The sequence below is a fragment of the Podarcis pityusensis genome, assembly GCF_964106645.2.
Source record: "Podarcis pityusensis genome assembly, chromosome: 14".
Lineage (NCBI taxonomy): Eukaryota > Metazoa > Chordata > Lepidosauria > Squamata > Lacertidae > Podarcis > Podarcis pityusensis.
The window spans coordinates 18,030,285-18,101,498 of NC_138039.1; the positions used below are offsets into that span (position 1 = coordinate 18,030,285).

At 45.2% G+C, this 71,214-nt stretch overlaps 3 protein-coding genes across 5 annotated transcripts; all 3 read right to left on the reverse strand.

Moving 5' to 3' along the window:
* Positions 1–957: 957 nt before the first annotated feature.
* PIGQ (phosphatidylinositol glycan anchor biosynthesis class Q) lies at positions 958–34,068 on the reverse strand. Of its 3 annotated transcripts, none has more exons than XM_080981979.1 (11): positions 33,990–34,068; positions 27,693–28,393; positions 22,766–22,897; positions 20,565–20,685; positions 14,946–15,072; positions 13,810–13,963; positions 10,798–10,909; positions 8,182–8,262; positions 6,815–6,929; positions 5,316–5,377; positions 958–4,620 (listed from the first exon to the last, which is right to left on the reverse strand). In XM_080981979.1, the coding sequence occupies exons 2-11, from the start codon at positions 28,364–28,366 to the stop codon at positions 4,468–4,470; spliced, it is 1,731 nt and encodes a 576-aa protein (XP_080838105.1). In that variant the 5' UTR covers positions 28,367–28,393; positions 33,990–34,068; the 3' UTR covers positions 958–4,467. The 3 variants fall into 3 exon arrangements, with proteins under 3 accessions (XP_080838105.1, XP_080838104.1, XP_080838106.1); XM_080981978.1 differs by lacking the exon at positions 33,990–34,068 and adding an exon at positions 33,345–33,458; XM_080981980.1 differs by lacking the exon at positions 33,990–34,068 and adding an exon at positions 32,180–32,198.
* An 880-nt stretch (positions 34,069–34,948) lies between these two features.
* Positions 34,949–39,431, reverse strand: NHLRC4 (NHL repeat containing 4). Its single transcript, XM_080982038.1, has 2 exons — positions 38,197–39,431; positions 34,949–37,022 (listed from the first exon to the last, which is right to left on the reverse strand). Exon 2 carries the CDS (start codon positions 37,011–37,013, stop codon positions 35,913–35,915), a length of 1,101 nt encoding a protein of 366 aa, XP_080838164.1. The 5' UTR covers positions 37,014–37,022; positions 38,197–39,431; the 3' UTR covers positions 34,949–35,912.
* Positions 39,432–47,407: 7,976 nt separating this feature from the next.
* PRR35 (proline rich 35) lies at positions 47,408–53,346 on the reverse strand. Its single transcript, XM_080981953.1, has 2 exons — positions 51,387–53,346; positions 47,408–49,478 (listed from the first exon to the last, which is right to left on the reverse strand). Exons 1-2 carry the CDS (start codon positions 53,021–53,023, stop codon positions 48,545–48,547), a joined length of 2,571 nt encoding a protein of 856 aa, XP_080838079.1. The 5' UTR covers positions 53,024–53,346; the 3' UTR covers positions 47,408–48,544.
* Positions 53,347–71,214: the final 17,868 nt, after the last annotated feature.

The window sequence follows — 71,214 nt, forward strand, 5'->3', positions numbered from 1 at the left end:
AGGTTTTCAACCTTTTTGAGTCCACGGCTCTCTTGACCAACAACATTCTTTCTGCAGCACCCCTGTGGGGCTCAGGAGCCCAGTTATGTCACCTCTTGCCTGCAGAGCTGCCAGCCTCTCACCCTTTTTCAAACATCCTCCCTTGTGGAGTGTTCCCTCAGTCTCCTCTCCCCTCTCCTTGGAAGTCCTCTGGGCAGCTGCAGCTGCTGCTCCTGGTCTCTGAGCTTCCCCCCTGCCCCCAAAAGAGGTGCCTCCTCACACTGCCCCACAGGGGCCTGGGAAGCTCCCCCTGGCCAGCCCCAGAGCTTCTGCAACAAACAGTTGCACAAGCCTTTGGGAGGCAGAGATGCAAGAGGGCATCAGAGGAGGGAGGGAAGGAAAGAAGGACAGAGGCCAGCGTTGCCCGTGGTACCCCTGACAATCATTCATGGCACACTGGTTGAAAACCACTGATTTACACTAACTGGCAGCAGAGATGCACAGGATTGAGCCTGGAGCCTTCTGCATACAAAACAGATGCTCTACCACTTTACCTTTACCTTTTTACCACTGTCACTTTGGAACTGCAATCTTAGAGAACAAGCCCATCCGTTGGGAATCCAGAGCAGCATCAACTGGGGCAGCAAAGGATGGTGGTCGGGGGCCCCTGTTTATGCTAGCAGAATAGAAGTGAGCACACATGGGTGACACTATATCAAGGCTCATGCCTTTGGTTGGAGGACTGAGTCAAACAGTTGGACTGCATTAGAAGGCAAACCCCAGAAACCGCAAGCAGAGTCTTTCTATGTAACTTAAGGAGGGAGATATTTCCTGCTGACAACACCACATGGCGCTTGAGCAAGAGTAGTAGTAGTGGTGTATTTCTACTTACGGTAGGGATTCTAGACCATAATCATTGCTTAAGATGCGGTTTTGTTGCTTTTAAGTGAAGCACTAACATAGTTTTGCAAGAAAGGCTCAGATAAATCATTTTTATTGGCAGCAGTATCCTAACAGAGAAGTAAAGTCCTGTTTTGGCAATGCCAGGGCAGGGCAAGAGTTCCCGGGCGTTCTCCAATGCTTGGCAGAAGACAACACAGGCAGTGACACTGTGCAGACAGAGAAGATCAGGCTGCACGTCTTCTCCCCCTTAAGAGTTCTAGAGTGCTGGCATCAGCAAGATGAGTGCAGCAAGCTGAGTGCTTGCTCCATTCTGCCTGTGACCAGAGTGGAATTGGCAAACTGCCCCCCTCAGGCCAACAACAATGCTCACACCAGAGCAAGACCCAGGGAAAAGCAGACACAAGAAAGAGGACATTCATGAGAACTCTCAGCAAATTAAGTAAAAGTGAGAAAGAAATTAGAACGATTTATGATCTCCATCCTGCAATGAGCATGGCGAGATGCACATACGAAGAGATTTCATTTCCATCGGGATGGTTCTTCTGTGCAGTATTGGAGTCTGGTTCAGAAACATGGAGTGTGTGACTTTCTGAGTGTGTTTCCAAGGCCCACTGTGCATACACAAGACCACATGCATACAGAACAGGGCTCTATGACTAGGCACAAGTGTCACGGCTAAAGGTTGTCTCTGTTATGGCTTAAGAATATACACAGTGGCTATGTGGCAACATCAAATTCAATGCACGTCTGCCAACGTAAAGCAGGGGAATACAAATAACGGCCTCTCTCCGATGGGAGTCCATATGGTGAAAGAGAGACATGGAGGTGCTGCAAGGTGCACCCATGCTACTAAATGGGCCTCAATCACGTCACATCAAATTGCAAGGAAGGGCAACACTGTGTATTTGGCTGTTGCTACATGAGGCTGGCAGCACACCAAATGAGTCCGGATCCACAGCTAAGCAAGGGCCAGCCAGCTCCATATCTGAAGGGGTCCCCAATGCCCCATCCTTGGCAGTGTCTCAAGGCCAGGGCCTGCTCCACTGGCCTTGCCAAAACCACCTGAATTCCCCACTCAGGGCATTGCTGTGTGCCTGAGGATGAAGTATGGAAGCACTGGCATGAATCGTGCCCTGGGTATGTCGTCACTGTCTGTCCTGAGTAGAGAGTAATGTTAATGCTAAAGAGTGTGTGTGTGTGTGTGTGTCACACACAGCTGGAGGCTAGTGGTTGTGCTATTAAGATTGGCAGGTACCACCTGCTATGAGGCATGGCGGAAACAGAAACGCCAATGGGTAGGAGGAAGACATGTTGGAAATCAAGGACTGGTGGTGAAATGAACATTAAAGCTTTGACTTAAAAAAAGGTTTAAAAAAATCAGGAATGTTCTTGGCCATCATGGAGCCTTGAGAGGTACACCGATTATTGCTTTGTACTGTGGCACTTAGTAATGGCTCTTCAGTTGAAACTTAATGGCAAGGCAGTGAGTATTTTGGGCCTTCATCTTACAGAAACACACTGACCTAAAACTGTTCAGAAAGAATCTGCCCCAAAGACTTTCAATGGAGCTGACTTGAAAAGTGAAGTATGCTTCCAGTTCCTTGTATTGTATTTCAAGTTGCCTGAAATACAATAAAGTCCTGCTCCCAAATTAAGCAACAGATAAGATGCTATCCTGCCTCCACCACCACCAGCTTCTATTAGGGTGCTCAAAGCAGATTTGCCTCTAATATAGAATTCAACGTCCAATAAACTGGCTTAAAACATTTTTAAAAATCACCCAGTACATGGATCCATCATCTGCTTACTAATTGTTCTAAGCCTCACGAGGGCCAAATTATGTAAGAGGGAGCTCAGAATGATCAAATACTAGATAATAAAGATCTTCTGTGGTTTCTGGTCTATGTTGTAAAAAAGCATGACAAGTGTGTATTCTCTACTAAATATTTATATGTCAAAGTTTTGGGGCAGTCTACATTTGTCCTAGAATTATCCTACAGGCGGTGTAATACAGGCAGTGACCATTTTAGACATGTCCAACTGATGCACGATCACCTACGCACAGGTCCTTGGACCCAGAAGAAGGCAGAACGGGAGCGGGGTGGAACAGGGTGGGACGGGCTTATATGCATTCCGCCGACATGCGCAGGGGCAGGGAACGGAACCCTTGCACAAAATGGTCACTGCCTGTAATGATTTGCCCCCCTTTTTTAATGGACATATCACAATAGGCTTGTAGAAGTGCTGTGACAAGCTGAGTGAGGCTGCTTTTGAAAACAACAACCATGTCATATAATCTATAAAAGAAAGCAAAAGTCTGGGATGAGTAAAACAAAATGTCGTGACCTGGGAGCATATTTACATAATTTCCAATGCATTTTTTTCCAATTTTGCATAATCTGCTATGGGTTTCTAATCACTTGCCAGGGGCAGGGGAGGGAAGGAACTCTGTAATTAACTATGGACCAGACTAGACACAATGTTTGTCATGTAGTTTGACATTGCATAGCTGATTCCTTTTCAACAAAGAGCTGATGTGGGTGAGAAATGGATCAGGAGTATGCCAGGGAGAGCATGTAACCCCTTGCCCACAGAATTCCCCCCACCTGCTATCTTCAATGGGAATAAAGCCCTATTAGCACCCATGAGAACTTTCTTCCAGTTGCAAATAGCAGATGTACATGGGCCCCATTCTAATCAGGATGGCAGAGGGTTAAAGGTGCCATGGTCCTGATTCAGCTTGTCCATCTCTCACATCCCACCATGGCAGGTATTTGTCAAAGAGAAATCAATCACATAAGCTACATGATACATTTCAGAGCTAGCTTGCCCATTAATTCATAATACTTTAAGAACAAAGTCCTCCTGGATGAGGACATGGCTCCAACCAGACCAGCATCCTCCTGTCTCTGACAGTGGCTGGCCAAATACTTTTGGGAACTCTGCAAGCAGGGTATAAAAACATTGGCTCTCCCTAGCTGCTTGTCCCCCAACAGGAATTGATTGGAGCTGGGCAGACTCTCCAGACCACTGGAGGTCTTATTGGGCCACCCCTTTGGCTCCCAAGCTTGTGACAGGTGTTGCCCATACATCTTTACCAACATCATCACAATCACATGGGCTAGACACCTGTATGTCAGGAGTGGGGGCAAGTGAAGCTGAAATTATCAAGAAGAGGAATTGTGTGTCAGATACCACACACTGGGCTCCTGCAGAAATGGCAGCTTACCATAAGAAAACAAACAAACGAAAACATATTTTCTCTCAGCTGTCACGTTAATTTGGCCACCTGATACTTCCAGGCTGGCAATTTCTAACTCGGGATTAGATAATGTTTCATTGAGTGGTGGTGGGGAGAAGGAATTCCCTCAATCCAGAGGAAAAGGGGAGCCCATTCCTGAAATGACTCCCTCCCTCCCTCCTTGGAAACTGACCGCCCAACACATTCCTGGCAAAATGAAGCATCCATCGGGTACCACTTGGCAGCTGCTGTTTCCAAGGTGTCTTTCGCCAGGAGTAACAGCCCTGCCTCTCCAATGTTCCTTTCCGGCTCAAGCATTTGCAGTCCACCTCAGCTGCTGCGAATCAGTCCTGCTTCTCTCCTTTATGCTTCCAAGGGTAGATCAGCTCCCCAACAAGCAGCTTCTTGCACAAAGAGCCCCAGGAGTCCTTGGGGTAGCAGCTGTATGTTGGGAGCTTGTACAGCTGCACCACGCGGCCGTAGGTCAGAGGGTTTATCTGCCGGGAGAGAAGGAGCGAGAGGGACAGTTGCAGTGGATGTCCCTGGACAAGGCTGAGTCATGCGCACAGGGTGAGCAGTGTGCATGTGTGGATGTGTGCGTGCAACTCCTTTCCTGCATAAAGAGTTGCTCCTCTCAAATTAAAGCTTCACGCCTGACCGTTTGGTGATCTATTTCACACTCTTGGAAACAGGAGCGCAGAAGCTCAGCATAATGTGAGATCACAACTGACATGAGAATACCAAAGAAATGGCACTCTAAGTGTTTTTTCTGACATGGCTGTTGCTGGAAGACAGAATTAGGAGAGTGGAGTTCTTAACAGTCTCTAAGCCACTGGAAATGGCTAGAGGATTCATAATTTGAGTTGACAGCACAAGGCTATTCTATATTCACTGCAAGTCTCACACTACATGTTATAGTAAGGGCTCTGGCCCTGATCCAGCAAGCCACTTAAACACAAGCTTAGCTCAGCATCTTAGGGGACTGAAGCCTGTTCAGATTGGACAGGATCCAGAGTGCTACAACTGACACCTTCCTTGCTGGGCTAAATGTTTTACAGAAAACTGAAGAGGAGTCCTGTGCACTCTCACAGAAGGGAAATTTGGGGAGCAGATCAATATGGAAGAGCAAAATGTTGTTCTAAAAAGCAGGAAAAGTCCTAAGCACAGGCCATCAAGCAATGAAATGATTTACCTGCATTAGAAGTCGAAGAGGTTTCCCAGCTTCCTGCTCCAGGACTCTGAACTTCACACCAGCTGAAAATACACAAGAGTAGGTAATGGAAAGATACAGTCTGTATTGGCCGATTGGTTCAGTAGTCAACATGGTGCCCTCCTGATCTTGTTGGGACTTCAGCGCCCATCACCCCTGACTATAGGCCAAGTTGGCTGAGGCTGATGGGAATTGGAGTCTAAGAACATCGAGAGGGCATTATTTATTTATGGCTTGCATTTATACTCCACTTTTTCTCTAAGGAGCTCCAGGTGGCGCACATGGTTCTTCTCCTCATTTAATCCCCACAATCACCCTGTAAAGTAGGCTAAGCTGAGAGGCAGTGACCGGCCCAAGGTCACCAACTGAGCTTTATGGCTAAGTGGGGATTTGAACCCTGGTCTCTGAGGTCTCCATTCACTTTTGTCCAGGGTTCAAACAAGCTGGTGTTTCTTTAAATGCCCATAGCATTTCTGAACTTCTTGCATGTACAACATGATGGCACCATAGCTCAATGGCAGAGCACCAACTTTGCATATGGAAGGTCCCAAGTTCACTCCACTCTTGGCATCCCCAGCTAACAGCATCAGGAAGCAGGTGATGTGAAAGGCCCCCCTCTCCATCTGAGACTCTGGAAAGCTGCTGCCAGTCTAAGCAGACAATGCTGAGTTAGATGGGCAAAGAGTCTGACCTGGTAGAAGGCAGATTCCCAAGAAACAGTCCACGGGGTTTTGGTGATCTCCCTTCTGACCTGTTTGTCAGTGTGACCCTACTGATGTATGTGGCAGGATCACCAGAAAACCACTGAATGCCAATAAGATTTCTTAGCTGTTGGAGGTGATAGCATCTTGTTCACGAAGCATAATGACAGGTGATAATTTGCCTGAACTCCCCACTAGCAAGCAGTTAAACACATAGCCTTCCCAGTACCATGCAGGTAAAGGGGACCCCTGACCATTAGGTCCATTCGTGACCGACTCTGGGGTTGCGGCGCTTATCTCACTTTATTGGCCGAGGGAGCCGGCGTACAGCTTCCGGGTCATGTGGCCAGCATGACTAAGCTGCTTCTGGCGAACCAGAGCAGTGCACAGAAACGCCGTTTACCTTCTCGCCGGAGCAGTACCTATTTATCTATCTGCACTTTGACGTGCTTTTGAACTGCTAGGTTGGCAGGAGCAGGGACCGAGCAACGGGAGCTCACCCCATCACGGGGATTCGAACTGCCAACCTTCTGATCGGCAAGTCCTAGGGTCTGTGGTTTAACCCACAGCGCCACCCGTGTCCCAGTACCATGCAAGCCTTATGCAAACCATTGATATTGCAGAAGTGGTGAGTGTTTCTATGAAATTGAACCCTGCTTTAAAGTACACATGACCAGTCTTCAGATGCCTGTCACTTGCTTCTAAGCAAAAATTTCCAACCTCTGTCCCCGCTAATATGCAACTTCTGAAGTCTTGCCTTGACTACAGTATGGAGCTTACATGCAAGTCTGTAGGATCGGCAGAGCCGGAGAATGACTGAATAAAAGGGCAGTGAGTTGATGAGGTCCACTAGCAGATGGATCAAGCCTTGTACAATCACCACCAGTAGACGGAGCTAGGAGGAAAAAGGATTTTTTTTAGTTCAGTCTACAGCAGTACCACCACTGGACAAATTTGCCAAACTTAGGTTTGTCAAATACTCTAATTGTTCATTCTGAAAGAAGAAGCTGCAAGCAGAGGCCATTTGTACTCATTGGGACTTCTGGGGCAGAAGGCAGGGAGACAAACAGCAGGCGGAGCCAGAGCTAAGGACAATTATTTTTTTTAAAAAAATGATATTTATTAGAGTTTCCAATAAAAAGAACACATCAGTAAAAAATTAAAAAGAAAAAAGAAAAATACACAGTTCAAAAATACACAATACATAATCCAATAAAAAACAAAAAACAAAAGACAAAAAAGAAAACAGTTAAAAACATTACCACCTTTTCATCACCATTTTTAAATTTACTTATTTTCTGGACCTCCTCGTACCTCCCTCTTTTGTATTCCAGTTCAATTTGTTTGTCCAGCAATTTCTTTCCCTCTTTTTTAATCCCAATCCTTAATCTTAATATAGTATAACATTAAATTTTTACCTCTTAAAAGCCAAATTTCCATTTCCTTTAACTTTTTTAATCCTAATCCTTAATCTTGATCTATATATAACTTTAAAGCCTGTATAGCTAGAAGCCACTTATTTTCAATCCAACATCACTCTAACATTCTTTAATTTTGCAATGTTTCTGCAGATAGTCTTTGAATTTCTTCCAATCTTCCTCCACCGACTCTTCTCCCTGGTCACGGATTCTACCAGTCATTTCCCCCACAGAGCCAAGGACAATTAATGGTATATTTGTCCCCTTCCCACTCCTCCCTGCAGAGTTCTCACAAGGGCAATGCTGAGACTAAGGAGGAGAAGGAGGAACTGCTGGTTTCTAGACTGGCAGCAAGCAGACATCTAAGAAGGCAGGCAGGTGGAAGCTGGCTGAAGACAGCAACCACTGATTGCAACAATTGACACAACTGTTTTAATTGAGTGCTACTCAGACACATTTTGAGGTGGACCAGCATATCAACTGACCAATCATCCCAGATTCTTTTCTGGCTCCCAGGAGAAGGGAAAGGAAAGTCCTCTTTCCCCTCCCAGTCTTGCATCCTGTCATCCAGCCAAGTGCTGTTTGGACCATAGAAACCCAACTCCATTCCACTTCGGCCAGGAATTGTTCAGCCGCCCTTCATAACTTTTGTATATCCCTTTGAGTGCATTCCTATAGAAAAGCAACCAATACATTTATAAGTAGCAACGAAATCAGCAGCAAACTTACCAAGGTAAAGACCAAATAGTACAGTGCAGTTGTGGGCAGAAGAAACAGCAAGATGGTAAACAGCAAAGTGCCGATGAATAGCTGGAGAAGGAAAAGGACACAAATCAATCCTATAGTAGCTGAAGGCAGCTATAAAAAGAAATCTAAGTTATGAGTCAGTAGCAATACAAGGCTGAAATACTCTGAGAGCAAAGAAGCCTCATCCTTCCTATTTTCAGATACATTTCATTCTGGGCAACCTTCTGGGGCCACATGCCAGTGGAGGGCAGGGCCATAGGCAAAAGCAGGCAGAGTGGGGCAAGTAAATTATACCTTTGTACTGCAAGCTATCTTCTATACACATTCATACACCATCCAGGGAAGTGAGAGGCATTATCAGAACTCAGAGACACATTTCAGCCAGTGAAAATGTTTACAGGTTTGGCGTATGATGTCAGCAATATCTGCAGGTGAGGCAGTAGATGTGCTGGACTGTTATCTTACCTTGGTAATGGACTGGATGAGAGCTAATAAACTGAAGCTCATTCCAGATAAGTCTGAGACACTGTTAGTGGGTGGTTCCCTAGACCAGATGGCTAGGAGGTTGCCTGCTCTTGACAGGGTTACACTTCTTCTGAAGGTATGCAGTTTGGGGATACTTCTAGCTTCTTTGCTGTTCCTTGAGGCTCAGGTGGCCTTGGTGGCATGGAGTGCCTTCCATCAGTTTTGGCTGGTGGCTCACCTGTGCCCCTATCTGGACAGGCATAGCCTGACTACTGCTGTCCATGCTCTAGTAACCTCTAGGTTAGATTACTGCAATGCATTATATGTAGGGCTGCCTCTGAAGATGGTTCAGAAACTTCAGCTAGTGCAGAATTTGGCAGCCAGGTTGCTCACTGGGGCAAGATGGTTTGACCATATTACATGAATCCTGGCCCAAATGCACTGGCTGCCAATTAGTTTCCAGGCCCGATTCAAACCGCTGGTTTTGACCTTTAAAGCCTTAAAGAACTCAGGACTGCAATACATCCATATGAACCTATTTGGAGCCTGCAGTCATAATCTGATGCCCTTCTTCATGTGCCCCCTCCACAAGAGGTTCGAAGGGTGGCAGCATGGGCATGGGTCTTTTCTGCAGTGGCTCCCCATTTGTGTTATGCTCTCCCCAGGAAGGTTCAGCTGGCACCTTCATTATACACCTTTAGTTGCCAGGCAAAAACATTCCTCTTCAACCAGGCCTTGGGCTGATTGACATCCAATGCCCTTTTAAATGTGTTGTGTGAGGGGGAAATAGTGGTTTGTTTTTGGTCTTACTTTTATTATATATTTTGTGTTTTTTATATTGTAATCTTATGTTGTGAACCGTCCTGAGATCTATGGATGAAGGGTGGTAGACAAATTTAATAAATAATGATAATGATAATGTTAACGATAACGATAACAAACACTTGGAGGGTGTGAAGCAGGGCTAGTAGGGCCTGGGGCTGGGCAGGGAATGGGTGGTCCCAGGGTCAGACAGAGAGGCTTGGAAGGGCACATTCAGCCCCTGAACCTGAGGTTCCTGAACTCTGATATAAAAGATCGTCAGTTGACGAGAACAAGAAACAACTTGGTTTAAAGCACTTCCCTTGCCACCCCACCCCCCACCCCCCAGGAAGGACTGAACAGCAGTGACCTCCTTGGCCAACTCTAGACTGAGAAGAACCTGACAGCCCTCAGACAAAATCCAGCAGCACGCTCTGCTTAAGCAGCTCTCCAAAGCTCAGAGAGACAGCAGCAGAAGCTGGAAGGAATATTTGCATCTCGCAACCCCCACCCCCAGCAATCTCTTGTCTCCTGGCAGACAAAGGAATAAAGCAGTGGTAAGGAAGTTCAGCCCTAGCTTCCTCACTTTCCCCCCTTTGTTTGAAAGCAGGGTTGGGGATTGCGGGGACCCAGCCTCCACACTGGTCATGCTGTTACCTTGACATTTTGTAAAAGGTAAGAAGCAGATAGAGCCACCCCCCCACCCTACTTCAAAACATTATCCACATCCTGATGGGAATGTGTGGGCCCAACTCCATCTGATGTGAATTAAATGGAGCCTTTTAATAGAAACACAAAGCAGCAGGTAACTATGGCAACACTGTGGGGTATGGTTGTAATTATTTGGTGTCTTTTACTCAAATTGCTTCCCCCCCTCCCCACCCGCCCTTATCACTCCAGCGCTCTGACTTGTATGGCACCAGGCATCTGCCAAAGGAGTCTCTCAGGGATTAGGCCCCCTTCGGCTATAATTGCCTGAGAGCCAGGCAGAAAATTGGCCAGCGGAGAACAGTGAGATTCAGGGCTGAGTGATACACAGGGAGGCCGTGCCTGGCCATTGTAGGGGCAAAGAGGAAGGTTGGGACTGAATGTTCCTGATATGCACCAGCATCCACAGTGTTCAGAAACATGCACAAAAGGTTGAATTGCAGCTCTTTCTGCCAATACACCTACAGATGCACAGCCGGTGACAAACAGCAAACCATTGGAAATAAAGCCAAATTAAGCCCTTTGCATATGCACCCCGGGGGAGGGGAGGGGGTGAGTGTGCACATGCAAATCCACATGGAAACACAGAACTATCTCCCTCCCAGACACCCTGAAAACCTTCACCTGGTCCAAGTCGTAGGAGCAGGAGTCCACTCGTTGCCTCAAGACGTTCCACTTCTTCCCACGGAACAAGCGCCACAGTGACGACAGGCCATAGATTTTGAGGCAGTAGAGCCTGGGTCCAGAGAGGGGGAAAGCACAAAATCGTGACAGACAGAAAATACCTCTGTTCAGCCCCAAAAGTACCTTTAGGGGCTCTTGCTTCAATAGGGATCTCCTCAGCCAGCTGTCTAACCATGAGGTTCATTCCTTCTTGTGAACCACCCTGAGATCTTTGGATGAAGGGCAGTATATAAATTAATTAATTAAATAAATACATAAAATTCAAATGGCAGCTTTCTTTGTTCCTGGCTGGGCACTCCACTGCACGTCTGGCAAGGCAGGATGTTTACTGGAGAAAGCCAGGTCTCTTTCTCCACCAGCTCATTTAAGGTTATAGTGAGGCCCAAAGGCAGAGAGGTTGAGGCAGGGGACCAAAGGCAGCCTTTCAGGCCTCGCTATCCAGCCCTCACCAACCATGTTCTACGCCTTCCTTGAATGCTTCTACCTGGCTGGAATGAGTGTGATAATGCTTTTTGCTCGCCCGGAGGGAGAGCTGAGCATGTGTGCAAACCTCTGACTTTGGTGTGGCTGGAAACGTTGCCCACTACATGACATGCCCTGTCCACCTTATGACATGCAGCCCCTGGAAGGTTGCCTACAAGTGAATTCTGGAAAAGGATCTCGGCTCTTGCAGTAAACGAGTATTCTGCGTCTACCGAACTTGTACCCTAGAACCTATCTTGGAATGCTCAGGAGTTGAGGGGTTGTTTCAATAGGCCAGTAGTCCGTGTGGAAAAGGTTTTCTGAAGACTGAAGTTTGAAAACTTACTAGGCTTCAGAAAAGGAACATGGGAAGCTGCTTCACACTGAGTCAAAGCACTGATCCATCAAGGTCACTTGTCTATAATGACTGCCAGCATCTGCCGAGGTTTTCAAAACAGAAGCTTTTCCCAGCCCTGTTGGAAGGTGCTGCCAGCGACAGAACCTGGAACTTTCTGCAGGCGAAGTAGATGCTCTACCACTGATCTATAGTCCTACCCCCTTTCAGAACCAAAATCGCTTTCTGAAATTAATGAACAGATATATCCATCTTTCTCATTTTTCCTTTTCTTCCCTCATCTTTCTTTGCCCTACAATTTACTTCTCTCTCTCCTGCCTCTGATTTTCTAAAAAAGAAGAAAAGGAAGGAAGGAAGGAAGGAAGGAAGGAAGGAAGGAAGGAAGGAAGGAAATGAGAAAAGGAAAGGAAAGGAAAGGAAAGGAAAAGAAAGGAAAGGAAAGGAAGGAAGAAAGGAAGAAAAAAAGAAAGAGAGGGAGGGAGGGAGGGAGGGAGGAAGGGAGGAAGGAAGAAAAGATGGCGATGATGCTACTGTTACCACCCATTTTAAGCCAGGACATGAGCAACTTATAGGCCCGGCTCACCCAATTGAAGACTTTTGCTGTATACGAGGCCCAGGCCTCCTATGCATGACTGTTTTTAAAGCAGCTACTTCCCACTCCTTATAAGCCATCAGGATGGATCTCTGGCATCCAAGTTCACCTGAAGAGTTGCTAATTGGTTCTGGGAATGAACCACCTAAAAGCCTCCTCCTTGGTGGAATCAGTTTTGCAAGTAAAACTCCTGCAAGTTTTGCAAGGCTCCTCCTGCACCAAATGCTCTCTGCAGCTCTGACAACCTTATACTCCCAGTCTCCCACAGCCCAAGAAAATGCTGCCCTTTTATTCCCCAGCATGGTATCCTTATGAGAACTTGCTTTGTTTCCCTGGGCTTCTTTTCTCCAATTGTCCTCCTTGTCTTTGGATACAAAAGATGCAGCAGAGAACATTTTGTTTGGAAAGGCTATGGTGAAAGTAACCCTGACGTATTGGGTATGAAATGTGATATGCGCTGTGCATACACATTCTCCCCGTTTTTTTCCTGTTTGCGACAGTAAAGAGTGCAGCACCCTCTGGTGGGCCAGACAAGTGCAGAAGGCTAGGAAAAAACATATTTTACCTGGGACCCTGGAAAGATGCTACCAGTCAGAGGAGACACTACTTGCCTAGATGGACTCTGAAAAAGTTCGCTTCGTATGTTCTCTTCCAGCCCCCCACTGTGAAAGGTGACACAGCATGCTGACTATCCCACAGATATTCTTTGGTGCATAGTTCTTAACCAGTGGGTTACCAGTGGCCCCCAGATGCTGTTAGACTCCAGCTCCCATCAGCCCCAGCCGGGATGATGGAAACTAGTTCAGCAACCTCTGGAGAAGCACAGAGTCCCCCAACCCTGCTTTATAATAACTAAGTAACTTGGGTATCATTGAGACTTCATAGCTCACACTCTTCAGAGTTCACATTACACCAACACCGGATACATTGTACAAGATGTTTTACAATCTTTGGCCTAGTTCAGATACACAACAATCCTGATTCAATGAGCCGTGATTTGTGGGACTAGGAACGAGCCACGTGCCCACACACTCTCTTGCGTGCCTTCATCCAACATTACTCAGTTTTCTAAAAACACACTTTTCTGTGACCTTTGTATTAGGAAACTGTGGCATGAGTGATCCTTACAAACTGGGATACCAAACTATGGTCTGATAATCTGGTTTTCACGAACCTCATTTTCCTGGCTTGCATGTACATGTAAACTGTGATTTAACAACCCAGCAAGTACTGAATTAAGATTAGCGATAGAAGGGAGAAAATGCATGGGCACATGCTCATTCGTGATCTGACAAACCATGCTTTGTTGGATGGGGCCATTATGTCTGAATCAGGTCAATATCTGGTTCATATTTTTCACAGTTCAGAGTGATAATCAGTCTCCACATTGTAAAGTTGGAGAAGCTACCTGCCCAAAGGCCTCTCAGTGATCTCATGAATGGTGAGATATAATCTCAGGCCTTACATGCTGATGAGTAATGAGTTCACAGTGGTTCTTAGCACATGGGCATATGCCTAGCTGCAGCAGATAAACCACACCCACCTGGCTCCATAGACATAAAAACAGTAGATGTGAAAGGTCATGAGTGCAATGATATCAGAGACGATGGAAAGGGCCACTGTCAGGCCTAGACAGGCTGATAAGCCAACATGCCAGAGGATCATCTCAATGAAAGGAGACATCAGATGGATATAACCTGAAAGAAAGAAAAGGAAAGAGCAACACTGAAAAGAATATCACTCCTGTTTGTTGAGAGGCTTCTGAAACACAGAAGGAAACCAATGTAGCATCAAAATATTCCCCCCCCCCCATCTTCCTCAAAAGGCTAAGGACAAAACCCAAACGTCTCATATACTCTCTTCTCCAAGGGGTGACCCCCTAAGGCAATCTTCCCCAACCAGGTGCTCTCCAGATGTTTGTGGGCTACAACTCCTGTCAATCCTGACCAATAGCCACGATAGCTGGGCTATTGATCCAAAGCATCTGGGGGACACTGGGTTGTGAAAGATTGCCATAGAGGTTTACATGGGTCTTAATATGTTCATTCAGAACACAAATCCCAGTAAGCACACGTTACCCTTTTGCCTGACTTGCATGGCAGGTGCATTTCAGCCTGTCAACATAAAGGAAGTAGAGTGGTGCATAGTTGATGAACAGCATCCCTGCAACTGATTTAGTTAAGCACAGGACAAGGATGGAACAGATTTGGCTTAATTCTTGAGTCCAAATTCACTCTGTCCTCCAGACAATAGGCCATGGACTATAAGCACATTTGGCCACAAAAGCTGACCTCCTCGTGGATGGACAGGCTCTGTATTTGTATTTGCCATTCCAGTGCCCTCCTGATACATTGGACTACAACTGCTGCATGATTTGCCTTGTATCTTGGGTCCTTCAAATGCTACCAGAACGTAGCAATTTTGCTGGCATCGCTAGTTAATTTGGGGAAATCTACTTCTCCAAAAGATCAGTCTTTCTGCAATAAGGAAAGTGATGAGGAAATGCAATGGAAATGGTCTGACAGCACTTGCTCTGATGCAAAGTCATTTGCAAACAAATCAGGAAGAACGCTGGATATGACCTTACTTTAAAAGTGAAAGTAAAATCCTTTGCATTTGGAAAAGTTCACAAAATTCTTTCTCTCATTTTAAATCACAGGTAAAAGCAGGTGCACTTACTAATCCAAAGGTGAATGTGATAAAGGAAGAACCGCCCCAACACTTGGTCCAAAGCTCTGTTCATTTTCAAACCAGCTGGCACACCCATCAGCCACTGCAGAAGGTCCTGGAGCTGCTGGGCCACATGCTACCATAAAGGATAAAACAGCTGGGGTTAGCAGAAAGATGTTCTGTTCTGTGTGCAACGTGCTCCCCGCAAAAAGATGAGATCATCTGAAAGATTCTGTTACTCTTTCCTTTGTGGAAGGAAAAATAATATTTTCATGGTTGTACTGGAAACATTCAGCTTGTTTGGAGTACACAGTGAGATTTGTTGGTGGGAATGGATTTAATTTTTCCATGTTGTGGAGGGAAAAAGTTGTTTGATAGTATAAAATGAAGACCACATTTCCAGAAACTGGATCACCAGTTGGCGAGTCAGCAAAACATTCAGCAGCGGAGGAGAGCATCTGGTCTTCAGAAAAAGAACATTGCACAGTAAAGAACATCTTAGGAAGAGCTATGTGTGCAAATTAAGGCAAACAGAATGGATACTTGGGTAAAGTCCATCAACATCAGTGGGCTTAAGAACACACCATTCAGTAGACTTGCGAAAGAGAGGGAAACAGGAAAGGTACCACCATGGGAATGAACGCCAGAGGGGACATGAAAGGGGCATTAGAAATAATTTATCAGGGCCTGACATGTTTCAAATGGAAGGAGTCTTACAAAAGAACACAAGAAGAGCCCTGCTACATTAGACCAAAGGCCAACCTAGGCCAACATTCTGTTATTACAGTGGCCAACCAGATGCCTATGGGAAGCCCATAAGCAGGACACACATGCAATAGATCTCTCCTGCTTGTGATCCCAAGCAACTGGCATTCAGAAGCATATGGCCTCCCATAATGGAGTTAATATAGCCATAATGACTAGGAGCCATTGAGAACCTTCTCTTTAGTGAATTTGTTGAATCCTCTTTTAAAGCTTTCCATGTTGGTGGCCATCACTATATCCTCACATAGCAAATTTCATAATTTAACTATGCATGGGGTGAAGAAGTATTTCTTTTTGTTTTAGCTAACTTCTGAATGAAATTCAAGAAGAGAACAGACAATCCTGCATGCTATCTGACCTTTGAGGTATCATATTTCTTTCATCCTCAGTCTTGCAAATAGCCACATGCCTGGTTGCCTATAGTTGGTTAAAATGACCTCCAAACCGGGCAGGATTCCCCCCACCCCCAGTATTTGGTTTTCTATTTTCTTTCCCATAATGACTAACACGAGGAGGTGTAGTAACGTATGAGGAATAAATACTTATTGTGCGCTTATTTCCAAGGCTGATAAATAAGATAATACAGTGGTGCCCCGCAAGACGAATGCCTCGCAAGACGGAAAACCCGCTAGACGAAAGGGTTTTCCGTTTTGGAGGTGCTTCGCAAAACGAATTTCCTATGTGCTTGCTTCGCAAGACGAAAATGTCTTGCGAGTTCCTGCGGGGTTTTTTTCCTCCCCCCCCCCTTTTCCCAAGCCGCTAAACCGCTTATCAGCTGATGGCTAAGCCGCTTATCAGCTGATCTTTAAGCCGCTTAACAGCTGATGCTAAGCCGCTTATCAGCTGATCTTTAAGCCGCTTAACAGCTGATGCTAAGCCGCTTATCAGCTGATCTTTAAGCCGCTTAACAGCTGATGGCTAAGCCGCTTATCAGCTGATCTTTAAGCCGCTTAACAGCTGATGCTAAGCCGCTTATCAGCTGATCTTTAAGCCGCTTAACAGCTGGTGCTAAGCTGCTTATCAGCTGATCGTTAAGCCGCTTATCAGCTGATCTTTAAGCCGGCTAAGCCGCTAATACTGTAGCGCTAAGCCGCTAAACCTCTAATGGGCTTGCTTCGCAAGACGAAAAAACCCGCAAGACGAAGAGACTCGGGGAACGGATTCTTTTCGTCTTGCGAGGCACCACTGTATATTGAACATGTCATATATATATATATATAAAATAGTTGCCTTTTCTCAAGTGTACCTGATAAGACAGAGTCTCTTAAGATTCTTTGAAAATGCATGGAAGACTCTACTGGGAATCCCAGAGACCAACCTTTAGAAATCTGCTACCCTTTAGAGACAAGCACATTGTTTTACTTACAGCAAGTGTTCTATTTACAGTAAAGTACAGCTCATGCCTAAAGACATACTCCCAAGATAAGTAGTTCTGCTCTACTTATCAGCTGACCTAGAGACATTTATGAAGGGTATTCTGCAATTAATCTGGAGCCTCAACAGTGGCAGTTAAGGATTCTTTCCTCTGTTAAATATTTCATTGTCTTTAAGCCTTCATCTGAAGCATCAGTGATGGATACAGCTACGATGGATTTTTGTTTAAGTAGCAAGAACAATTATCCTGGGATGGGCTTAGCAGCCAAGTTTTATGTCTACACTGAAGGCCACTTGCTACACTACCCTTTGTGTTTCCAGAAGTGGCAGACATGTCGTTGCCATCAGCCCTTCGACTGCTCAGCACCTCTGGGTTTTGATGCTGCTCGAGTGGAGCTAGCTAGCAATACTTTATTGGAGTGGACCATCACATCTGAGGTGCCTGGGATGGAGTTGGGTATACAGCACGCATGTCTTCTTTACAACTTATGACCTTCACACAGCACAAAGTTAAATTGTGGCATTCACTATTACAAGAAGTAGTGAAGGCCACAGACTTGGACTACCAGTTGCTAGGAACTTCAGGTGGAGAGAGTGCCTCTTGTGAGCTTCCCATAATGGACTTCTGGTTAGCCACCATGAGAAGAGGGTGCTAAACTAGATGGGCTGCTGGCCTGATCCAGCCTCATAATGCTTCCTGGGGAAAGAAAATCACACCTGTGCCTCCTGCTATCCCCACATTGCACTACCATGTTGAAGTGACATTGGATCTGCTATGCAGATTCTCCACCCCACTCCTCAAACATGCAGCCTTGGTAGCACTCTATCCTTCCATACACTGTCCACAATATTCTAGTGCCACCATGCTATTACCTACTGTAAAATTCAACAAGGGAAGAATCTGTGTGCTTCTGGCCACGAGACGGAAGTGGCAGGAAGAGAATTGCAAAATGGCATGGAAAACTCACGTATACTGAAAGAAGAGAAGAGACAAGCACAGGAAATCCTTTCAAGGTATTTAGTACTCAGGAACACTCCTGTGCTGATGCTGTCAAGTAGCACAGCTGTTGTGAAGGCAGCAAAAGGCTGATGGCACTGGTGGAGGAGAGCCTGGTATAGGGTCTAGTGACAGGAGAGACTGAATGCTGCCAGTGGGAATGACTGAAGGCCAAGGAGCCTAGGAGGGCTGGATTTTGTGTTCTGATTCAAAATAAATGAACCGAGTATTTGGCTTCAGATCTCTAGTTTCTATGATTTATGAACTTGAGGTTATCTCCATGTTTGCCACACAGCATTTGGCATTCAAGATTCAGCCACAGGCTAGAGCAGTTTTCATTAATAACCAAACTGACTGTGCCATCTCCCTCGGTTTCGCTCCCATCTGAGGCCTGGCTGGCTAGGATCCAGGGCTGATCTGTGCCACTGCTGTCTTCCACTGACTTGCTGTTCCAAAGGGAAGCGCAAGACACTTTAGAAACAGATCTCATATAATATTTAGAGCATCCACCGGAATTAAAGATTTAAACATCCAAGATAGAGGAAAGCTATTTTGTGGCATGGCACGTGTTTGAATCTCTTGGTGCCTGCAGCTTTGCATGTCTGTCCACAGGATTGAAGATCCATAAAACGGTGGTTTTCAACTTAGCCTAGTATGAAACCCCCAGTGCTTAACCATTTTGGAAAGGATCAGAGGTGGGGAACCCACAGCCTGAAATAGACTGTGTCTTTAGCTGCAGTCATTCATATTAAGCATGCCTGACAATGAAAGGATTCAGGGCTGGTCTGAAAAATGCTGGGGCCTGGGTTGGAATATCTCAAAAGTATCTTCTTACCCAGTGGCTAACAAGGGGCACAACTCCCACCAGAGCCAGCAAGTAGGGCCAATGGCGAGGAATGATGGGGGTTGTAGTTCAGCAACATCTGGAGGGCCAAAGGTCCCACACACCTGCACTAGAAGGTCTGGCCGCACAAGCTCCATTGAAGTGTACATGGGGGCTGTACTTCTTTTGGAAGCAGGTAATACAAATCATATTCAGTCAACCCAAAGTCTAATCAGATGGAGACTTGCCTTTGCAAGTTGCCAGCTTTTGGACAGCTCTTCAGAAAAGAGATGTAGGAGAAGCCTTGTTAAATGTCTGACTCTCAGCCCTCATGTGGTCCTTGGCCTACTTTCATGCTGGTATTGAGGAAAAACATGGGGGGGGGGGAGGGAGGCAGAGAGAGAAGTGGGGGGATGGGACCTGCCCATCCTTCAGTTCTGGCACAACCCATTTTGGGCTCTGCTCCTGTCCATTTTACACTCTGGCTCCACCCACCTCTAGTAGGCAGCCTTGAGAAATCACCACCAAGAGACTGCATCTCTCAATGACCAAAAAAAAAGGTTTCCCACCCTTGCTTTTGCCGCACAAAAATGGGCCATTGCCTAGTAATTTCTTTGTAAAGCAGCTATACTGCCAGATTCTGTAGGACTCTATTCCAGTCTGGGCTGAACGGTTCATTAAGAGAAAATGAGGGGAGACAGAAAAGCAAGAGAGCGCTAGTCATTTCTTTCACTGAATTTCAGGGAAAGGAACACTTAAATTAGGTCCTTGTTGTCACATGAACCTTATTTCCTAGGCAACTTTGCTCCATTCAGTGGCTGAAAGCAAACTTGCACCATAAAGAGAGAGTGAGAGAGCAGGAGTTCCCAATGAGCCATCAAATGCTCAGGACTCATTCCAAAACTGCTTCTGCTGGAGGAAACTGATGCCAGGAAAAGCACATCTTGATTTTCAGATGCCAGGTTGATCCTGCAGTGCAGGCAGTTGATTGCCTCCATGTGTGGCATCATTGGGAAAGGAGGAGAGAGGCAGAAGGGTCTCTCAGCAAGGGGATTAATACTCAGGTGTGTGTTTTCTGCTATGTAGGGTTGCTATAAAATAGACACGGACAACTGTCTTCTCTAGAAACTGTAGAAGGTAGAATATTTATTTATTTAAACCAGGGCTGGGGAACGTGAGGCCCAAGTGCCAAATGCGGGCCTCCAAACCTCTGTATCTGGGCCCTGGAACTCTCCCCAAACCGCACCGCTGTGATTCCTGCATTGCAGAGAGCAGGACTAGATGATTCTTTGGATCCCTTTGAACTCTACAATTCTATGAATCCTCACTGCACTGCTAGTGTTTATGATTTATGGATTTATTACCCAGTCTTCACCCTAAGGTCAGGTCAATACAATTTAAAATACAACACTAAAAACAGTTAAAAACAAATTACAACCACAGGAAGAGTGGGGGTTGGGGTAGGGTGTCCTAAAAATACAGGTCCCAGATGTCAAAGACCAGGGTAAAGAGATGAAGAGGTGTGTCTTCAGTATACAATGAAAACCGTATAATGAAAGTGCCAGACACACCTTGGCAAGTGACCCATCACCATATTGGAGCTGATGTCATTTTTAGTTAATCCTTACAGTGCTGGCCTCAGGGGTATGAGGCTCAGCCAAAAACTTACATCAGCCATTGGAACAAGGGCATTGGCAAGATGACCAATTCGATTCTTCTGGTACAGCCAGGACATCAGTAGTATCCCAAGAGTCATGTCAATCAGAAGAGAAAGAAATATGTTGGCTTTTCTGAAACCAGGGTAGAAATAAATAAATTCAGGTTCAAGGCAAGAGAGGAATGGCTAGATTTTTGGCAATCCATATTTTTTCTCTTAATATTGTTATTGTACTTAATGCTGTTATTGTAAACCATATTGGAATTAGTTCCTACTGAAAGGCTGTGTATAAATGCTTTTAATTAATTAATTGCCTATAGAACACAAACTATAGTTTAAAATTTCCAAACAGGCAGGTAAAACCATGGCTTAGAGCTGCTTCTTTACTTACACCTCCAGGGGCTTCTGGAGGTTAAACAACAAAAGCAACAATGCTTGTCAATTCAGACATTACACCAAGCCACAGCACTAACCATGGTTTGAAGTGGGTTTGCAAACCATGCTTTCTGGTTCTTGGGACTGTCAGCTGATCCAAATGATGGTTTCCCAGTTCAGACTTTACACTAATTCAGCCTCCGCCAACCTGGCGATTTCATGATGTTTTGGAGTACGATGCCCATCAGCTTCCTATGGCTGTGCCGGCTGGGGCTGATGGGAACCGTAGTCTAAAATGTATAGAGGGCACCAGGCTGGCAAAGGCTGTATTGACTCAAGCTCTGACAGTCCAGCATCACTCAGCACTGAGGCAGGCACAGGGGTCAATTCTGATAAAACTATTTGCACACCACCATTATGAGGAAAGACTGCAGCTCACTGGTAGAGTATTCACCTTGCATGCGGAAGGACCCTGGAGAGCTGCTGTCAGTCAGTGTACATAATACTAAGCTACATGGACATAATGGGTTTGACTCAATACAAGGTATCAGATGTTCCAACAGCTGCATTATGCCAGCAGATCCTGTATGCATCTGGTAGAGTGGTCCATGGGACTGGATCAGTTCATTCAGTAAAGGTAAAAATACAATTTTTGGATTGGTTTTTCGGAGCTAAGAAGATTCAAAACTCAAAAAACCCAAAGCGATTCAACCAAAAACAACAACAACAACAACAACAACAACAAGTCAAATAAAAATATAAGGCATACAATGTAGTTGTTGGGTCATGAAATGCTGGATGTTCTCAAGGGGGTATCTGAGGTCACTGCAGCTGGGGAAGGAGCAGAAGGTAGGCGCTGGTACAAATATTCCCAACAGCTGCGTCAGTGCTTGCCAGGCTTGTTTCCTGGGCAACCTCTTTTCTGCTAGACAGAAATGGAAGTTGTGTGGGTGGGAATATGGGGGCACACATAAAAATATGTTCTAATCTAAAACTCTCAGGTGCAGCTGTATGGACCATAAGCATCATGGAACAGAAAGGCATTTCCGGAAAAAGACCAAAGCAGACAAACAGACAGCAATTATATTTTGGGCAACAGGATAGTAGTCTTCCACCTCACTCATAAAAAACCCCACAAAGTCAGCCCTAAGCATTTCTGTGCTATAGTTAATCAACATATCCCACAGTTTTTAGCTTCAGGGAGCTCTTTCCAAGTTGAGCAAGGCCATGACAAAGCATGGCGGCTGGTCCATCAGGGTACATGGTACATCCTCATTCTGTCTTTAGCCAGCCTCTACCTGCCTGCCTTTACTTTGAAAAGGCCCAGAGGCTGGCACTGCCTCTTCCTTCTTAACCTCAGCACTGCCACTGTAGAACTCTGCAGGGTGGAGGATGGGGACAAAACTAGAATTAGCTGGTTTTGTCTGCCATTGGCTCTGCCTCTGCCTCCTGTTGGCTACCCAACTTTCCATCCTACCAGTCCCAATGGCCACCAGATGACACAATGCTCCTGGCTTTTAAGATTTCAGTAGTTATTGCTTACAAATGTCCACATCTTTCTTGAATGCTGTAAGGGCTGGAAACAGGCTGGGTTTGTGAAGTTGGATTTGCCTACCAGCTTGTCACAGATCAGCATATACAAGAAGGAAAGAGAGAAAGAATATCTCACTGGGCTGTGCCAGGGTGCCTGGGCATGTTTGGAGTAGTTATTTGGTTCCTGGGCAATACTACTAATAGGAACTGTGAGAGTTTTTGTGTGAATAGCATAGTTTGTTTTGATGTATTTGGACACAGACCTGTTCACATCTACCAGGAGAATTCCCACCTCTAGGCCTTACCTCATTAGCTGCGTCTGATTTGGAGCCTTCCGCCTGCTACTGATAATTTGGAGGTGCTGCAGCCGGTGCCCCAGCTGCTCACAAGTTGACAGCTTGCTCCAGATGAAAGACAAGGGCCAAAACGTCAACACTCTAGATTTGAAAACCAAAAAAGGCAAAAATGTCAGTCAATGAAAATGATTGTGCAAGATTCCCAGGACTCCCCATGCTTCTTCAGATGAAAACACCTGAAAATTCTGAAATGCTGCAGTGATCACATTATAATACCTTTACATCCAGAATCCATGTCTTCTCCAGACCCCTCAACCAGCCATTTGGGCCTCCATGGAAGGGGATCTCTCATGAATGAACAGTTCACATGCCACCAGATTGGATTTGCACTGTTACACATTCCCATTGTTACCTGGTTGTCACACAAATGTATCGGCTCAAAGGCATCAGTAATAACCATTAAGCTGGTAAAAGCCCAGCAGAATTCATGGTGGGCAGCCCCTGAGGCCTTTTCAGCTACCCTTCACAAAAGGTTTGTCAGGTTCAAAGCCTCAGAGCTCATCTCTGTCTGCCCCACCCTGGAAGCTGAGGTGCATCCCCAGTAAATGCAGCGCAGGGCAATTCCCCGCTCACATTCCCCGAATTATTCTGCACTTTGCTGCAGCCCACCACCTTGGAGCGAAATGAACGCACATCCGTTCAATTGGCCTGCCTGGTAACAACATCTGAAGTGACAGAGGAAAGAAAGTGTCGCTTGTTGATTGCTCTAAAAGACCCAATGGGTGGCAGCAGCCTAGGGCTAACTGCTCTTCTTGGAGACATAAATAGGGAGACATACAAAGTCATGTTGGAAAACATAATTCCCTTTTAATATTTCCTTTTATTTCAGAATTACCGTCTGCAGGACCTTATTTTACCACAAGGGAATTCCAAAGCACAAAATAGAAACAGAAGTGTGGAAAATGTTGTGCATGGGTTTTGTTTTGTTTTTGTGTTTTTTTTTGTTTTACATTTTTAAATCTAATATCTAGGGTTGCAACCTTCAATCAGTTTAATTAATTATATAGGACACTGTTAAACTTAATGATGAATAATCTGGAATTAGCAACCATTTGAATATGACACCAGATTATTCAGGATGGTATAATCCTAAACAGACTATGAGGAGCTCTAAAGTGCTTTTCAGATAATGTTTTTGCTTGTGGCATGCTGAACTGTAGAAAAACCGTAAGTCTCTTTTTTTGGGGGGGGGGGGGGACTAACCCATTTCCACCTGAGAACACAACTAGGCCTTCTGAATTATTTAATCCAGGATTAAGATTTCTGTTCAATATTTTAAATGCAGAGCAGAAAGACCAGCAGGATTTACCTAGAAACTCTTCAACCCATGTTGCTTTTAATGGAGAATGTGATTACATTTGTAAAAAACCATATCTCCTTATCAAACAGCTTCCCCTTTAAGGCTTGTGATAATATATTTCTTCTGTTTCATTCCTTATCGGCATTAGTTTCTGCAACATATATATAAAACCAGTTCACATCCTGTAACACATTAAATAAATATGATAGCTCATGGAATTCTCCTTTATGTTTCAGTGACCAAAAACGCTTATTTGGCCTGGATATTATTCCAGAATACAATTTTCTGGTAATACAAAAAGTAAAAAAGAAAAAAGGAGTAAATTCTGTATAACAGCAATATAGTGGTACCTCGGGTTACATACGCTTCAGGTTACAGACTCGGCTAACCCAAAAATATTACCTCAGGTTAAGAGCTTTGCTTCAGGATGAGAACAGAAATTGTGCAGCGGTGGCGCAGCGGCAGCAGGAGGCCCCATTAGCTAAAGTGCTGCTTCAGGTTAAGAACAGTTTCAGGTTAAGAACGGACCTCCAGAACGAATTAAGTTCTTAACCCGAGGTACCACTGTATGTTTATTTAGCCAGCCAAAGTATCACAAAATAGTGTGCAAGCATTTCAGTTCTCCCGAACTCTTATCTATCTTCATTATAACTAGCCTGAAGGAGGGTTCTAGAAAACTTTTTTTTAAAAAAAGTATACTATTTTGTTATATTTTGTTGACTTAATAAAGGTATTGCCCCAACACAGATTTTGCAATTTGGTGGGAAATTGATAGAGAACCACATTTGCAGTTTAGGAGTGAAAGGCTACTCCCTCGTCCTTCTCTCTGACACTATAAAATAATGAATGCCCATCAATCTGTTCTTTGAATTTTATCCAATGTCAGTCATACCCAGAGTATGCCATAAGGTGGTGCTAAAGAGCAGGATATAGTTCAATGTAGTATGGGGGGGACGACTCCTGTGAGATAGATTTCTATACTTATATTGGCATCCATTTATAGTGTGGTTTCATTTAATTTTCCAAGCAAAAGCTGAAATTTTCCGCTTCAATTGAAAAGCTGCATTACAAGCATCATATAGGAATGGTGTCTATACTATTTATGGCACACCCTGTTTCAGTGACTATACTGTCTTAAACTGTTTTTAATTTTTAACTTAATTAATCCACCCTGGGACATGCTAATGAAGGGCAGGTCATGAAATAAATAAATAATAGGACAGCAAAGTTGTGTGTGCAGTCCATATCCTCCCTTGTGACTTGCAGCCTGCTCTCCAACCTCTTGCATAGGGAAGGGTCTTCCCGTTCACCCAAATAAGGTAGACAGGAGGCCCCCCAGAGAGTAAACAGGGATCCAAGGGTTCCCAGACAATTACAGACCACTTGATTCCCTGCAGCTCCATGATCTGACCTTCAACTAATGCTCCACTGAGCTGCTAGAAACTGGTCACATCCAGAACTGCTATAACTGCTTCAGCTCTACCCAGTGCTTTTTTTTTCTTTAATAAATAAATAAATAAATAATGTTTAGGAGTACTCTCATTTTGACTCAAGAAAATCACAATTTTATAGTTCAAATCTGGGAAAATAAATACAAAAGTAAAAAGATTCACAAAATATTTAGGGCTATGCATATTCCTGAGTAGCCCCCCCCCAAAAAAAAAGCACTGGCTCTACCGATTACCTCTGGTAGCAGAGATTCATCTGCATGCACAAGAGTTTGACACAAAACCTCCCTTCCTGCCCCGGTGTTCCCCCCAGGCATTTGAAGACACGCTGAAAGCTACAAGTTTTACACATCAGGCAGGAAGTATGAAAAAGCTGGCTGTAATATTTCATGACAGTATTAGTCGGTTGGAAACCTGTTGAGGAGTTCTACTCTCTATAGCCTGAGGCAACACTTGCTGCAATGGTTTGCTCATGAATGCTTTAGGTAACTAGTATCCAAATGGAATTAATCAAAGCTGCCCTTTACCAGCTTGGAAACAATACTTCAATCCCCCGGTTTTGGCAGCACAACCTGATCTCACTTGAAGGCCTGCTGAGCTTTACAGGGGAGAGCTTTTAAACTTCACTTCCATTCAGAATTACACTTGGCCATCCTCCAGAGGCTTTCCCATTGAAAACAGGGGAAGAATCCAACATCAGTGGCATTTCAACAGGGCTGGGGATTGGGGCAGCCATCTTCCCCCTCCTTAGCCTCTGTGTTGCCCCTTGCTGAACTCAGCAAGAGAAGGGACAAATGTAGAACTAGTTAGCTCTGCCTATCATTGACCGTGGCTTCACCTCCTGTTGGCCTCCCTGCCTTCCGATCTTCCAGTTCTAACAGGCACCAGCTGCCACTGGAGTCTACACTTCAAATAACAACCACTTTCACAGCAGGGACATCTACAGAAAACATGTCAAATGTGATCCATGTTCAGAAGCCAGGGAGCTCCAGCCCAGTCAAGACTACCTGGGGAATGTACACTGTTAAGGACACACTTCTTTCATTGACAGTTCTGACATGTGGCATGAAACACAGGTATTGTTGCCAGCGAATCAGTAAACATGAAACAGTGTTTCACAGCAGGTTCATAGTGCTGATGGATCCAGCTCTGTCACTGCAGGCTCAGGTAGCCTCAGTGGCTTGAAATGCCGTTTACCAGCTGCGACTGGTTTGACAGCTATGGCCATCCATGGGCCAGGAGAGCCTGGCCACAGTTGTTCATGTACTGGTTACTTCCAGATTACTGCAATGTGCTCCATGTGTGGCTTCCCTTGCACTTGTTCCAGAAGCTGCAGTTAGTGCAGAATGCTGCAGCACGATTGCTGATAGGAATGAGGCCTTATCAGCATATGACATCTGTGCTCAGAGGTCTGCTCTGCTTGGTGATCTGCTACCGGGACGAGTTCAAGGTGTTACCATTAGTATATATAGCCCTTAACAACTTGGCACCAGTTTACCTACGAGATTGCCTTGCCCCATATGTGCCCACTCGACTGCTTCAAGTGGCAGAATTGGCACTTTGCGTTGAAATAAATGTATTGTTGAAATAAATAACTAAACGTTGTAGATTAGTTTTGGTTTTTAATCCATTGTAAAGCAATTTCACCACTATACATTCCTAAACCCCAAACAACTTTACTGCTATACATGTGTAATTCCTAGACAACTTGGGCCCAAAGTACCTTAAGGATAGCCTGATTCCTTATGCTCTACCTTGATCACTGAGGCCTTCTGATGGGACACTTTTTGTGGTCCCACATGCCCCTGGGCTTTGGATGGTACTTACCAGGGGCGGAGCCTTTAGCGTGGGTGGCATGTATTGATCTGTACGTGTAAATTAAGATGGATGTATTGATGTTTATTGTATTGTTAATGTGAATTGATGCCTCTCCATTTTATTTTCCTTGTGCGCATATGACTTTTCTGACAATATGAAGTCTCTGAAAACCACTGAACTAGGAAACTGACCAGAAAAACATAATATTGCATGTCAAAATATTACAGACATTTTTAAAAACCCAACTTTCTGATTTAAGCTATGCATAAAATGTGTTTGATTTTGTTCCTATTCATCACACATGACATACCTGCTTTTGCAGACTCCACACACAAGTGAAAGTAGGAAAGTTATCAGCATACATGCAGGAACAGAGGCCTGTTTCAGCAGCTCCACAATAATACTGGCTTCTACTCCTTCTGACTGCCAGTGAGTGAGCTTGACAGGCCCCTCGTCATACCTGTCCTTCATGAATAGTAACTTGCTCTTTGCAACCGTGTCAAACACGGCAACTAATTTGGAAGCCTCCACTGTCCTCTGATCAGAAGAAACAACCTGGTCCTGTGCAGGGTGAAGCTGTGACAGCATCACTTTACGCTGGTCATAATAAACCAAGATATTTTCATCTTCCTCATTGCCATTAGAGTCTTTCCAAGAGGCGGAACAGCTCCAAAACTTGCTTCCTTTCTCCTTGCTGAGTTGGATCCAGGGGTCATGTGAAAAAATGGTGCCAAGGTCTTCAAGGAACCTGTCCAAATTCTCTTCCTTTGCTTGCTTGGTTTTAGTCCATGAGCCCAGCACAGACAGCTTGACTTGTGTTGCATGCTGCATTTCGGAGAGATACTGCTTTACCTGACCAGGAATGAAAGGGAAGTGGATCACAGCCAGGATAACAGCGGAGTTCTGTTCTGGGATCCATCGTCCAACCAGCAGGCCACTTTCAGCTGCTGAGCAGCAAATGGGGAAGAATATCTTAAGCACCATGATCTGGAAGCTTGGAAATCAGAAAGCCTGGAAATAAAAAGCACACACGCAAATAATGCTTAATACTTATGGGTCGAAGCACAAGGGGCAAACCAAGAGAGTGGTAATGTTAACTAAAGTTAAGAAACAGTGCTAGTGTCATTTGAAGATGGCAGAAGAATGGCAGGTACCTGGCCAGGTTTTGTAAAAGCCAAAAGGTTTAAAAACAACTCTAAAAATGTAGTCAAAGCAACCAAATGAAACTCTATAGCCAGCATAGGAATTCCCCCCCAGACATTTATGCTAACCATCCTAAGAACTGCCACAGTGTATCAGATTAATCATCCAAATTTGAAATCCAGTTGTGAGTTATACTTCAAAATAAGAAGTGTGTTTTACATATAGGAAAACATTTCATTTGATATGTCTAGTCAAACACTGGCTTCACTCCAAAAATGTATGTACAGTGGTACCTCGGGTTACAAACACCTCGGGTTACAAACACTTCGGGTTACAAACACTTCGGGTTACAGACTCCGCTAACCCTGAAGTAGTCCCTTGGGTTAAGAACTTTGCTTCAGGATGAGAACAGAAATCGCGCGGCAGCGGCACGGCAGCAGCAGGAGGCCCATTAGCTAAAGTGGTACCTCAAGTTAAGAACGGTTTCAGGTTAAGAACGAACCTCTGGAGCAAAGTTTGTAACCAGAGGTACCACTGTATTTATATTCTCATGTACATCCTCAGATTGAGAACACTGAGGATCTACTCTAAGCCCATTCCTGATGCACTGTGTTCATCATAACACAGTGCTAGAGCATCTACCTTGCACGTAGAAGGTCCCAGATTCAATCCTTGGTGTCTCCAAGTAGGGCTGGGAACGCCCATGCTGTAACTCCAGAGAGCTGCTGTGGGTCAGAGTAGACAACACTCAGCTTGGTCACCCAATGATCTGGCTTGGTGTAAGGCACTTTCCTATATTCCTATGCATCCATGCTCATGTCATTAAACTTCATTAGGTCAGTACTGACAAACCTATTGACAATTTGTGGCTAAGGTTGTCAGCATTTTCTTGGGCAGGGTTGCTATGCCTTTAGCAGCAGCACAACACAAAAACTTAGCCAGTAAAGCTGTTCTCACCACTTACATCCATGCCAGGAAAATGTTGCACCAGCTAACTTTCTGCATTATCAGGCACAGCTATTAATTGTGCCTTGTATATAGGTTTTGCCACTTACCTTTCACCTGTGCTTTGAACAGCAGCTTGATGCATACGCATTTAAAATGTGAAGGTTTTCCTACCACTTAGTTTCATGCTGCTAATTGGTTCAATTCTACCTTAAAGGCACAAGAACCAGGCCAGTAACAAAGGGAGTGAGTCTACATATATCCTATGTGAGACACTATATAAAGTAGTGCAGACTCCTCAGATGAAAGGCACTAAGGCAGGCATATATTGCATTATTTAGTTTTTTAAAATCACTCTGAAATCTAAGGTGACATCAATGTTTCAGTTTTTATACACAGAAATGAAAAATTGACCCTGGAACTAACTGACACTGTCGCTTTAAATAACTCAGCAGTATCAAACAGAAACACCATTAGCAGCAAAGGTGGGGGCAAGCCCAGAGTTAACAACATCCGGAAAACATTGTCCTTCTCTGTCCTTCAGCAAAGCAAAAAACTCCAACCACCCCTCGGGCAGTATGCTCTGTGATGGGTCCAGTGATTGGAAAGGAAACCTTACTGTCTGTTTATGGAATATATACTGAAAGGGAGAGATACAGAAAATAGATGTCCCTGCTAAAACTTTCCAATTGATCTACGGTAATATCTATGATTCTGACATTTTGCTCTGGAAAAGAAATGCAATTTGTTTGCATTCCGAATGCTTCTCTTCACCCTGGCTGATCTACTCAGAGACACCACCACCGCTACCAGCCTGTCAAATGATGATGCAGGAGGCAATGTCTGTTCATGGATGAATTCCCAACCCCTTGAGGCAGAAAAGGGATGTCTGCTTGGTACATGTCCCGTTACTTGTAATGTGGAGAGGACCACTGTTACTGGTACTAAGGGCCAATTCCTCTCCAGTCCTTTCACTTATATAAGGGTTGAGGAACCACTAGAGGATGTGTGCAGCCAGGAAGATCTTGGGTGCACAGCTGCAGGCAGAGAGTGCACCTTATAACAAGAATAAACAACAAAATGCATAGTGTTGCAATTCCCCTCCAGTGGACTGTAAAAGAAGCATTCAATGGCCTCTGAAATACTTGTGTGCGCGTGTTTACGCACATACTTTGGGTGGAGGGACAAGCTGGAGCTTCCAAGAAAGCAGGATTTTTTTTTGGGGGGGGGGACTACACATTATATTGGCAAACAAAAGTTTGGTAGATCACAGGGGCAGAGAGGGTATTTGTAGAAAATAAAAGGCAGGCAGAAAGGCAGGCTTAATCTTTTCCATACCACTAGGTCTTCACTATAAAAGCCCTTTCTCTGCCCATATTTTTCCATCAGAAAAGGATCCAGAAATTTGGGGGGAGGGGGCTTGGGCTTAAAAGCTGTTGGTCTTGGAGAATTTATGTGTGGGGAGGAAGGAATCAGCGGGTGAGGGAATGGTAAGGATTTGTCCCCTGCCCTACAAATGCTTCAACTTGGGACACTTCAAAACTCTCCCTTCTAAGGCAGCCTGGCCCTTACCTTCAACAGTGAATATGTGGATAGAGCTGGCTGTCAACTGGCCCAATCCATACTTTGAAAGCTCTCTACAAGCAGGAGAGGTGCTTTTTACTTGTGTGTTGACCCTGATTGTTCCCCACCACCATTGATCAATGCCCCACAATACAAAAAAGAACCCCATGAGTAGAAGGGCAAGTTTTGTTGGGCCTTCATCAGGATAGGTAAAGGTAAAGGGAGCCCTGACCATTAGGTGCTCATCAGGATAGAATTTCATAATTCCAAGGAAGCCCATCCAGGGTAGGGCAGGTTATAAATAATAAATCATCATCATCACCACCCCAGAGGCAAAGTGATTCTAATCATCAGGGGAAGGGCTCAGGGGCAGAACACCTGCTTTACAGGCAGAAGATCCTGGTTCAACCCTTGATAGGTAGGATTGAGAATATCCCCGAGAGAGCAAAACGGACCACTGGAACTAACTGACACTGTCACTTTAAATAACTCAGCAGTATCAAACAGAAACAGAGGCCATCCAAATGCAGCATTACCCCATCATGAACACTTTAGAGTGTTCAAGGCACTTCATATACATTATCTTGTAATTATTACAGCAACCCTATAATGTAAGTCAATATCACTATATCCTTTTGCCAATGGGGTGCTTGGACTGAAAGAGAGAATGGTTCACATAAGGCTTTTTGGTGAGTTTGTGGCAGAGATTTGTAGCTCACATAAGCACTGATACAAAATTCAAATAAGAGAGGGTTACAGTTTACAAGTGTTGCAAAGGTGCGCAGCTATCTGAGATGATGTGGAGGACTGGCCACATTTCACTGTAATATGACATTGGGCCCAAGTGCTTTTCTGTCACATGAAACCCAGTCTACATAAAAAGCTCCCTGACATTGATATACACTGACTTAAAGGCAGAAAACAGGTATCTCCCTTTCTCTCACTCTAGCAGTCTAAACATAGTAGGGTCAGGTAATGCCACATTAATTAATGCCTACTATGACGTGAAGGCAACAGCACTCTTCCCATTTGTGATTGCCAGCAACTGGCTTTCACGGGCATATTGCCTCTGACAGAGGAGGTATAACGTTATCAGCAAGGCTAGTTGCCATTGATATAGTCCTCTCCTCCATGAATTTGTCTAACCTCTTTTAAAGCATCTCAAGTTGGTGGCCATAACTAATTCTTGTCAGAGCAAATTCTGTAGTTTATGCACCGTGATGTGACGTTCTTTCTTTTTTCTGTCCTGAATGTTACGAGAGAGAGCACAACGTTCATTCCATCAATTTTCTCTACACCATGCAGAATCTTATACATCTCTATCATGTCTCCTCTTACTCACCTTTTCTCTACACTAAAAAACCCAAAATATAATTTTAGAAATAAAAAAGGCTTAAGTAGTCCCAATGTAGAGGATAGCATATGCACCTTGATTTGCAATTAAATAGGAATTTTCAGCATACAGAGTTTGCATGGTGTAATCTTGCCTTTTCTCCCAACAGATAACCTAAGGTGGCATGCACAGGGTTTTCAGGCAGTATCCCACTCAGACACCAATCAATACCAGAATTACATAGCCTCAGCAAGGCTAAGCATTTTATACCTCAAACCAGATGCTAGAGCCAGTATGAATGGAATTTAGGGAACTATGAGTATTATTAAACAGAGAAACTCAGGTTCCAATACTCTCTCAGCCACAAAGCTCACTGGGTGACCTTGAGCCAGTCACTCACTCTCTCCGCCTGGCCTGCCTCACAAGACTGTCATGAGGATAAGGGGAAGAAAGGGAATGATACCACTCTGAACCTTGTGGGAGAAGCGCACAATAAACGTGTAATTAATTAATAAATAAGCCTATGTGCCTTTCTCCAGCCTGGAGGATTCCCGCCCCCCTTCCACTACTACTCCACTATACAGAAGCCACAATTCTCAGTCACCTCGGGTTTGGGAAACGCAGCAATATGCACAAGTATAACTCAGCTAGCCTCGCACAACCCACACAAGCCTTAGTAGCCCAATTACGGTGACCAACTAGCCAGGAGGGGGAAACCTGCCTGTCCGGCTCTTATGCCTTTAACAGAGGCTTATTTTGCAGGAAAGAGCAGGTGAAATTTGGGGGGAGGCATAGAGATAACATACTAGCACCCGCTAATGGCCGCAGAGCAACCCAGTCATTGGGTCAGTTCAGCAGCTGGCAACCCTGGTCCCAATTCCATCCCACCATGCCACGCCGCGGTTCCCCCTCCCCCTTTTTGCATCCTTTTCTCTCCCAAGCCGTCAGAACTCCCCGCCGCTCGCCGACGACACTTACTTCCTCCCGCTACTCCTTCTAGCAGGCATAAAAGAAAAGAAAGAGCCCGCTCCTCTTGACATTCAAGCCACTTCCGGGTGCTACAGGCCGGTTGCTAGGAGACGCAGTCCGTTCCTAAGAGCGCTCCGTAAAGTCCTTGCCTAATTGCGTTCCGGACGGACCCCCCGGTCTCCTGAAGTGGCGTTCTGTTTGATTGAGTTCATTGTTTTAAAAAGGGCAGCAGATTCCTGAGGTTTCCGGTAAGAAATTCTACCAACTCATTTTAAAACAATTTATTTCGTCCCATTTAGCGGCCCGGTTTTTTTTTTGCCAGCTCTTTTTTTCCTACGAACATTTTCAGTATCCCCAGCTGTTGAGGAGGGAAATCTTTTCTAAGGCTCTCTAAGACTTTAAAAGAAATATGAGAGAGCTAATGTACCTTTGATTTATTTATATTTACTAATTAATCTGAAGAATTTACAAGCCACACGCTTTCAGAGCTGCTTACAATAAAATAGCAGAACAATAAAAGAAATCCACTTAAAGATATCAGGTGATGCCAAAATGCAAGCAGATTCTGTACTAAGGCAGTACACCCCAAGCTAGCAAAACAAAAACAAGGTATTTTATATCTGACATGAATTTGGCCTGTGATGTCATACTGACCTGATCAAGCCTAAAGTATCCCAGAAGGTAGAACAGGTTTATAAACAGCAGAATACTCTTTCCCGCTCCCAAGAGTAACTACCAGTAATTTCCTCTACAAAACTGGGGAAGGCATACAAAATTCAGCCGTTGTATACCACACCCCTGGGTGGAACCCATTCTTTCCCTCCAATTCAATGTCTGCATCTCCCTTCTTTTTGATAAGCTTCGTCTCTTCTATTAATTCTGAGAACTGTAGCTTGTGCCTTCACATTTCTGTTGGAAGCTGATAGCACTAGAAATTTGTTCTGTGCCTTCCTGTATGTCTTATTTGCAACCATCCATAATAAGCAACTTCACCCATGTGAGTGAGGGATGTGGGTGTTTATCACATTCATTGTATTGTTTTTGTTACCTGTTTTTGAAAACAAATTCCTACCAGGTCATTAGTCCAAAGGCCGAGCTTTTCCTGCCCAGTGGCCAACCATATGCCTGTGGAAAGCTCACATGCAGGACTCAAGGGCCATGTAGCTCTTCTGCTGGGTTCTCCCAGCAACTGGCAGTCAGCAACTGGATATACTAAATTAAGGAGAAAAGTCTGGATTTTAGGTTAGTGCATTTGGAATAATAAGGTGGTCATGTGTGCAACTTTAGAGCCCTCTATTTGCAGGCATTCTCTATTGAAATAGAGGAAGATGTTAATAAGCAAAATGCTGACAAAGCAACACATGCATGGATCATTTAAACATTTTCTGCCCTTATTTTCCTATTGCTTCATCGTAATTGCATGTATCAATGTATCCCTTTACATTCCTCACAAATGAAGTTAGTCACAATTTAAAATATGAAATGTAGACAGCATATATTTTTGCTCTGAAAGTAAACCCCAAATTGCCTCCCAGTTAATATGGTGCAATATGTGGCATCCATTTCTAAACGTTATGAATAAAAACAAAATAAATAAGACAAGAAACAGTGGGGAGTCTTTGACCTCTTTTATTACTTTGACCTTCTGACAGTCCGCTATGGTCTGTGATCAGATAATTTTATTATAATTTACTCTAGTTGTTAACATTACCAGTGACAAATATAATTCAGCTAATCTTACTTTTCATGAAAACATACATTAGAGAAAACTTTCTCTTTAATAATAATGGCATGTCTGTGGCTCCTAAAAGGCTCTGGCTCTTTAGAAGAACCAGGTTTCTTCCTCAAGGGCTATACTGGGCCAGCCCTACCATTGGGCAGGGTGTGACAGTCACTGTTAGATGCCAGGGGCAATGGCTGGTGTTGGAGGACAGAACTATATGAGCTTCACAGCCTGCCCTGTAGCCCCTAAGCTAGCTTCAGATGTGGTAGTACAGCCTTCACCAACCAAGTGCCCTCCAGCTGCTTTGGACTACAACTCCCATGCCAGCTAGGGCTAGCCACAAAGGTTATGTTCTACCTCTGCTGTCAGTGGCAGTATGCCTCTGAATACCACTTGTTGGGAATCACAGGTGGGTGATTTAAAATCATTTTAAAACAAATTGCAGTCAAGAGAATAGCACGGGCCCTAAAACTATATATATCACGTGTCAAAGGCCAGGAAGAAGGTGTGTCTTTGGCATAATGAAAGTGCCAGTCGCATCTCTGTGGGGAGGAAATTCCACAATGTAGGGGCTGCCACAGAGAATGCCCTCTCCAGGCCACCTTGAACTTCTGAGGGTACTGGAACTACCAAAAGGGCCCCCTCTGCCAGTCATAACATCCAAGATATGGATATGGGTCAGATATTGGGATCTAAGCTGTTTAGCTTGAGTCCACCATGTGACAAAGGTGTAGTTTGCTGCAGCAAGTCCTTTTGAGTGCTAGAAAAACTTGGATAACTGACTGTACTGTCAGATGAGGTAGTGTGGCAGAGGTCAATGCAGAAGATGCCTGGAGGTGAATGATGGAATAATCCTACTCTGCTCTCCCTCTAGGTGTTAGGTTTGGACTGTCACTAGGTATACAAAGATTGTCAGAGCTGTAATGGGGTCTCACACGGTACTTGAAGACTTTGACATAGTTATCTCCACTATCGGCAACTAACAGCAACCCCTGGGTGGAACAAGCTATTCCCATTGGTCTCTGCAGACCTTTAGATACCAGGCAGATGGGAGACCCACTCCTGGGAAACAAGTGGACTTTCTGGTGCTGTTCATCAGCCACAATGATGTTGCCTTCTCTATCAGCGCAGACCCCGGAGGGATTGCCAAAGCAGTGGCCATATTTGCTGCTGATGGAAGAGACCAGTTTGTGGTTGCTACTGAAGAGCTTGACATCACCACATTCTTCACTCACCACAAACCCTCCTTCTGGGGCCAAGCACACGTAGCGTGGCCCACGCAGGTTGGAAACAGAGTGGGTACTTTGCACCTTGAAAGCACGGTCAAGGGCAAAGCTATGAACTTTTCCTTCCGTGTAGTCGGCCACCAAAATCTTTCCAGATGTATCCACTCCAATTCCCCTGGGGGAACAAAACTTTCCAATTCTTAGCCATTCTCCCTTGGAGAACTTGGAGTGGTTGTTGAAGATGCGGACAGTCCCATTGACCAGGTCTGTAATTGCCACCATCCCTGCCCTAGTCACGGTCACGTCCTCTGGCAAAAAAGTCTCATTCTTCTTCCATTCCACACATGGTATAGACTGAAAAGTTTGGCCTGAGCGGTTGAGGAAGTGAACCCTTGGTGCATTTTCACTAGTCATGTAGATAAGGCCATCGAGTGAGCAGTGAATTCCACACACACCTCCATAATGGTTGCCGTTGGGGTTTGGGATCTGCTGCACCAGTTCATCTTGCCGGTAGTAAAGGGAGTTTTTGATATTGTCCAGGTCATGGCAGATGACCTTGGCTTTCTCGGCCAGCTGGTGCACTTGGTGTTCTGTCACCATGCCTGTACCAGGGTGGCTGTTCAGGAGAGGGCTGGCTTTCTGAAATGTGGCATCTGATTTAACTTGGAGGGCATAAACAGTCCTCAGAAGTTTCTCCTTCCGTTGTGTGTCTTCCAAGGTATAATCCATCCTTTCCCCCTTTCAAAAAGACAAACCACAAGCAGTTTTCAAAAATATAATGCAGTTTGTATGTTGCTATTATGAATATATGCATTTTTATGCACACAGTACCCTAGTGCTTGGCTGGAGAACAGCATTGCAAAATTTAAAGAAGTGCAAATCTCAAAGGATGATGCTGTTTCAGTCTGTGTATTGTTTAAGTGTGGTTTAAGCAGCCTCACCTTTAAATGTGAACTGAATCATATTTCTCCCCCATGTCCCTACCCTTTGCATACTTTTAACCCTGCCACTCCCCCAAGCTGCAAAAAGTCCAGGATTCTTTTTATTTTTGTATACACTACATGCTTAAATCACCTTTGAAGCTCATTATTTCTCTCAAATAATTCTGGACACAGTACTTGCTTAAGGGTTTGCTGGGAATTGCAACTCTGCAAGGGGCAAACTATAGTGCCCAAAATTATTTGAGGGGGGAAATGGGCTTTGAATGGATTTTAAAGGCATAGTGTGTACACAACCCTAAATTTCCAGTATGTGATTAAATCCCTCCCACAGAATAATGATAGACTGGAGGTGACATAAGAAACCCTTTTGGATCTACTGCAAATCACTATCCATCTCCCAATGGATCCAACTCTATCTAATACCACCTTTTGAGCTGAGCTCAAGCTTTTGGGTGGCGCTGTGGGTTAAATCACTGAGCCTAGGGCTTGCTGATCAGAAGGTCGGTGGTTTGAATCCCCACGACGGGGTGAGCTCCCGTTGCTCGGTCCCTGCTCCTGCCAACCTAGCAGCTTGAAAGCATGAAGTGCAAGTAGATAAATAGGTACCGCTCCAGCGGGAAGGTAAATGGTGTTTCCATGCGCTGTTCTGGTTTGCCAGAAGCAGCTTAGTCATGCTGGCCACAAGACCCAGAAGCTGTATGCCAGCTCCCTCAGCCAATAAAGTGAGATGAGCGACGCAACCCCAGAGTCGTCTGTGACTGGACTTAATGGTCAGGGGTCCCTTTACCTTTACCTTACTTCTGTTCTGGGGAAAACAGTTTTGAGCAATCCTGGGGTTATGGATTTGCTGAGCAGTGCAGGGTATTATCTGTCACCCAGGTGCCTAGACCATTAGCCCAAACTGCCAGACTACAGGCTCAAATAGTAAATAGTCTTAGCTGAAGTAGGGAAGAAAGTTTAGGACTACTTACCTGTGATCAAAGTTGCCCAGACTGTTCTCTTTCCCCCCTGGTTTGCAAACTGCTCTATAGAGAGACTTAGAGTATTATCCTGTTTCCCTTCAAATATACCACTGAGATAAGTTTCCCAGGGCTCTGTTGTTAGTGACAGGAATTTGCTGCCCATTGGTTGTGTCAATAGGATTGTTTTGCCAGGGTAAACACAAAGGCACTCAAGTTAAAATAGACAAGAGCCCAGGGGCAGCCCATCCTGTTTTGCCACCTAAGGCAAAACAGGAAGGTGCTGCCCCTGCCCTGCAACCAAAGCCTTACTTATCACGGTTGTGGGGCTGCGGCTTCTGACTTCTGGTAAGATATTGCAAGAGGTCCAGGAACCCGGAAGCCACCCACCGTGACCCACCGTGTATTTTGCACAAGCAAGAGTTGCAAATGCATCTCCTTTCCTCTCAGTTCAGCATCCCCTGAGTTGCTGGGTCTGCACGTTTTGAGTTGGACCTATTTCTTCAACAGTGGTGAAATGAAATAAATAACTGAAGTTGACAAGTAAATAAGCCTGTCTCAGCTGGACAGTGGGAAGGCTGTGGGAGGCTTAAAAAAAAAAAGCATCTCCCACGGCAACGGACTCTGACCTTTTGTTGTTGCTTTAAACGCTGAGATAAACAAACATACCAACTAGGCCTCTGGCGCCCATTCACCTTTCTGAGGCTGAAGGCCTGTCAAGGCATGTTTGAAAGCCACCCCCAAGCCTCTAGCGACACCTCGGCCATGGGTTTGTTCGTGCTTAGGCTCTCTTTGCCTCCAGTGGGAAGCACAAAATGGTCCCCTGTCCCCTCCATTTCTTATCTACCTCTACCGCCTGTAAGGCAGGGTGTGCGCGAATCCATTTATTAATTATATTTTTGTGCCAGCTTCACGCTCACAACAACAGCCTTGTGAGGTTGCTTAGGCTGAGAGAGAAATAATGATTGCCATCCGATCAACCAGTGAGCTTTGCTGTTGCTGTGTCGGAGCTTTGAACCCAGGCCACCCGGACCCTGGTCTATATTGCCTTTGAGCGCATAAGGAGACACAGCCATTGGGGCTAGTAGCCACTGATAGCCTTCTTCTCCATGAATTTTCCTAATCGGCTTTTAAAGCCATCCAAGATGGGAGCCCTCACTACACTACCAATAAGGCTGTTGAAATAATTACTGAGACAACATACAAGGAAGCACTAGAAATTATGTAAAGCAGGGGTGGCTAACCTTTGGCCTCCCAGATGTTGATGGGCTACAACTCCCATTGGCCCTGACCATTGGCCAAAAACATCTCAAGGGCCACAGTTTGCACACTTCTGCTGTACCTGCTACATTACATTGGCTTTCTTTAATAAAGCTGATCTGTACATGGTCCCCATGAGCCGAAGTAGTGTCTTGGGGTGTAGGCTGAGGACTGTGAACAGGTAGAGAAGCTGAGGCATGGAGAATGAAGGAGGTGTATGGGAAAGCTCCTGTGGTGCCTTCAGGGAAGGCAGGACGGGGCTGAAATTCAGGGTCCCTCTCAGGCAAGTGAGCAAGAGGGCACCCAAATGCTTGCCACATTTTAAAGCAATACTCATTTGCATTTAAATGTGGAATATGAATTATCCCAGTAGATATTGGATTTGAATTGATTTTCTGTATGCACTGTTGATGTTTTAAACTGTTTATATAAATGTGTTTTAAAAATAAACGCAATGAGGAGGACTCGAAAGAAACCTCATAATGCTTAAGATTTTCATTCTTACCATAGGGTGCTTCCAGAAGAGGGCTTCATACTGTAAATGAGTCATTCAGGTATCACAGAAGGGTGGTGACAGTGTTGTTGTTTTTAATTAAGAAAATCAAATTTATTTTCTTGAAGTTGGTAAATCTGGATTAAATGGGGTAGGGAGAATAAAGGCTGACACGTTTATGTCACTAAGATCATGTGGATGCAGAAAGGAAAGGAGAAGAGAAGAGAAGAGAAGAGAAGAGAAGAGAAGAGAAGAGAAGAGAAGAGAAGAGAAGATGTGTTTGAGAAACATCATTCCATTATAAACACAGGCCTGGAAGCACCTCCTAATTTCTAAATCCAAAGGTTTTGTTGCAGTTTCAATGATGACCACTAGAAGGATCCATCAGTCCAACTAATAAATGAGAGAACGTAACGTAAAAACTATTGAGTGTATTGAGTGCTGGATGTGGGTGTTGGTAGGGGAACTTGCACACCTTCATTGCAATGCATATTTTAAAATGAGAAATCCAGCACAAAGCAAAATGGGGATATACGAAGAGTAGACATAAATTAAGTTATGCATTAATGCATTTAATTTGGAGATAAGGAGGAAGCCTATCACTATCTGAGGAATGGTATTTGGAATAGTCATCGCAGGGTAATCCATGGAGAAAGAAATGGATTATTTTTTAAAAGTGGAATAAATGTATGAGTGATTTTCTCAAATCATTTTTAATTTGATTTTTCAGGTATCCCTCCTTTGAGCATCATAGGGCTTTGTGGTGGTTTAAAAATAATAATAAAAATCCTGACATTTTAGGAACAGGATTGTTTCCACACTAGAGTCTGTTAGCACTGCTGAGGCATGATTTTTCCACAACCAGCCAGGAGCAGAGTTAATATGGATGTTTTGCACTGCACTTAATATAGTGCAATATTATCCACCTTTGTCCCACGTGGCCATGAGTCTTCAGTAATGTTTACTCAGGGCTGGGGACCCCTGTCCAGCAAATGGCCCACCATCTCTTTGAGGCAAAGAATGTGCTTCAAATGTGCTTTAAAGGTATACAGCACTTTGTATACAGCCTAGAGAACATCTTTGATCCCAACAGCCATGGTGGTTCATATCCCCATGCAGCCATCAAGCTTCCTAGGTGACTTTGGCCAGTACCTCTCTCACAGACTAAACCTACCTTATTGTGAAGATAAAATGGGTGGTGGTGGTGGTGGTGGTGAGAACCATGTATGGTGCCTTAAGCTCCTTGGAAGAAGTGTAGGAGAGAAGTGTAAAAAAAAAAAAAAAAGAGTTCTATACCCCAGGGGGAGAGAGGTTAATCCAGACTTGGTCTTTTCTCCCTCCTGCACTTGCTCTGGGGTGCCTCCAGATAATCAGTTTTTTTGTGAGAGGGATTCAGTCACATACTGTAAATATAGGTTTGTGCAATTAAAGTGGATTAAAGCACTCTCTTGCAACAAATCCACTTTTTAAAGGTTGTTTTGTGGTTAGGAAAGTGCTAAAGAAAGTGTGGAATAACAAGTAAACTGATGGAAAGATGTATAACCTCTACACAAATTCAGGATGCACACTCCTTGTCTTATAATCCTACCCCCCCCCCCATGGATTAGAACAAATGCTGAATAAAGAACAGACATTGTATAACCTCCACATAAACTTTGAGCAAGCAGTTCAGGGTGAATGCTCAAAAAACAATGGTCTGGGGGAGCCCAAGGTTTTCTTCTGCCTTTGCCCTTCTCATTTGACCCATTTGTCCACCCCAGAGACCCAAATGCAAACGTGAGACAGGTGCTCTTGTTGGTATGGGAGACTGGGACAAGGCAAGCTTCCTTCTTCGTTCACCTGAGACCAACTCAGATGCCTATCAGCTAGGCTGTACCATAAAGGAGAAGTAATGGCTGACTATCAGATTTCCTTAGGTTGACCAAATAACCATGTAATGTGGCTGGCACTGGAGCAAGCTGGGTGTCCTCAGGGCATGATCTGAGCAATGATAAGTCTTGCAAGTCGCTCAACTCCTATCCAATTATCTAAACACAAAGGTAAACACTTTGCTTTTTGAACTTGAAATCTGACTGCCTCACTCCACGCTCTCTCCTCCAGTTCATAAGCAGGAAAGGTTCTTCCTCCTCCATTGTTTCATTTGCCCAGCAGCTATGTTGTTGCTGTTCTCAGAAAACGTTTTTTTTTAGTATTCATATCAGTATTACTGTTGCTACTAGTTAAGAGCAAGGAGTCCAGGCGTGGAGGTGCTTTGCTGTTCCACATCTTCTTACTGACTTACCGGGTGACCTTGGTAAAGTTGTCTTGTGTTGGAGCCTGTGGGCCTCTCCTCCAGACTCCAGTGTGTGTATTCTGCAAACGCCATTGTGTGATCAAATCCACCATGTGTTGATGGCCACCTTATAGAGCGATTATTATTCTTTAAAGCCAAGGGAGGTATCTGCCCTGCCATGAATTGTGTGGAGACAATAGAGCAGGGGAACTGCCATCAGATCTAATTTTAATCTTAATTTATGTGGCAGGAGGATACCTTTTTCGCCAAGATTGTGGCCAAGGAGGGAAAGCTGAACCATGCTCCCCCCAACTCTGCTACTTTTGTTCAGTAGGAAGAGGCATCAACAGGGTTCAAGGATACCTTCTGGGCAAAGGTACTCAAAGCAGGAACAGTGAGAGTCCTGAGGACCAGACAGAGAGACCTGGAGGGTCCCAGCTGGCCCCAAACCTGAGGTTCTCCATCCCACATGTAACATGTGCTTATGCCCTTCAAGAACAACAAAAGAATGAGATCCGACAAATGCAGCATGTGTAGCCTTACTGGTCACATGCAGTCAGGACAAGGTAGATCTTCTGGCCCGATTATCAGCTTTAAGCACCATGTGATCTTAAGACAATGATCAGTGGGTCAGTCAGGTGCTGTTGCTATTTGCACTTGGAGTGAATCCAGGCTCTTTGCAGTAAACCAACAAAGGCCAATGATTCAGAGAAAAGAGGCGATTGCCATTACCAGTTTAGGAAATACAGTAGTACCTCGGGTTACAGACTCTTCAGGTTACAGACACTTCAGGTTACAGACTCCACTAACCCAGAAATAGCACCTCAGATTAAGAAGTTTGCTTCAGGATAAGAACAGAAATTGCGCGGCAGCCGCACGACGGCAGCAGGAGGCCCCATTAGCTAAAGTGGTACCTCAGGTTAAGAACAGTTTCAGGTTAAGAACGGACCTCCAGAACAAATTAAGTTCTTAACCCGAGGTACCACTGTAGGTAGGTAGCCGTGTTGGTCTGCCGTAGTCGAAACAAAATAAAAAAATTCCTTCCAGTAGCACCTTAGAGACCAACTAAATTTGTTATTGGTATGAGCTCATGGAAGCTCATACCAATAACAAATTTAGTTGGTCTCTAAGGTGCTACTGGAAGGAATTTTTTTTATTTTGTTTTGGTTTAGGAAAGACAGTGAAATTAATCTTAGCCAGTGTTCTGCAGGGCTTAGGGTGAGAATGTGTTTCTAATAATGAGGCTTAGCCAAATATTAGACAATTCTATTACCAAAGCTTTAACAGCTAAATGGCTACCATAGTGAAGGAACGTCCAAACATTTCAATGTGCTGGGAGTCCAAGTGGGAGCTATTGGAGGGTGCTCTCGCTCAGGGTTCCACCCAGCCAATTCTCTTTCGGGAGATTCCATTCCATTCCCCAGTTGTCCATTCTCCCTGAACAGTCAGTTAGCAATTTTGTGCCCACTAGTCACACCTGTTTTCAGGGTTCCCCCTTAAGTAACAGAGACCAGATCCATCAGTCACACTTGAACTTCTCGTTACAAGGACTACTATTGAATTTTTATGAATTGGCGCCCAGGTTTGCCGCCCCTCCCCGTTTGTGTCATGCTGTTCAGGTGGTAAATCTGCAGACAGTGACTGCCCATCTTGTTTTAATTGACTGGTTGTAAGCTGTTCAGGTACAACCTGGGTACAAACGCTCTAAATATATTATATATATACTGCCTGCTAATACCTCTCTCTTGGGTGATGCTGTTTAGGCAAGAGATAAACATCAGAAGGAGAGGGAATGATCCATGTTACTTCATTGCAGAGGCTGCCTCTGCAACAATAGCAATAATAACCCTAGCAAAGAGATCAGGCTATTCACTTCCACTCATTTTTTAAAATTTAATTTATTTATTTTTTACATTCTTTAGACCTGTGGACAATAAATAACACATAATACTCTTTATCCCACCCCCACCCCAGTGACATCCCTCCCCACAGCACCATACACTATAAATAAATAAATATAGCATGTATCATTTATTCACCAGTGTTTTGCCATTGACTGATGCACGAAGTGCAGTGGGGTGTTGCCCCAGCATTGGTGTTTGAGTGACTGTTGCATTTCATGGGTGATTGTGGTGGTGGTGGTGGATGCTGTGATAGGAAGTGTGGGCAAACAAGACAAGGTTGTGGCAAACTCTGGACGTGCCTCCTCTCACCCCAGCGTTTGGATGTTCACAGCTTAGCTTTTCAAATCGTGGAAATGTCCTCCTACATTAACATCGCTAGTAGAGCACTTTGCTGATAGACAGCATGGCCTCCTCTGCACCACACACTTAAAAACAGTAATTATACCACTTAAAACAGCCATGGCTTCAAAGAATCCTGAGAACTGTAGTCTGTGAAGTGTGCTGAGAGTTGTTAGGCGATTCCTTGTTCCCTTCAAAGAGCTCCAATTCTCAGAGTGGTTTAACAACCAATCCCTCTTCCCAGTAAACATTGGGAATTGTAGCTCTTAGAGGGGATATGGAATCGCCTAACAACTCTCAGCACCTTTAACAGACTACAGTTCCCAGGATTATTAGAGGGAAGTGGTCCTGCTTTCAATGTAAAGTGCAGATGGGGCCTATGTCATCCACTGTCAGCTTCCAGATTTTGTTGGAGGGCAATGGGGTGAGGGACCTCCAGCCTATGAGCATCATCAAGCCTCCCCATGTAGCCTGCAAGGCTGTTTTGGCCAAGCCACATTCAGCTGCCCTGCACCTGATGTCACATATTATGTCAGGTGTGAAGCAGGTAAAGGTGCAGCTTGGATGAACAAGTGCCTGCAAAGCCCCTTGCAAGCGTTTCTGAAGCACCAGCTATCATCTGATTGGGGAGTGCTTTTTTTGCAAAGCACACCATCAAAAATAGGTTACCTGGTGTCATTTTGACACCAGGTGATTGGCAGGTGGGCAACCCTACCTGCCTGTCAAATTTAGCCTAGCCCACAGGCTGAATGTAGCTTCTCATTCCTGGACTACACCTGGGATGCTGAAAGCTGGCCACAGGTTCCCCATCCCTGGCCCATGTGATAACATTTAGCACACATTAAACTACTTTTGGGCTCTTAGCTTGACATCCTTTTCTGCAGTTGTGATCCCTTATTCCTGTGCATTAGGTAAGAGAATATGGCAGGTCCTGCCTTTGGAAAGGCATTCCTTACAAATGGTTGGACACACACACACACACACACACACACGCACACACGAAGAGCCCTGCTGTATTGGAAGAATGGTTCCTATTGTCCAGCATCCATGTCTTACAGTGGACAACCAAATGCCTCTGGAAAACCTAAAAGCAGGACTTAGTAGTTATTGCTCCCTCACAGTGGGCATTCAGTGGTATACTACCACTGACTCCAGAGTTTCTGTGTAGCCACCATGGAGCTAGGAGCTGAAAGTTGTTTGAGAAAGTTGCCCATGGTGCACATGTTTTTATCACTCTCCAAAACCTGCCAACCTCCTTTTTCGTGCCCAGAAGTGGAGGCCACAGCCCTGTAGCAAAGTGTCTGCTTGGTGTATGGAAGTCAGCAGGATCAGTCCCTGGAAGCCACAGGTAGTAAGTAACCTTTTCCCATGGTTAATTTGATGATGAGGCTTTTGAGTTTTATCTGTGAGTTTTCCCCGACCTTCCTGCTTCTATGGTACAGCAGAAGCATTTTTAGTGCCTGCCTTTACCATACTGTATTTATGGTTCTGATGAATGTTAAGCTGGCTTGGTGAATCTTTGAATGGTGAAGGCAGCGAAACAAAAATCCATTATATTTCATTAATTTGACATGTCTTGAAAAGACAATGGACTGAGATCTTGGAGAGCTGCTGTCAATCAAACCAGATAGTGCTTGGTCAGATGGGATAATAGTCCAGCTTGATGTAAGGCCACTTTTTGTGTATTTGTGTATCCCTGATATGATGTGCATAATGCCATCTCCCTCATGCTGCTTCCAGCTCTCTAGAAACAAAAGAACAAAAAACCCAACCCAGTTGCCTACCTTGGATGCCGTTGCCAGCAGAGTGCATCCAGACTGTTGCTATTTTAGGGTGGGATTCAATCACATGCCAGCATATTCAGGATGTGCTATTATAGCTGATTGGGAGCTCATGCACAACAAACCTGCTTCCTCAAAGAATCAGGCTTATGTGTGTTAAGGAAAGTGACCAGAAAGTATGAAATGATACTTGCTTTTGTTGCAATGCCATCTAACCTCCCTGTAAACAAATCAGGATGAATATTCAATAAACAGGTCATCTGGAAATACCCACTGTGGATACAGCCTTGAATACAGTTCTGTTCCATAATAGTCTCTGCTGACAATTGAACCACATTGTTAGCCTGTGTTGTGTAAGTATGGTGTTTTTGTTTGTTTGTTTTGTTTTAAAGAAACGAAACGAAAGCAAAACTAGCAAACAGCTTCTGGCATTCTAGTGATGTAAACAACACTTCCGGCAAACTAACACATTATGGTAAACTCATATTCTTCTGTATTCAGGTAGGTAGCCGTGTTGGTCTGACGCAGTCGAAATAAATAAAAAAATTGTCCAGTAGCACCTTAGAGTCCAACTAAGTTTGTTCTGGGTATAAGCTTTTGTGTGCACGCACACTTCTTCAGATATGTATCTGAAGACAATACTGGACAATTTTGTAATTCATATTCTTCTATGTGTAGAATAACTGCAATGTGTGTAATATCCCTTATGGAATAAGACACCATGCTGATGCCTTCACTGTCTTCACATGGTGTTCACTGCCTCCTCAGAACCATGGGCTAGGCCAAGAAAACTCCCTTCCCTCCCAAAATCTCAAAATGCTGCCATCTCCCAGGGCACTGTGCAGAGATAGAAAACCTGTGACCTTCCAGATGTTGCTGGACCCCCAACAATCAGAGTCCTGGACTCCTTCGGGAGGTTGTGCATTCTCCTTCATTGGAGGTTTTTAAGCAGAGGTTGGATGGCCATCTGTCACGGATGCATTGCAGGGGGTTGGACTCGATAACCCTTGGAAGTCCATTCCAACTCTTATGATTCTAATAACAATGGAAGGCTACAAGTCCCCATCCACCATCCCTGACATAGGACTGCATAAAGACAAGCAGTAATTTTGAACACCGTCACTTCTTTAAGCAGATGGGAGGGCTGGGGAATTGCTATGGGATCCTTTGTCTAAACTACAAGCTTGTGTCAGTTCTATACCAGTTTCAGTGGCTTGGTTTCCAGCAAAGAATCCTTGGAAAGTGTTGCTTGCTGTGAATTCTATTGGAGCTAAAATTCAGGAATGCTGAATCTATAACCCTCCAGATATTTTTGGGCTACCGTTCCCATCATCCCTACCCATCGGCCATGCTGGCTGGGGTTGATGAGAGCTGGTGTCCAACAACATTGGAGGAACTCCAATTTCCCAATCCCGTGTAACTCCTTTCATAAAACTATAGGGACAGGACAGGGAATGATGCTTAAACCAGTTTAACAATTGAAGCTGTGAAGTAGAAAGATAACCACTTATCTGAATATTGTCAGGAAAGGGAAGCTTTTAAAATTCACATGAAGAAAAGAATTGTGCTTTTTAGTTGTGCTAACAATGCTGGTGACAAGCTTCCCCAACATTTTCCAGTACTAAACCAGTAAGTAAGTACACACAAAACAGTGCCATACCACATTAAACAGTCACAGCTTCCCCCAAAGATTCCTGGAAACTTTAGATTGTTAAGGGTGCTGAGAATTGCTAAGAGATCCCTATTCCCTTCACAGGGTTATATTTCCCAGAGTGGTTTAACAGCCAGTCCCTCTTCCCAAGGAACTATGGGAGTTGTAGCTCTGTGAGGGGGATAGGGGTCTCCTAAGTAAGCTCCCTACAAACTCTGTGGAACCCAATCCATATGACTGTTTAATAAACAGGTAATCTGGAAGCGAGCCTTATCAGAAAATGTATCTTGCTTAGCTGATAAGGGAGGAAATGGGGCAGATCCCCTTCTTACACATGTCCTTGCAAAAGGCGTTGATCTCATTTGCTCCCCAACCATCTCCAGGTATGAAGATTGGGGACACAATGAGAGGAGGACTTACAGGTGTGGATGGGACTTTCCAAATACAGCTCCATTTCATAAATATCTGAAAAGGGGACGCTATATGATCCACCTGGATTCCATGGCATAAAGTTCAAGAGGCCATTGTGATGGGTAGGGCACCTTCCAGACCTCAAAGCCTTTTTCAACTGTTTGTTGGAGTTGGCGGGAAGAGTGTGGAAAGGAGTTTTGTGGGCAGGGGGCATGTCGAAGCGCTCTGGGCAAGTGCAGACAGAGAGGATCACGGGTCTGTGTTTATAGGACTGTGGATGCACACCCTGTCTGTCTCGTTTGGCAGACCACATGACAGGGAGCGTGGGATGGCTCGACACCCCATTGTCGGGATGTCTTCGGTCACAGGAAGTGGTGGGCCTGGGTTGGGGTTGGGTCTCCCATCTGTGCACAGCAGGACACTGGAGTCTGCCTCACACTTGGTGGTACGGCTGTAATAGGGCTCCATCACGTGCCTGAGTTCTAGTGGGACAGTAAGTGGGAGCACCTCGGCTTTGATGACGGCTCCCAGGTGGGTGTCTGAAGAGGAGCTTCTCCGGAGAGCCTCTGAACGACTCATTTTGATCAACAGGTCAATGGTTTTGTTCTCTGTCTCAACAAGACGATCAGATGCCTCATCCTCTTCGCTAGCTTCACCCACCACCAAGCATCTATTGATGGAACCTGGATCTTTGTCATAGACCTTCCCAACACCAAGGGCATCCTTGGGTTCCTTCTTGTCCTGGTATCCTTTCTCCAAACCTTTTGAGGACCTTTTCACTGAGAGATCCAAAGGGCCCTCACTGGGCTTGGCTGCCTTCTCCAGCGCTTGATGGATATGGAACAGTTCCTGCCGGATTTTGATTAGCTGGTCCCTTAGCTGCTTCTGTGCTGGGCTGTCCTCTTTGGCCAGGTCTGAGAGCTTCTTCTCCACATCCTGATACTCCTCTAAAGTTTTGGACAAGTCACCAATGAGCACTGTTGTTGCCTCTGGGTCTCTCGGGTCAACAGTTACAGCTTCTGCTTTGCTTGGCTTGAGAAGTAGGTGGTCCGAAGGTGTAATTATGGGGGATAAAATGTCAGAGCCGCCAATCTTTTCCTGGTCTTCAGGTGGGCAGGCATGGAGTTCTACGTGCCAATGGTCCAGAGACTTTGAGGGTTGCATAGGGGCAGCTCTCAAACTACTAAAGGTAGAGGGACAAAAAACAGACAGGGTGGAAGAGAACTGTTAATGAAGTAGTGCAAAAAAACAGAACAACATCTAAGGTAAAATAAGACCTCTCTGGTTTGGTTGAATGAGTTTGCAAGGGCCACTTCCAGATTGTAACTATTCTTGGGTGGGAATCAGTCACATCAACAAATTCAGATTGCAAAATTTAAATTGATTTGGCATTACCCTTTGTTTTGTGTTTTTCTCTGAAAGAGCACATTTTTTTGTACCACTGCCACTTTTTTTGTACAATATTTACATTCTGAAGTGTCTTCCAATTCTGAGCTACAATTGCTTCTGCAACTGAGAGTAAATGGACTCAACAGCTCTTTATGATTAATGTTTAAATTTATATCCAGAAACAGTGTTGGAGATGGATGTTGGTCCAGTGTTGACCAGCATTGGTCAATGTATCCATTGACCGGGAATCACATTGGTATCCTGGCATATCACCTTCCCAAACTCTTGCACCTGGGGCAATCCTACCACATGTGGAGGTATGTAGGAGAAGCATATAGGAGAAGCATTAGGGTTTAGCAAGGATAACTTCCTTGGTGCCAAATACCACTTTGGTGATATTTTCAATGACGGCTCCCTAGTAGCAGATGTTGTTTTGTATAGTGGCTTAACCACAGGGCATTGCAGCCTTTCATTTCCATGTATTCTTCAACAACCCTACCACCACCATTGCAATGAACTTTTCTGATAAGGGCAGCAAGAGGAACATCATATAATATTACATGATGTTGGCTATTTAATGAGTAATCTTTCTGATTTGTGTGCAGGGAGATTAGATTACGTTTCATCAAAGCAAGTGTCACCCCACACCTACCAGTGCAGCTTCCCAGCCACTTTCCTTATTGTAATCTTCGGGGAAGTGGGTTTGTTCTGCAAGAGCTCCCAAGCAACTCCCAATCAGCATCACCTTAATTTGCCAGTATGTGATTGATTCCTAGCCAAATACCACAGCAGCTTGAAGACATGCCCACAGACTTTTTGTGATAAAATAAAAATGGCTCAACTTCATCTAACATCCTCAGAAATGAATTGAGATGAAAGCTCAGTAAATAGCTCATGCCATCTAACCTCCCATCTGACCCTGTGCAAATAAATCGAGATGAATGCTCAAGGAACAGACTGTCTGGAAGTAACCAATGTGCCTGGTGGGCGGAAAGATACATGGTTGCCCGCTGCAAAACAGAGTAGGCAGTAACAGCCTGAATGGCCAAAGTGGCCTGACTGCATCATGTGTTCCAAACAACTCTAAGCTTTGCTTTAACAAGTCTCTGGTCTGTGTGCCCATCCCTCAGCATCAGGCCTGGACTCTGCAGCAGCCTGTTAAAATAGAGGTCCCTAGCTTGATAACCCCGGATGTAACCCTAATCCCATTCCCCACTTTATATTTGTATGTATACATATTGAGGAGAATTCATTTAAAAAAATAAAAGAAAAATTGCTTGCAAAGCTATACAGCAGGAGTGGGAACCTAATTCAGCTCAGGGGCCATATTCACTTCCAAGCAACTTTCCAGAGGCCACATGCCCATTTGCGGCCAGAGGCAAAAGTGGGTGGAGCAATGGAAGTGAATGTTATCTTTGTACACTGGGCTTCTTTTACATATATACACCCCGGCCTCTCCTCCATCCGTGCAATCAGAGTTCAAGGAAACATCCCAGCCAGGCAAAAAGGCTCAAGGATGGTATGAAGTAGAGCTGCTGAGGGGTGTGGCCTGGAGAGAGAGGGTGTGACGGGAGAATCCCAAGAGCCAGACAGAGGCTTGGTGGGCTGCATTTGGCCCCTGAGTCTGAGATTCCCCATTCCTGCCACACAGGATATCTTACAAAGCATGTATTAGGGATGGAGGCTGTGTAGCGCATCATACCTGGCCTGGTATGTGACTTTTGCAGGAGTCAGTACATCAGAGCCTACAAAATCAAGGCCGTTCCCTGCAAATTTCCTCTTCAGGTTGCTGTGGTTGGTCCCTCCACTATCCAAGCAAGTGGCCATGGGTAGTTCTGCCTTCCTGACACTATTGGGGAGAAGGGCGGCTCCCTCTTTTAAACCCGCAATGCTCCGGTAGGCGTCAGGGACTGGCTTTCTGCACAGGCTGTTGACACCCAGGAAAGAACCGCTCTCCTTCTCGCGGAGCAGCCATTTCTCTTCTTCCGTTTGGAGCAGCAACGCTTTGTGGCTTGTTTCTGGAGGAGGCGTCTCTTCCCGGAACCCTTTCACCCAAGGATGGCCGTTCTTCAGCACTGGCACCTTCAGCAGGCCAGCTTTGGGGGGCTCTGTGGGGGTTTTGGCCTGGGGAGGAGCGGGCACGGCAGCTGCGGGCTGTTGCTGGGCCTCAGGCTTGGCGGCGGCCATCTTGTTTTCCGCTGAACCAAAAGAATGCTCGAAGAGGAGCGGGTAGTAGAAGCGGGGCAGGAAGGCTGACCTCTCAGGGTTCTGCAGGGGCTGGAAGTGAGCAGAATGGGGGTGCATCAGCTGGGCAGTGGAGGCCAGGAAAGGCAGCTGGGTCAGGTGGGAGTGTGGCGTGGTGCTGCTGGTCACAGAAGGGCTGAGATAAGAGAAGAGGTTGGGGTTCAATGGATAGTTGATCCCCAGCAAAGAGAGGTTGAGGCTCTGGGGTTCATGGTATTCACCGTATGCCGGAGGAGGATAACAGGGGATGATGTTGCCATCGGGAGACAGCGTTGGGACCTCGCTGGCACCTCTCCTTTGCCCGTTGGCTACTAGCTTCCATTGTTCCATCAGGACCCCCCCAGTCCCGGGACACTTTTTGGGCACTTTGCAATGCTTTGGTTTGGCTTCTAACTCCAGAGGGGAAGGCGGCTCTTTCCCCTTCACTATGTGTTTCTTCAAGGAGAAGACATCCGTGATGATGAAGTCCGGTGTGGGGTCTTTGCAAGGCTTATCCCTCTTATTTTTAAACTGGAAGAGCAAGGTGTTCATGTCAGGCTCTGCCGAGTCCTCCCCAGCAGGGCTGGCCTCTTTCGCCTTCTCCTTCTTCTCCCCGGAGTCCATGTCCTGCAGCAGCCCGGACAGCTCCTCCTCTTCCTCCTCCTCCTCCTCTTGGAACTGGTTGGTTTCATCACTCATCCTTTCTGAGGCCAGGTCTTCAGTCCCTGTAAGTTTGTCTCCACTGCTCTCTCTGTCCGCTGCCTGCTTGTGGTTTGTGGTTCCAGTGGCCCCCGAGGCGCGCATCTCGGGCTCATCAGACCTCCCGCGAGTCCGCGAAGCCTCTGTGGCATGCAGGAGCCGGAGATCCGGGTGCAGGAGGTTACCCTTCTTATAGGGCCAGTCCGACTCGATGAGCAGCGAGAGGGAGTTTTTACACAGGCTGTACTTCATGTGGTTGTAAAGGTGGGATTTCTCCATGCAGGTGAAAGGGCACTGGAAGCACTTGTAGTTATAGGGCTTCCCCCATGGCCTGGGGATGTAGTGGGGCTTCTTGGGCTTGCGTTCTTTGTGCTTGTAGACCGAGGCCAGCTTACAGCCCGCTTCTTCCTTCGACATGGCTGCCCCCAACAACCCAGATCTCAAGTTATGGGGTGTGGGGCTCGAGGCATCCACGCCCAACGGCTCACCTTGCTGGAACCACAGCACAATCTGGAAAGAGAGAAAGCACAAAGATGCATTAATAGACAATTGGCAAAAATGTATAAATCTAAATCAAATAAGTGTTGGAAATATAAAGAGAAAGAAGGTTCTTTTTATTATATGTGGTGGTCTTGTAGAAAGCTTACTGGGAAATGATATATAATGAAATGAAAAGGATGTTTAAAATAACCTTTGTTAAAAAATCCAAGAAGTTTTTCTTTTGGTAATTATAGGGACAGAACTACCTAAAATGCATGGAAACTTATTAATGTATGCAACTACAGCAGCAAGAATGTTACTCGCCCAAACATGGAAAGAAGCAGAAGTCCCAGCAAAGGAAGAATGGATACAAAAACTTACAGAATACGCAGAAATGGTGAAACTTGCCAGAAGAATAAGAAATCAAGATAACAAACTTTTTATAAAAGAATGGAAATGGTTTATTTAATATTTACAGATAAATTGTAAACGGATAAGATCATTGGCAGGATTATTGTACTAACCTGCAGTTTTATAAGAGTATATATTTGAAGTAGATGAATAAATGAGCAAATTAAGTTAATTTGGATATGCAGAGGATATTAAAAATAAATTCACTGGAAAATATGGGCTTTAGCTCAGCAGAAGAACATTTGTACTGCACACAGAAGGTCCAGGTTCAATCCCCAGTATCTCCCAGTAGGGCTGAGAAAGTTCCCAGTATGAAACCCCAGAGAGCCACTGCCAGTCAGTGTAGACAAAACTGACCTAGATGGACCAATGGTCTGACTCTGTATAAGACACCTTCCTGTGTTCTTGTCATCTCTCACACATTTCACATTAAAAGGTGCATGATGCGACATCTGTGTGTACAGAGTACAGTGGCATCGCCTCACTTTTCTTACTTATTTCATATATATATATATATATATATATATATATATATGGTCATATCCAACTCATTCCTATTTCCTGTTCCTCAGAGATTGATTCATGCACAGCCTGAAATCGTAGCTGGGAAAGTGGACTCCTCTCTCCTCTGCAAACACAGTTAGCAGGTCAGATGCTCAGAAACATTTGCTCTTCATGTGCCTGAGGCAGCCTCAGAAATATTCACAGGCAGACCAGGACTGGTTATTCAGTTCTGGCACACTTCTGCTGTTCCCCTTCTGTGCTAGACTGAAAAATCCCCCAGTGCACTCTCCCTGGCAAGAAGGGGGCTGGGGCAGCAGGAATGTGCTGAAGCATAACCACTATGGAGAGAACATAATATCAGCCTTTGGTCTCAACCAGCAGAGCCATCCTTATCATAGAGGAACTGCGCCTGGAGAGACTTCTAATGAATCATAGTTCGCCTTGAGTGGGGCTGCTTGCTCCATTTTGGCAGACTCCCACTGTCCTCTCCCTTCTATGCTAAACAGAAATGTTTGAAGCGCTTCATATTCGCTGCCTGTTAGCCTTATAACAGCCCTGCAAGGTAGGGGAATAAATTAGATTTAGTTCTCCTCTGAAGGGCCGATTGATATTTTCTGAAATAATTTTAAAACCAAAGCACAGCCACCTTTCGACATTCACACTTTACTAAACTTTGCAATGCAGTTCTCCAGCCACAGTGGGTACAAAAATGCGCTTTCGTGGGTAAAATATGCATAAAAATGCACTTATTGAAAATAACCAGCAAAAATGGGAGGGGGGGTATTTTGCAAGAATGTGCATATTTGGGAAGAATTGCATACAAACTCATGCATGTTGTGAGAGATCTGAGTCAGATGCTGATGAATTTTCATGCTGTAAAAACAACCTGCAAACTGATGTGAAAACGTGGACAGCATGTTTTTATTATACAATGTGTGAAAGAGAGAAGGATAGGGAGGGAGAACTTGAAAGAACCCAAAATTGGCAGATTTGCCCCTCTCGAAAAGTAGGGCATAGCAGATGAAGTTATTTCTGTGTTTGGATGTGTATATGAGAGAAATTTGAGCTGCCATTCTGGGTTTGTGGGGGGTTAAAATTTGCCCTTGTGTCTTTACCTCTGACTAAAAGGCTGCGGGTTTTTAAAAATCTGTTTTGGAAAAACTTGCAGGCACCAACACAACTTTTCCTAATGGGCAAGTAGCTATTTTGGGAAGGGAAGTTATATTGGGAAAGTGGCACTGGAGGAAATGGTTAAATGCCCTCTTCTGTCAGTGCTGTGGTCCTAATCTGAATCCATCCCACCCCAGCTGCTTTTCACAAAAAAACACACACAAAAAACAAACCAAACCCAAAAAACAGAAAGCGGGGAGATCTGATCATAGGTCTCCTCTAGTTTGGTCGCCAGAGATTACAGCTTGCCCTAAAACAGGCATGGGACTGATTTTTCAGCACGAAGACCACAAAAACGGGTGGCGCAATCAATATAAATGTTACCTTTATACAGTAGGCTAGTTTCTACACATTCAAGGGGTAGTGTACTGCCTAGGCTGATTTGAACTCTCAGTAACAGTTCACAGTCCCTTTTCAAGGCTATCTGTGGCCTCTCAGCGCTGGACAAGGTTTTGCAGAGTAAATTTATGCATAGTACAAAGTAGAACCATTTTAGCAAGCTGCAACAGGGAGGTTCTGGGGAGTGACCCCCTGGCCCCAATCCTGACCCCTGGTGTCTTGATTTTTCACTGGCAAAATTTTGGAGGTTTTGCACACCAGAGAGTGTCAGTTTGATCACATACACCAGATGAAGATGAGCAAGGGAGGGGCCAGGGGCATTTGGGCAGGCTTGCTGTCTGCAGGGGTCTTTCTACTGCTACCTGTAGCTTTGGGAACAAGGCTCTGGGGCTCTGAGAGACAGGTGTTTGGAAGCCTGCTTGGCAGAGCCTTTCCTGCACTAGCAGATATTCTTGGTCTGTTGAATTCCTCTACCTGCCACAACGCATTATTTCCGCTGGGCTGAGGAGACACAGCATTATGGGGATTTGCCCGGGGGCCAGCGCCACGTCAAGAGATTTTGCACCTGTGCATGGGAATTGCTGGATCCCTTTGCCACAAGAAGCCTTGAGAAAAGGAGCCAGATGCAGGGCAGGGAGCGAGGAAGGCCAAGCAAAGGGGAGAGAGGTTTGGGGGGGGGGTAGAGGGTGGAAGCAAAGGAGCAAGAGCACCCGAGAACAGAGAAACCAAAAGGGGAGGAGGAAGGAAATAAGCAATGAAGCAGCATTATTTGGTTGGAGAACTGCCTTGCAAAATTCAGCATTCCATTTCATGTACTGAAAGAAGTTTGCCTTTAAATGCAAACAGAAGCAAACGTCTCCTCCATCCTTATACTCAGACCAGCTGGGCTTGAGTGTCCGAAGTTCCAGAAAATACAGTCCCCTCTTTTGCTGCTTCTGTTTGCATTTAAAGGCAAACTTATTTCAGTACATGAAACAGAATGCAGCCATCCTTTGAAATTCAAACATCTCTGAATTTTGCAAGGCAGTTCTCCAACCAAGTAATGCATACAAAATTGCACATAAAGTTTGTATTCAAATGTAGATGTTAGTAAAAAAATAACATGCAAATGTGCCTGATATTAGGGTAAATCACTTGGGGGGAGGGAAGTGTATATTAGGCAAAACCACGTAGAAATTCTTTTGTTTAATTAGTGCTAAAAAGCTGGTGAATTTTCATATTTGTTAAAAAATCTGAAAACTGATGTGGAAATATAAAGAACCGAACATTTATCAGAAAAATGAGAAACTGAGAGAAACTGAAACGGTCAGTTTCGTCCATCTCTACCTGAGAACACTGGTGCAGTTAGGTAATTTGAAACTCTGGATTTAATAGCCCCCCCCTCTCTGTATATGTGTGTGTGTGTGTGTGTGTGTGAGAGAGAGAGAGAGAGAGAGAGAGAGAGAGAGAGAGAGATGGCAATGTCTATTACTTCAAATGGTCTCATGGGGTACAGGGTGAGGAATCTCTATCAGCCCGAGGGTCTCATTCCCTCCTTAGCAACCTTCCAAGGGCCACATGCCAGAGGCAAAAGTGGGAGGGGCAATCAATACAAATGTTACCTGTACAATAGGCTGGTTTATGCACATAGTGCCACACACCTCTCACTATCCTCCACCCAGACAAGCAAGAGGCACCATCAGAGCTTAAGGGACACATTCCAGCCAGGCAAAAACAGCTGGAGTCTGAAGCAGGGCGAGTGAAGGTTATGGGCCGAGGGAGATGGGCCTGGGGAGAGGTCCCAGGGCCACATGCAGAGGCTTAGAAGGCTGCATTTGACCCTGGGCCTGCAGTTCCCCATGTCTGCTTTAGATTATAATATGTATTACAGTGGTACCTCGGGTTACAGCTGCTTCATGTTACAGATGCTTCAGGTTACAGACTCCGCTAACCCAGAAATAGTACCTCAGGTTAAGAACTTTGCTTCAGGATGAGAACAGAAATTGCGCAGGGGCAGCGGGAGGCCCCATTAGCTAAAGTGGTACCTCAGGTTAAGAACAGTTTCAGGTTAAGAACAGACCTCCAGAACGAATTAAGTTCTTAACCCGAGGTACCACTGTACTTCAAAATGTGACAATCCATCCCTGCAAGTCCTACTCTGTTAGCAGATTGTTGGAGCCTGCAAAGCGCTTTGCAGGCACCACTGACCACCTGATCAGTGGCGCCTGCAAACCCCCTTTGGACAAAGCTATGCCTTCAACTACCCCAGACCTGATGTCATACATGATGCCAATTGTAGAGGGAAGTGGGTGTAGCTTTTCCTTGTGGGCCAAACAGGGAGGCCTGGCAGACCCAATGAGGCCTGTGGGCTGCAGGTTCCCCACAGCACAGGAAGACAATTCCCTGCCCCGAAGGGGCTGCAATCTAAAATTCTACATGGGGCGGCAAACGAGGGAGAGGAGGGCGACAGCGGTCATGATAAATTCAAATACAACTTGAAATACAACTTCATTCTAAATGTACATTTAGAAATCAGGATTTGTGTATACTCTGACAAAAACAGCGGGGAGGGGAGGTTGAGATTCAGAAACTGGAGTGCAGGGTAGGGGGTTGGAGCACTGTGGAGGAAGGGGTGTGACTCAGTGATAGAACACCTGCTTTGCTTGCAGAAGGTCCTGGGTTCAATCCCAGGCATCTCCTGGAACTCTGCCTGAAACCCCGGAGAGCTGCTGCCATTCAGTGTGGACAATACTGAGCTACGTGGACCAGTGGATCAGCACCTGCAGTATGTTCCTGTCATAGCTGTCAACGTTTTCCCTTTTTTAAGGGAAATTCCCTTATTCCGAATAGGATTTCTCGCAAGAAAAGGGAAAAGTTGACAGCTATGATTCCTGTGCTCATCTCAGCCTCCCTTTTATTGTTCTCTCTGCAACAGAGTGACATGGCGACCCCTCTGAAATCTGCTAATCCAGCAAAGGTTGTTAGACAGCAGAAAATGTGTTCCAAGAGTGCTGATATTCCTGGCAGCCAGCAAGGTATGCCAGCAACCCGTGCAAAAGGGAAGGTTCTGTAGCTATTCAGCAGAAATAGCTGAAGGGGGTGTATGTCTCTGGGGGAAACCTGTTCTGCAAGAATCTGGGTAGTGTCCAGCCTCACTTGACCACCAGGCGTCACTAGTGCTTCGGCTGAGGCAGCTGCTTCTCAAGGGGTGGAAATTATCTTCCTTTATAAGGTTCAGAATCTGCCCCACAGTTTTTGCACAATGTTTGGTTATAAAGCACTCTTCACCAGGCCAGAGTTGAAATCCAACCCACTTGGAAGCTGGCAGAGGCTGTTATGACACCATCCCAAGATGATCAGAGTCGCTTTTGTCAATCCAGAAGGCAGGCATCAAGCCTGAGCTGTAGGAAATGGGGCAGACATTGCCTTGGTCAGAGCAGCAAATGGCGCTTCCCCCAAAACCAATTTGTGTATGTATTTCATATTTTAAGTCTGAGCTTCAGCACTTCAGCACCCAGGACAGAAAACTCCACAAGGACTTCTCCCCATCTTGTTTCTTATCTGATTAATAAGCTGAGTAACAATTTGCTCCATTTTATGAAACCCCAAATCAACTGCTGGGAAGATGCCTGTTTAACTGAGACATTTGGAATCCGAGGATACTCAAGGATACCTGGGCAGCACGCAGCAGCATTAAAACCACGGTGAATCATAAAAATGTAAAAGGAAAGGAAATAAAACAGTATCACAAGGATTTAAGAGACCAGAGTTCTAATCCCCACTTAGCCATGAAACTCACTGGGTGACCCTGGGCCAGACACTGCCTCTCAGCCTAGCCTGCCTCACATGGTTGTTGTGAGGATTAATTATTATTATTATTATTATTATTATTATTATTATTTATTAATATAGTTATTATTAATTGAAAACAAACCACAGAAGCAAAAATAAAGTATCACCAATGCACTTCATCCCCCCCAAACCAGCAAAGAGACGGTTCCAAAGTACATTTCTGACAGCTAACCTTGCAGACCAGCAGCACATCAAACGTTCCCAGTTCTAAATGGATCAGGATTTCCCAAAGCTACTCTCTTTTAAATTTTAAAAAATAATAAATTGAAGAATGAATAGTTGCATCTGTTTGGGACCTAAAAGTGAGGCGCAGTGACCAAGAGAATATGGTTGGTGGGTTTACAAGTGTGTCCTTTATTTCTAGCTCGTAAATGTTGGATGGAAAACATGACATGAGATCGGGACTGTTTAGCAGATTCTCACGTCTGTGTTCTGGTTTGCCATGTTTGAGCATCGCAACACTAGCCAGGCTCACATTGCCCCATCTCTGCATCAGGAAAAGGGATGAGGTGCAATGGACTCATAGACTACCCACAAGGGAAGCTGTCAGTTCCAGGTATTTGTTACCATTACCCTTCTCCAGGTGACCAACTTCACTTGGGATGTTCTAGTTCTTGTGAAACAGAAACGGCCACCCCCAGGGACCAAGAGGGAAAGCGCAATAATGAGATCAGACAGCTGTGGAGATAGGGGTGGTGGCAGCAAAGATGCTGGACTCAACAACAACAACAACAACAACAACAAATTTATTAAATTTGTGAGGTCCATGCCTTTACACAAAATACCATAAAACATTATTAAAAGATAAACAAAAAGATTATAAAAGTAAGCTAAAATTCATGCCATGCTGTCCCAGCAAGGAAACTACCCAATAAACCCCACCATTCAGGGAAGAAGATACAACAACAGGTTAGGAGAGCAATGGGAGGGACCTCACCGTTTCATCCAGGAACCATACCCTAGTTTTCATAGCCTTCACCACAAAGACCGCTACCACGTGAGAAATCCGTGGATCAGCGTCCACCAGTAAAAACTTTACTTGGTCCTCAGAGTTGACTATTGATTTGGGAATAGTTTGTAACATCGCATCCCTGAAGGCCGAATAGATGGGACAATACAACATGTAATGTATGAGATCCTCTTTGGTTCTCATATAACAAGGACATATCCGCTGCTCTACTGGGATTTTTGCATATCTGCCTGACAGATAGGCCGTAGGAATGGTTTGAAAACGGGCCATAGTAAAGGCTCTCCGAAGAGTGGGATTGGTGATATTCGCCAAGTAATTGGCGCAGATTTTGACTGCTTTCAGTCGGGGAAACCAGTGGGAGGACCCTGGGATCTGTATTTTTGTGGTATCTAACAGAGCGTCTCTCTCCAGGATCCATTTCCGGAGTTTGTCCGGGCTCCACCGTTTGAGGATATTAAACTCCGGTAGGGTGTATCTAACCAGGATCTCAGATAAGTTTTGGCGCCAAGTGGTGTTCTTTTGAAAAGATACAAAGGCTTGTTTGGCCAATAAGGTGTTTGAAGTGTTTGCAAGGTTGATGTAAAATCGTAGGAATCTTAAGTGGGCCCTGGCAGACACAGAGGGTAAACCAACCTCCACCCTCAAGAAAGCTGCTGGGGTTCCTTGAGGAAGGCCTAGAATCCTCTTGAGATAGTAGTTTTGCAAAATTTCAAGCCGTTCCAACAGCCTCTGGTTCCACCCCCAGAGTTCTATCCCATATAACATCTGGGGAATAGCTTTCCCAACAAAAGCTCTTAATGCCGGGATCACCAATTGTCCTCCCCTGGTATGGAAGAAACTAAGCAAAACACCAATTGTTCTTCGTGTTAGGATGGTTACAGCCTTAAAGTGGGCTAGCCAGCTAGATGTAGCCTGGAATGTAACACCCAGATATTTAAAAAAAGGGCACTGTTCAATCACATGTTCATCTAAAGACCATCTAAAGGTGTGGCGAGCTCTAGTGAACACCACAATTTTTGTTTTGTCATGGTTTATCTTTAGTGAATTATGGGAACAGTAGGCTGCGATCCCCTCCAGCATGCTGCGTAAGCCTCTTCGGGTGAGTGCCATTAAAACCATGTCATCGGCATATAGCAAAATATTCAGGCGTTTACCTTCAAGGGCTGGAGCCGATGACTTGTACTTTGCCATGTACTGAACAATGTCGTTTATATAAAAGTTAAAAAGAAATGGGGCTAGCAGGCATCCCTGTTTGACCCCTTTCCCCAATGGCAGTGGGTCCGTAAGAGTTCCCGATGACCCAGTTCTGATTTTGACTGTAATGTCTGTATGTAACTCTCTGAGAATTTTTAAAAGTCGTCTGTCAATGTCCGTTTCATATAATTTTTTCCATAGTCTATCTCTACAGATTGAGTCGAAGGCAGATGTCAAGTCAACGAAGGCCACAAAGAGTCTGCTCTTATACGCTTTTGCATATTTAGCTACCAGGGTCTGTAGTACCATGCAGTGACCTATCGTATTGTGGCCCTTTCTAAATCCTGCCTGTTCCTGTTTGAACAGGTTAGAATGGTCCGCTGGACTCATAACACCTACAATTCCAGCAGGATCTTCAGCTCATTAATGGGAAGCGCTGCAGAGATGGGGCAAAGATTTAAGGGTTTATTCCTCAACCACTGAAACCAATCATTAATGCTATTTGTTTCCCTAGAAGCCTTCCAGATTTTTTTTTAATTTAAAGACGACTAGAAGCTTGTGGGTGCTTTTGTAATAGCTGCTTATATACAAGAGGAGCATGGGGTTGGGGCATGCCAGATTCAGCAGGCAGTACGAGTCAGTCCCCCCTCAAAGCTACTCCAAAGCTTCCCTACCTCCTTCCAGGGCCTTCTTGTCAGCCATTTGCAAAGATACAAACTTTATCTTTCCACAGGCCTTCTTTCCAAAAGGCCAAACACTCTCTCTCCAGCCTGAACAAAGCAGGTGAGGGGCATCTAACAGTCATCAGCTACCAATCACCAGTGCTGATTTAAGCCATCAACACACAGTAAGGAAACTTCTTTAGCTAACAGCTGTACAAAAAGCTCAGTGAGAAGTTGGCACGCTAATTCTGTTCCTCACAAAAGCACACCCCAATACAGTGGTACCTCGGGTTACAGACGCTTCAGGTTACAGACTCTGCTAATCCAGAAATAGTACCTCGGGTTAAGAACTTTGCTTCAGGATGAGAACAAAAATCACGCGGCAGCAGCGCAGTGGCAGCGGGAGGCCCCATTAGCTAAAGTGGTGCTTCAGGTTAAGAACAGTTTCAGGTTAAGAACGGACCTCCAGAACGAATTAAGTACTTAATCCGAGGTACCACTGTACATAATGCAAGTGGAACGATCACATCTACATCACCAAAAAAAGGGAAAGCATCACCACCCTCCAAAAGAGGGGACAGCTTTCCATAAAAGTTGCATGTGCTAAAAAAGAAGGTGCTCCTCTGCCTAAAAGTGGCATAGGCTAATTTGAGCATTTAAAAAAACCCTCACCAATTTAAACAGAAAAACATCTCATCACCATGGAGAAGGATGCAGCTTGAAGGTGGGGTTCAGCTCAACACAATAATACAATAAACACACACCATCTTCCTCCAGGAGTATCAAGACCAGAGTCTAAAATCACCTCACTGTACCATAGAGGACAGGTCTTCTGCAGCTTAAAGAATTGTAAGGAAATGGAATTTCAGTCAGAGCTGTTTTTCTCCTCCTTCCCCCGACCACACCTAGGTGGGTGTGGCCCAGAAGGCGGCCTTCTCTGTGGCAGCCCCTAAGCTGTGCAATTCCCTCCCCACAAAAGTACACCTGGCACTGTCATTGTACTGCACCCTGGCCTTTGACACCCAAGGTGCACATTACTAGGACCCAGCCTATTCTTCTGATTGTAAATGCTGGTTGTGGGAGGAAGGGTATTGTTTTGGTTTGTTATGTATTTTGTGTTTTTATCCTGTATTTTTTATGCTGTGAACCACCCTGTGATCTTCGAATGAAGAGCGGTATACAGAGTTAATTAAATAGTTTTAGCTGACTCTGTGCGTGTGTGCGTGTGTGTGATGGTTTTATGACCATCCTGGGACCTCGTGGTGAAAGGCAGGTAAGAAACCCTAATTGAACCACCACCACAGGACAAGCTATGCCTCCAGTTCCCCGCTCATCTCCATGCTTTGTTAATAACCAGCACTTTGTTAAGACCATTAACTCTTCACTGCTTTCCACAATAAACACTTAAAAGCTTGATCTGTTTCTACCCCAGGCTACAAAAAACAGCAAGTGCAAAGCTTTTGCTAATAGCCAAGGAAGGCCTGGGAGCCAATAACCCCACAAGTCATTGGGATAAATGGTTGGTATTGATCGGTGTTTATGTCTGCGGTGTTTCAGCTGGGGGAAAACCCAGCCTGCTGTTCCCATCCTCAGCTTGAACCTTTCACTTTTGACATGAAAATGAAAGAGGTGATGAACCCACAAATAGAGATTTGTGGGGAGAAATTTAATTCAGTTTGCACTTAAAAGCGAGGCTATCTGGTTTTGCACTTTACAAAAACAAAATGTGAAGTGAAAGGCAGCCACCCATCAAAATTTGCGTTAAAATGTGTATATTTGCTGATGAATTTTCATGAGGACTTAAAAAAAATAAATCACAAATTGTTATTGAAAAATATCGAGAACTGAATTTAAGACTGGAAAATGAGAAACTGAAAGAAATCAAATTGAACAGATTTGCCCATTCCTACCCATCAAGCAATGAGGTTAGGGAGACGGTTGTTCACTCAAAATATCTCCCAGCAACATGGCAAATAATCAGGGCAACGTGAGTTGCAGTGTCGCGTTCTGATCCGGTGAAGGAGCCCACAGAGTGAGACTGATCAGGACTTGCAGAACCATGGAGAGCTCCAAGTAAGCCACTTGCTCTGACAGCAGACTGAGCCTTTTAAAGCTCTCCCAGGCTCCGCCCCCTTGTGGAGCATCTAAATTCTTAAAGGGCCAATGTGCTGGTCTGAAAATAGGCACTTCTCCTACTTTCCATGGTCTCCCACCTTTGCCGCTAGATGACTCTTCGGTTCCTTCCAGCTCTACATTTCTATGATTCTATGAATGTGTGAATCAGAATGTAGATGCCTTTCAGACTTTGCACTTCTCTCCAAATTTCTGATAACAGTTCTGAGCACCAAATAATGCAACCAAAAATGTTGGAAATGTGTGTTTTAGGATAAAAAACATACATTGTGAAATAGACACACTGAGATAAGATACATATTTAAGTATATCATGTGTGATCAAAATATTAAACTTGTGTAAATCTACCCATCTCAAATCCTATCAATGGCAAAGGCAAATGAATAAATAAGAACAAAGTTCATTGTGGGCCTCCAGTTTTAATTCTGCAGCAATGAACCTTAGTTATCAATATTTAATTATTTAAACGTCTTTATTATTATTATTATTATTATTATTATTATACCTCTGTGCAGTAGGGTATTTCTACACACTCTTCTTACTCTCCTTCATCCAGACAAGGGAGAGGCATTCCTGGAGTTCGAGGGCAAAGAGGGTCTGTGAGGTGTGTGGCCTAGGGAGGTGGGCTGTGGCCAAAAGAGGGTGTGTGTGGCCTGGGGAGAGTTCAAGATTGGACTAATGAGAAACTGAGAGGACCAAAATTGAGAGATCCTTCCATCCCTATGTTCAGGTACCACCCGTCCGACATGGATGAGGATCCCTCGTGCCAGGGAATATACATTTACAACTATATCCCCATGGCAACATCAGCACATGGTCCTGAGTAAGCGGTTGGGTCAAAGTCTGCCACTGGCTTCTGGCTGCAATCAATGGCACGAGGCCCATTGATTGCAGCAACTCTGAGGTGCACACTCCGTATAAAAAAAATAAAAAATGAGATTATATAAACACGCCCGCTTCCAGATGAATGAAAAGGTTGCTCTTTTCCCCATCTCGTGGAAATCACCCGGGGAGGGGCAGGGGGAGCATCTCGGAAAGGAACTTTCTGTTGAAAGCTCGCCTAGGAGCAAATGATCAGCTAAAACAATTGGACAGCTCATTAGGGGGTGTATTCAAGCAGAAGGACCACAGCTGACCTTCCCGTGTGCCAGAATCTCTAAACGGCCAGGAGGAGTTAAAATCTCCAGGAAGCGGCTGGCAGCTATTGGGTCAGGGAGGACAGCTCCTTCAGATGCACCAAACCTGGAGCAGGACCAACTCAGTCCACCCCACAGGTGGCTTCGGAACATTGGGTGGTAGCCAACCAAGTCCTACTCAAAGTAGACCCATTGAAATGACTGGAGCAACGTTCGCCGCACCCATTCATTTCAACGGGTCTCCTCTGAGCAGGACTCCTGTTGGAGACAGCCCATAGGAAGCTGCCTTATACTGAGTCTGACCATTGGTGCACGCAGCTCAGTATCACCTACACTGACTGGCAGCAGCTCTGCAGGGTTTCAAGAAGGGGCTTTTCCCCGGCCCAGCCTGGAGATGATGAGGATGGAACCAGGGACCTTCTGCATGTAAAGCAGGTGTGTTGCAACTCAGCTACAGACCTTCCCCTTCCAAGGGCTTCAGGATAATTCATAAAATCAAAGGCTGGTGTCAGCATCTGGGATCCCAGGAAAGCTGCCAGATCCCCACTGCTTAAACCGGCCCTTTATTTACTTATTGTCAGCTCTGAGCAGCACCAGGAGACTAGCTCTGGCCACCATTTTAATTTCTCACAATGACACTGAAACAGCATCACTCTGGGGCACTGTGTGAAATCAATAGGATCACCCGCATTCACCCACTACAGTGGTACCTTGGGTTACATATGCTTCAGGTTACAGACTCCGCTAACCCAGAAATAGTGCTTCAGGTTAAGAACTTTGCTTCAGGATGAGAACAGAAATTGTGCTCCGGCGGTGCGGCGGCAGCGGGAGGCCCCATTAACTTAAGTAGTGCTTCAGGTTAAGAACAGTTTCGGGTTAAGAACAGACCTCCGGAACAAATTAAGTACTTAACCCGAGGTACCACTGTACTGAGAACCCTAACCCCAGGCCCAGTTGTCCTAGTGCATTGCTTCACTCCATTCAGTTGTAGGAACAAGGCATTGTAATTGGGGAAATACTTGTGGCGCTCCTCTTGATACAGTCTGGATCTTCCCCAAATGCCCAAACAGAAACAGCTACTATTTTTTAATTCCTGCTGCAGTTTGTTGTTAACAACTTTTCTATACCAATTCAACAAAAAGTCCTCTGGGTGGCTTACAAAATCATAAAATCCATAAATAAATAGCAGCACGTGCATTAAAACTATCACAGTGACCAGCATAAGAACAAAGGAATAAACTATATACAGTGGTACCTCGGGTTACAGACGCTTCGAGTTACAGACGCTTCAGGTTACAGACTCTGCTAACCCAGAAATAGTACCTCGGGTTAAGAACTTTGCTTCAGGATGAGAACAGAAATCGCACGGTGGCGGCGCGGCAGCAGCACGAGGCCCCATTAGTACCTCAGGTTAAGAACAGACCTCCAGAACGATTTAAGTTCTTAACCCGAGGTACCACTGTATTCTGGAAAGTAGTCTGCTTGTCTGCCTGCCTGCCTGCCCTTCTGTTCTCTAAAGGTTTCGCTGCCTCTCAAAATACCTTCACAAAACTTGACACAAGGGGTCCCAAACTGGGGGCAGTGGTCGTTGTCAACATTTGGACACTAGCTGCCATTTTGAATCAAGATGGCGGACCAAAACACAACTTTGGTGTGATCTTTTAGGTATGAGTTAGGACACCACTCAATATATCACCATTAAGCTCGACAGGAGGGTTTCTGAGGTGGGGGCAGTGGTCTTCAACAATGTTTGTATGTCAGGCATCATTTTGATGCAAGTTGCTGGACTGAAACGTGACTTTGGGATGATTTCCCCATTTTTGTGTGTCATAGGTTCACCTGCCTCTCAATCTATCATCACCAAACTCTGCACAAGGATTCCCAAGGTGGGGGCAGCCATCTTCATTTATGTTCCAGGCGCCATTTTGAATCAAGATGGCAGACCAAAATCCAACTTTGGTATGGCTTTGCCTGATTTCTTGGTGTGGCTCGCTAATTACACTATCCATTTAAGAGAAACGCCATTTTTTTGGTTTCTACAAATTCCTGGGCAGTGCTGGGCACTCACCGCCAATCCAAAAGTAAAGAGCAAAACACATAATAAACCAGTATAAGAGGAGCATGAACCAGCAAAACTCAGCATAAATGTACTATCCTTAGCCACTGAACACACAAGGGTCGGCTCCCATTATTTGATACAGCTGTATGGTAGCTGTATGTTGTGCTAAATTTCATTGCTACCAGTGGGTGTGTTGTGAACAGTGAACGTCATTGGACAATGTTGCTACTCCCCCACCTTTTCTGCAACATGTGCTGCTGTTCTCTTATGATTCCCCCATGAAAATAGCAGGAAAGAACTTTATGCCAATATACTGCCCCAAATTTTGCAATTGGTTCCCCTAATTTCTGGGTTAATGGGGTTGCAGATAGAACCAATTAACATGAAAGGAACACTAAGCTATATTCCACTACATTCCCAGAAGTGGCTTCTGAATCGTGTGAAAGCTCAAACAGAAATAGGAAATTAACAATGTCAGAGAAATGGAATAAATTACCACCTGAATGCAGCCTGAACGAGACTATGGTGGAGCAGAGTTTAAAAAACCACTCCTGCTCTTCATTTCCTCTCCTACGGAAGGTCCCAGAGCTTTGTTGTCTATTGAAGCCCTCTCCCAGCCACACACCCCTTCCAGACTCTCATTTGTATGTTGCCACCGTGCCCAAGTCACTTCAAGCTCTCAAACTGTGCTTAGGGGAACCCTGTGCCTTTCAAGGTCTTCTGATGTGCAGGTTTTAAGTGGGTTCAGCTTTTTTTCCCTGGGATGGAGATCAAGGACCAATGGTGGTGAGCTTCACCTGATGAATCTCACAGCCTCTCTTGCGGGCACAGGAGCTGAACCCGAAAATAAAAAGCAAAAGGAAACCATAAACACAGGAAGGTGTCCATCTAGCTCAGTATGGTCTACACAAACTAGCAGAAGGTCTCCAGGGTTTCAGACCCAAGGTCTTCCCCTGCTCTACCAGGTAACGTCAGGGAATAGAACCTGGGAACCTTCTGCATGCAAAGCAGATGCTCTACCACGAAGGGATGGTCAGTCTTTGTTTTGTTGCCTTTGCAACAAGGGCCCTGCTGGCATACAGTGGTACCTCGGGTTACAGACGCTTCAGGTTACAGACGCTTCAGGTTACAGACTCCGCTAACCCAGAAATAGTACCTCGGGTTAAGAACTTTGCTTCAGGATGAGAACAGAAATTGTGCTCCGGCGGCGTGGCGGCAGCAGGAGGCCCCATTAGCTAAAGTGGTGCTTCAGGTTAAGAACAGACCTCCAGAATGAATTGAGTTCTTAACCTGAGGTACCATTGTACTTGCAAATAGCCCCTCACCCAGCATTTTCACCTGCCAACTCCTGGAGGGTGAGGGATGGACAGAAGGAGGGAAAGAAAGCAAATTGTCATGCCTTACAGTTAAGGATTAGTCTGAAATCCAACTTGCTGGCAGCTCCTCCGGGCTGTAAGCTCCCACTTTCAAAAGTTGCAGGTGGAGCAGGGTGGGCTGGTGGTTCTTTCCCTTTCCATCGCACTCACCTGAGCAGGTGAGCCAGGTAGAAGTGCCTAGGAGAGCAATCCTTCCGTCACACTGATACGGCTGTGGGCAGAATGGCATCCAAGCCCAGGTTGCGGAAAACAGCACAGCCAACTGCTCTGCCCTCTTCTTCCTCCCCAGCCAGCACCCATTTCCACCCATTTGCCCTCCAGGCTTGTTTGTGATTTGCAGTGGCCCTGGCAAGATTTAGAGTGGGGAGGAGGAGGAGGAGGACACAGCAGGCAGCGAGGGGGTGAGGTCTCAGCAAAGACAAACCCTGGCTCATCGAAAGCAGGTCAAACCCAGCCAAGCACCTCAACAGGCACAGAACGAGCAGGATCAGTGCACACAAACCCAGCTGGCAGGAGGGGAGGGGAAGAGTAGGCAGGTACTGCCAGCCAGGCTGGTTTGAAGTTGACGGGGCAAGTGGCTGGGCTCCTTGGCTTAGGCTGCAGATCAGCCGTGACAACATCTAAACTGGTGCATCCAACAAAACCTAAAAGCAGCGGGTGGAGGACTTCAAACCCTAGGGCCAAATGTGGCCCTCCCAGCCCGACTCTTGGAAGTCTCCTCCAGGCCTCACCCATCAATAGCTCTGCCCTACGTCCTCTGGTTGCCAGGCCAGGTTCAAGGGTCTTGTGATAATTCCCAAAGCCCTAAGCAACTTTGGCCCAAAGGACCTTGTGATTCTCTATGCTCAGTTGCTGAGATTCTATGATGGAGGCACTTCTGGTGGTTCCCTACTTGCCCCTGATGATCATACCCTCCAACATTTCTCCAATGAAAATAGGGACAGCCTATTCAGCTGTTGTTGTTGTTGCTGCTGCATTTATACCCTGGCCATCTGACTGGGTTGCCCTAGCCACTCTGGGTGGCTTCCAACATATATAAAAACATAATGAAAAATTAAACATTTTTTAAAAAAATCCCTATACCTTCAGGGCTGCCTTTAGATGTCTTCTAAAGGTTGTATAGTTACTTATCTCCTTGACTTGGGGGGCTCGCATAACTCCATACCCTCCAACATTCCTCTGATGAAAATAGGGGTGTCCTAAGGAAAAGTGGGACATTCCGGCATCAAAACAGACACTGGGAAGTGAGTTCCACAGTTTATGCTCTGTTTGAATAAGTCCACGAGGTCTAGTGCCATGAGAGGCAGAGAAAAGTTTTTCTCTATCCATTTCTCCATGCCATGCATCCATTTAGGAACTTCTATCATGTCACCTCCTACTTTCCCTCTCTCTAAATTAAAAAATCCCAAGCGCTGCAAAGTTTTCATTGCAGTGGTACCTCGGGTTAAGAACTTAATTCGTTCTGGAAGTCCGTTCTTAACCTGAAACTGTTCTTAACCTGAAGCACCACTTTAGGTAATGGGGCCTCCCGCTACTGCCACGCCGCCGGAGCACGATTTCTGTTCTCATCCTGAAGCTAAGTTCTTAACCTGAGGTACTATTTCTGGGGTAGTGGAGTCTGTAACCTGAAGCGTCTGTAACCCGAGGTACCACTGTACAGGGAAGTTGCTCCACCTCATTGATCAGCCCTTTTCTGACTCTAAATAACCTTTTCGAGGTGAGGCGACCAAAACTGTATGTGGTATTCGCACGATAGATTTGCACCCTGGCATTACAAGACCCTACGCTGGGGAATCCTACACTGGATCTGGCGATCCTACCCTGAGCAAAAAGGCTGGTTGGGTAGCCATCTTGTCATGGATGCTTTCAGCTGAGATTCCTGTATTGCAGGGGGTTGGGCTAGATGACTCTTTGAGGTCCCCTTCCAGCTCTAAAGCTCTGTAATTCTGTGATTCTATGACCTCCATCCATTTCTAAAAGTCTACGAATTTGCTTTGGGGTTTTTTCCAAAGCCATCCACAAGGGCTTAGGAGCTGTCAAGGGCCTTTCACTCTGCATTGTAAGGAAGGGGAGGCATTTCCCACTGACCTTCATCCTCCCAGATGGCATAGCTTAAGCCTGCACAGGTGGCTGTCCGGATGGCAACAGCTTGGCAAAGTGAGCGGCTTCTGTGCAGTCCGAGAAGGAGCTCTTCCTGAGACTTACCTCCCTGGGAACAGCTTGCGTGAAAAGATGCCCAAGGAAGAAACAAAGCGAGGCAGCGGCCAGGAAATGCCATCAGGACTAGAATCGCCACAAGCGGAAGTATTGTTCACTGCCTGCCCAGAAATGGGCTTGACCAAA

Coding starts and splice junctions, on each gene's coding strand:
- PRR35 (XM_080981953.1), bottom strand. CDS start 53,023: ATGTCGAAGGAAGAAGCGGGCTGTAAGCTGGCCTCGGTCTACAAGCAC. Junction 49,479..51,386: donor AAAGTCACATACCAGGCCAG/GTATGATGCGCT, acceptor CTCTACCTTTAG/TAGTTTGAGAGCTGCCCCTA.
- NHLRC4 (XM_080982038.1), bottom strand. CDS start 37,013: ATGGATTATACCTTGGAAGACACACAACGGAAGGAGAAACTTCTGAGG.
- PIGQ (XM_080981979.1), bottom strand. CDS start 28,366: ATGGTGCTTAAGATATTCTTCCCCATTTGCTGCTCAGCAGCTGAAAGT. Junction 13,964..14,945: donor TCACATTCACCTTTGGATTA/GTAAGTGCACCT, acceptor TCTTTCTTTCAG/GTTATATCCATCTGATGTCT. Junction 4,621..5,315: donor CTCTTCGACTTCTAATGCAG/GTAAATCATTTC, acceptor CTCTCCCGGCAG/ATAAACCCTCTGACCTACGG.